Source organism: Triticum urartu, chromosome 2, assembly GCF_003073215.2.
Source record: "Triticum urartu cultivar G1812 chromosome 2, Tu2.1, whole genome shotgun sequence".
Lineage (NCBI taxonomy): Eukaryota > Viridiplantae > Streptophyta > Magnoliopsida > Poales > Poaceae > Triticum > Triticum urartu.
The window spans coordinates 568,593,634-568,665,722 of record NC_053023.1 but is presented as its reverse complement, the minus strand read 5'-3'; positions in this window follow the sequence as shown (position 1 = coordinate 568,665,722).

The following is a 72,089-nucleotide window of genomic DNA, read 5'->3' as shown; positions in this document are numbered from 1 at the left end:
GAGGCAGAGCACGAGGGGATCACCGGCGATGGATGGTGGCGAGGAGGCCACAACGGAGCTGGGAGACGCTGGGGATGAAACGGGCGAACGATGGCGAGCACACCCGTACCTGTGGCTCGTTGGGAGGTGGTCGAACGACGTCGGATTCGTCGTCTCCAGCGGTGGTGGGCTTCGGCCGTTGGCGGGTCCGGCGATGATACGAGAAGAAGAGAGGTTGGGGAGGGTAAGTGGACTCCGGTGAGGTCGATGGTGGTGTCGGCAGGGGCAGAGTGGCACTGGAGGGGGACTGGCCAGAGCAGAGGCCGAGCGGCGAGGCGCCTCGCCGGAGTTGGGGAAGATGGCCTCTCCGGCCTTACTGCCGAGCTCCAGAGGGCAATTAGGAGGTGGTGAGTGAGGTTAGTGAAGAGAGGCAAGGTCAGGGATAGCTTATATAGCCAGGGATGGGGGGGGGGGCGAGCTGGACACTGCCGCGGACGCGTGGCTGGAGCTGGAGGCGAGCTACGAATGCATGGGTGGTGAAGCGACGGATGAGAGGTAGGGGAGGTCCACCGGAGCAGAGGACGGCGCCAAGGGACGGGGAGGAAGAAGATGAGCGTGTGCAGGAGTGGTCGGTGCACCGCACACCCGCGTGCACGCGGCGGCTAGCACCGACGAGGGGGCTACAAGAGGGGGAGGGGTCCAGCGAGATACGTGGGAGGAAGAGGAGGATGGACGGCACCAGCGAACGCGCGAACACTGCTGGAACGACGCGACCCAACGCACAGAGCACAGTCACAGCGGCCAGAGCGCGTGCACAGACGTGCACACAACGCGGCCACCACGTGGCATGGTGAGGGGAGGGCACGAGAGCGTGGCAAATGTTGTCTAGCGCATTATCCTTACATCATGGGTCCCTCGGGAGGTGATGGATCATCAGAAGGATCCTGGATTGATGGGAGGTATCAAGGAAAGTTTGCTGTAGCAAACTTGGTCACATCTCCGTGGTAAAGTGAGGGGAGTAATGATACGTCTCCAACGTATTTATAATTTTTGATTGTTGCATGCTATTATATTATCATTCTTGGATTTTTTATATTCATTTTATAGCAACTTTATATCATTTTTGGGGACTAACCTATTGACATAGTGCCCAGTGTTAGTTGCTATTTTTTGCTTGTTTTTTACTTCGTAGAATATCCATATCAAATGGAGTCCAAACGCAGCGAAACTTTTTGGAGATTTTTTTCTGCCCAGAAGATAACTTGGGAGCCAAGGAAGTGCAGGAGGGGAGGCCTATGGGGGCCACAAGGGTACAAGGGCGTGCCAGAGGCCCCTAGTGCGCTCTAGTGGGTAGTGGGGCCCACGGTTGTCCTCTCAACCGCCTCTCAGCTCTATAAATACCCAAAAATTCCAGAAACCCTAGCAGAGTCGATGAAAAACAATTCCAGCCGCCACAAGTTCCAGAACCACGAGATCCAATCTAGAGCCCTTTTCTGGCTCCTTGCTGGAGGGGGAAACGATCACGGAGGGGTTCATCATCCTCATTGGTGCTCCTCCGATGATGCGTGAGTAGTTTACCACAGACCTACAGGTCTGTAGGCAGTAGCTAGATGGCTTCTTCTCTCTTTTTAATTCTCAATACAATGTTCTCCTCGATGTTCTTGGAGATTTATTTGATGTAATGACTTTTTGCGGTGTGTTTGTTGGGATCCGATGAATTGTGAGTTTATTCAGATCTATCTATGAATATTATTTGAGTCTTCTTCTAACTCTTATATGCATTTACTAGAAATTGCGCTCGCTATAAAATAAAAGTTTTAATTTATAGCCTCGTATTTCTTCTCTGAAACTTTGGTTTGGTTTGGCCAACTAGATTGATTTTTCTTGCAATGGGAAGAGGTGCTTTGTGATGGATTCGATCTTGTGGTGCTTATTCTCAGTGATAGAAGGAAACATGACACACATGTATCGTTGCCATTAAGGATAAAAAGATGGGGCCTATTCCTACATGAATAGATCTTGTCTACATCATGTCATCATTCGTATTGCATTACTCCGTTTCTCCATGAACTTAATACACTAGATGCATGCTGGATAGCGGAGTAATAATAGTAGATGCAGGCAGGAGTCGGTCTACTAATCTTGGACGTGATGCCTATATACATGATCATTGACTTGGATATCGTCATAATTATTTGCTCTTCTATCAATTTCCCAACAGTAATTTGTTTACCCATTGTATGCTATTTTCTCGAGAGAAGCCACTAGTGAAATCTACGGGCCCCAGGTCTATTTCCTATCATATTGTTTTCAGATCTATTGTTCCAAAAACCCAAAAATACCATGCTGCACTTTTTATTTATTTATTTTATTTCATTTTTTCTAGATCTATTTATCCAATCGCATACAATTTAATCTATCTCAATACCACGGAGGGATTGACAACCCCTCTTACGCATTGGGTTGCAAGTATTTGTTATTTGTGTGCAGGTGCTGTTTACATAGTGTTGCTTGGTTCTCCTACTAGATTGATAACCTTGGCTTCATAATTAAGGGAAATACTTACCGTTGTTGTGCTACATCATCCTCTCCTCTTCGGTGAAATACCAACACAGATACAAGCAATCAGGAAGAATTTCTGGCGCCGTTGCCGAGGAGACATCATCAACATCTATGAGGTACCCAATCACAAATCTCATCTCCTTGCAATTTACATTATTTGCCATTGGCCTCTCGTTTTCATCTCCCCCACTTCTAAAACGTTTTTGCAAAAAGCAAAAAAATATTTCTATTCGCCTTCTTTTCATTTGCCTTTTGCTTTGATGATCTCGTCAACATGACTACCCCTTCCTTGTAACCGGATTTTGAAGTTTTATACTTCAAACAGAAGCAAGGAGAAAATTTGAAAGATCCTTGGTATAGGTTGATAGAATCTTACCACATCTGCAATAGAAAAGATATGCACATATTTTGATTCGTAATTTTTATATAGGTTTAACCCTGCATCATAGGCAACTCTTGGATTTTGCCGCTAAAGGGGATTTTGTTGAAATTGATGCTAATGTTGCCTATGAAATAATATATGGGATATTGGGAGTTCCACCACCAAAAAGGGGTTTACTTTTACATAAGAAGGGATTCAATATTAGAAAAAATGTGTGATTTACAGAAAAAATTGGTTGAGTTGGAAAAATCTAATGAACCCCTCAAACATATTATTGGAAACCTCAATCACTTGAATACTTTGATTACACTTTGCAATAAGCGGTTGGATATTTTAGATCTTAAGTTGGTCTCTTTTCTTGAGAATATTGGGAAGTTTAAAGAGCCTCCCAGGTTTGAGAAAGCCCTCGCAAAGGTGGCAAAAACCAAAGATGACAATACTTGAATCTATGCATTATGCCTAGCTAGGGGAATAAAACAATAACACTTGTTGGGAAGCAACCCAATGAATAAAATATTTTTTTCTCCTTTTCTTTCTATTTTATCTGTTCACACAATTATGATATAGTTATGATTGTGTTTTTATGTTTCAATTAGTGTTTGTGCCTAGTAAAGCCTTTATGATCATGTTGGGTGATAGTTGATTTGATCTTGTTGGAAAACATAAACTTTTGCGCCCAGTAGCAGAATTGTTAAAAATTACATAAGTGTGATAAAATTCGGATTTTTTACACAAGATTGATATTCAAATTTTCTATGTTTTCCTAATTTTTCAGAACTTTTGGAGTTACAGAAGTATCATCAAAATCCAGATTACTACAAACTGTTTTGTTTTTGACAAATTCTGTTTTCGTTGCATTGTGTGCTTATTTTGATGAATCTATGGATTGCATCAGGGGGTATAAGACATGGTAAAGTTAGAATACAGTAGGTATAATGCAATAATAAAATATGAATGGGTTTGCAATAGTACTTAATGTGGTGATTTTCTTTATTATACTAACGGATCTCACGAAGGTCTTGTTGAGTTTTGTGTGATTGAAGTTTTAAATTTTGGGTGAGATCACGATGGATGAAGGAATGAGGAGTGAAAAGAGCCTAAGCTTGGGGATGCCCATGGCACCCCAAGGTAATATTCAAGGAGAACAAAGCAACTAGGCTTGGGGATGCCTTCTGAGAAGGCATCCCCTCTTTCTTCTAACGACCATCGGTAATTTTACTTGGAGCTATATTTTTATTCATCACATATCATGAGTTTTGTCTGGAGCGTCTTGTATTATATGATTCTTTGCTTGTTTTGCTTTTTAGTTTGTCACAATTATACTTGCTTGACACACCTATTTGAGAGACCCATAATGATGCTATGATTTGTTAGAATTGCTCTATGTGCTTCACTTAATTTTTTTGAGCTATGGAATTGCTCTAGTGCTTCACTTATATCTTTTTGAGCATGATGGTGCTTTAATATTTGAATAAACACTCTCATGCTTCACTTAGATTAATTTGAGAGTTAGTAAGTTTTTGAAGAAATTCTCTCATGCTTCACTTATATTATTTTGAGAGATGATTTTTTTGATGCTCATGACCTTCACTTAAATTTGTTTGAGAGCTTGTTATAAGCAATGGTAATATATGAAATTAGCCCCGAAGTGATAGATATCCAAGAGGGCTATATGATACGTCCATTTTGCATCATGTTTTCCCACTATTATATATGATGTTTTTATGCATAATAATGCTTTTTGGAGTAATTCTAATGCCTTTTCTCACATAATTTGCAAGGTACACACAAAGAGGGAGAATTTCGGCAGCTGGAAATCTAGACCTGGAAAAGCTACGTCAGGCCACCTGTTCTGCACAACTCCAAACATGCTGAAACTTCACGGAGAATTTTTATGGAATATATAATGAATATTGGATCAAATAAGCACTATAGGAGGCCCACCAGGTGGGCACAACCGACCTCGGCGCGCCAGGGAGCCCAGGCGCGCCCTGGTGGGTTGTGCTCACCCAGGCCCACCTCCGGTGCCCATCTTCTGGTATATAGGTCATTTTGACCTAGAAAAAAAAGGAGAGGACTTTCGGGACGCATCACCACTGTCTCGAGGCAGAACTTGGGCAGGAGCACTTTTGCCCTCCAGCGGAGCGATTCCGCCGGGGGAACTTCCCTCTAGGAGGGGGAAATCACCGTCATCATCATCACCAACAACTCTCCGATCTTGGGGAGGGCAATCTCCATCAACATTTTCAACAACACCATCTCATCTCAAACCCTAGTTCATCTCTTGTGTTCAGTCTTGTTACCGGAACTATAGATTAGTGCTTGTGGGTGACTAGTAGTGTTGATTACATCTTGTAGTTGATTACTATATGGTTTATTTGGTGAAAGATTATATGTTCATATCCAATATGCTATTTAATACCCCTCTGATCTTGAGCATGATTATCATTTGTGAGTAGTTACTTTTGTTCTTGAGGTCACGGGAGAAATCATGTTGCAAGTAATCATGTGAACTTGATATGTGTTCGATATTTTGATAGTATGTATGTTGTGATTCCCTTAGTGGTGTGATGTGAACGTCGACTACATGACACTTCACCATATTTGGGCCTAAGGGAATGCATTGTGGAGTAGCAATTAGATGATGGGTTGCGAGAGTGACAGAAGCTAAAACCCTAGTTTATGCGCTATTCCGTAAGGGACCGATTGGATCCAAAAGTTTAATGCTATGGTTAGAATTTATTATACTTTTCTCGTAGTTGCGGATGCTTGCGGGAGGGTTAATCATAAGTAGGAGGTTTGTTCAAGTAAGAACAACACCTAAGCACCGGTCCACCCACATATCAAATTATCAACCTAGCGAACACGAATCGAACCAACATGGTGAAAGTGACTAGATGAAATTCCCGTGTACCCCCGGGAACGCTTTGCTTATTATAAGAGACTGTTTTGGCCTGTCCTTTGCCTCAAAAGGATTGGGCTACCTTGCTGCACTTTTGTTTCTATTATCTTTACTTGCTCGTTACAAATTATCTTGCTATCAAACTACTCTGTTACTTACAATTTCAGCACTTGCAGACATTACCTTGCTGAAAACCACTTGTCATTTCCTTTTCTCCTCGTTGGGTTCGACACTCTTACTTATCGAAAAGAGCTACATTTTTTCCCGTATACTTGTGGGTCATCAAGGCTATTTTATGGTGCCATTTCCGAGGAGTGAAGCGCCTTTGGTAAGTGGAATTTGGTAAGGAAACATTTATCTAGTGTGCTGAAATTTATTGTCATTTGTTACTATGGAAAACAACCCTTTTAGGGGTTTGTTCGGGGTATCTTCACCTCGACCGGAACCACAATTAGCTACCCCTCAACCTACTTCACCTACTAAAAATATTGAATATGAAATTCCTTCGGGTATGATAGAACAAATGCTAGCTAATCCTTATGCAGGAGATGGAACCGAACATCCTGATATGCACTTGATATATGTGGAACAAATTTGTGGATTGTTCAAGCTTGCAGGTTTACCCGGAGATGAAGTTATGAAGAAGGTTTTCCCTTTATTTTTGAAGGGAAAAGCATTGGCATGGTATAGGCTATGCGATGATATTGGATCTTGGAATTGGAATCGATTGAAATTTGAGTTCCACCAAAAAAATTATCCTATGCATCTAGTTCATCGTGATCGGAATTACATATATAATTTTTGGCCCCATGAAGGAGAAAGTATCGCTCTAGCTTGGGGGAGGCTGAAGTCAATGTTATATTCATGCCCCAATCATGAGCTCTCAAGAGAAATTATTATCCAGAATTTTTATGCTCAACTTTCTCATAATGATCGAACCATGCTTGATACTTCTTGTGCTAGTTCTTTTATGAAGAAGACTATCGAATTCCGGTGGGATATTTTGGAAAGAATTAAATGCAACTCTGAAGACTGGGAACTCGATGAAGGTAAAGAGTCAGGTATTAATCTTAAGTATGATTGTGTTAAATCTTTTATGAATACCGATGCTTTTCAAAAGTTTAAAACTAAATATGGACTTGACTCTGAGATAGTGGCCTCCTTTTGTGAATCATTTGCTACTCATGTTGATCTTCCTAAAGAGAAGTGGTTCAAATATCACCCACCTATTAAAGAAGAAATTAAAGAACTGGTACTAGCTAAAGAAGAAACTACACTTTATAATGTTGATCCAGTTGTTCCTAGTGCTTATATTGAGAAACCACCTTTCTGTTATGACCGGGCAGACTTATGCCCGTAGGTGGCCCACTGCTACCTCTTTTAGCACCGCGTTGGTTTTCCCCGAAGAGGAAGGGATGATGCAGCAAACTAACGTAAGTATTTCCCTCAGTTTTTGAGAACCAAGGTATCAATCCAGTAGGAGGCTACGCGCGAGTCCCTCGCACCTGCACAAAACAAATAAATCCCCGCAACCAACGCAAATAGGGGTTGTCAATCCCTATAGGGCCACTTACGAGAGTGAGATCTTATAGATATGATAAGATAATATTTTTGGTATTTTTATGATAAAGATGCAAAGTAAAATAAAGTCAAAGTATATAGCAAAGTAAATAACTAAGTAGTAGGAGATTGATATGATAAAGATAGACCCGGGGGCCATAGGTTTCACTAGTGGCTTCTCTCGAGAGCATAAGTACTCTACGGTGGGTGAACAAATTACTATTGAGCAATTGACATAATTGAGCATAGTTATGAGAATATCTAGGTATGATCATGTATATAGGCATCACGTCCGAGACAATTAGACCGACTCCTGCCTGCATCTACTACTATTACTCCACTCATCGACCGCTATCCAGCATGCATCTAGAGTATTAAGTTAAAAATAGAGTAACGCCTTAAGCAAGATGACATGATGTAGAGGGATATACTCATGCAATATGAAGAAAACCCCATCTTGTTATCCTCGATGGCAACAATACAATACGTGCCTTGCTGCCCTTACTGTCACCGGGAAAGGACACCGCAAGATTGAACCCAAAGCTAAGCACTTCTCCCATTGCAAGAAAGATCAATCTAGTAGGCCAAACCAAATTGATAATTCAAAGAGACTTGCAAAGATAACCAATCATACATAAAAGAATTCAGAGAATATTCAAATATTATTCGTAGATAGACTTGATCATAAACCCACAATTCATCGGTCTCAACAAACACACCGCAAAAAGAAGATTACATCGAATTGATCTCCACAAGAGAGGGAGAGAACATTGTATTGAGATCCAAAAAGAGAGAAGAAGCCATCTAGCTACTAACTATGGACCCGTAGGTCTGAGGTAAACTACTCACACTTCATCGGAGGGGCTATGGTGTTGATGTAGAAGCCCTCCGTGATCGATGCCCCCTCCGGCGGAGCTCCGGAACAGGCCCCAAGATGGGATCTCGTGGATACAGAAAGTTACAGCGGTGGAATTAGGGTTTTGGCTCTGTCTCTGATCGTTTGGGGGTACGTGGGTATATATAGGAGGAAGAAGTACGTCGGTGGAGCAATAGGGGGCCCACGAGGGTGGAGGGCGCGGGGGGGGGGGGGGTAGGGGCGCCCCCTACCTCGTGGCCTCTTGTTACGTGTCTTGACGTAGGGTCCAAGTCTCCTGAGTTGTATTCGATGAGAAAATCACGTTCTCGAAGGTTTCATTCCGTTTGGACTCCGTTTGATATTCCTTTTCTTCGAAACCCTAAAGCAGGCAAAAAACAACAATTCTGGGCTGGGCCTCTGGTTAATAGGTTAGTCCCAAAAATAATATAAAAGTGGATAATAAAGCCCAATAATGTCCAAAACAGTAGATAATATAGCATGAGCAATCAAAAATTATAGATACGTTGGAGACGTATCACCCACCGGGCAGGTTTAGTTAGGGGCTTAGCCCACAAGTTATCTTATTTTATTCACATCGTGGTTATATAAACAAGTTGTAAGACTTTTTTCAGAATTAAGTAATAAGACAAATCCTATTGCCCGGCTCCTAGAGGATCGGGAACCCTAAACCCTAGCCGCGCCTTACGCCGCTGCCGCCTCTTCTTTAGCACACCACGGTGCCCCGCCGCCGGCAGCCGCGCTCGCGTCCCCGTCAACCTTCCTCCTTCTCGTACAACCTCCGTCCTAGACCCGATAGGGTCCTAGCTCCTATCAATTTGGTATCAGGTAGCTCGGTTCCAATCATGTCTGCACCATCGCCCACCCCACCGCTGCCCACCCCGCTGCTGCCCATCACTACCGCATCGCCAACCCTCCCCACCGCGCCACTGGGCTCCACTGCCGGCGCCTCCACCGTGCCGCCCGCCGCCGTCTACTCCCTGGTGGAGATTACCGGGGTCTTCAATGACCTCGTCACCGCCGTCCAGGGGATACGACTGTACCTGGCCAGCCCCAACAGGCCGCCGCCGCCCCTGCCGCCGGCCGCCGCTACCGGGCTGGCCGCCCTGCAGTGGTACTCGACCCCGCGCTACCCGGGCCCTTCCAGCAGTAGCCACCGTTGTCGGCTCCTCTGCCAGCTAGCACTGAGCCCGGGCCAACCACGCTGGGAGGCGTGCTGATCCAGCACGTCCACTTCCCATCGTCGCCGTCCCCAATTCTGGCCTAGCTGACCGGATCATCACCATCGACCGTCTATACTTCGGCCAGGGAACCGCCGGTGCCCACGCTGCAGTACGAAGACCCGTTCGGCTCCGTGGGCTCCTACACGGGCCACGCCAACACCGACCGGGCGCCCTTATCCTCGTTGCTCCGCACCTCCGAGCCAGTTGGCCACGATGCTCCTACCCAGACGCCGCCACGGTTCGCCAAAATTGACTTTGCCACTTTTGACGGCACAGAGGACCCCCTCAACTGGCTCAACCAGTGTGAGCAGTTCTTTCATGGGCAGCACACACTAGCGTCGGAGCGCACCTGGTTCGCCTCTTACCACCTCCAAGGTGCGACACATACATGGTATTACGCCCTCGAGAAGGACGAGGGCAACATGCCCCCTTGGGAGCATTTTCGCGAGCTCTATCTCCTTCATTTTGGGCCACCCATCCGCAGGAGCCTCTTGGCGGAGCTGGGACGCCTTCCCTTCACCTCCACGGTGCAGGACTTCACCGACCGGTTCCAGGCCCTGGCATGCCAGGCGCCGGGCGTGACGGTGCAGCAGCGGGCAGAGCTCTTCATCGGCGGTCTCCCCGATCACATCCGCGTTGACATGGAGCTTCGGGGACCCCAGGACCTCCAGACGGCCATGTACTACACCCGTGCCTTCGAGTGTCGCGCAGGCCGTGCAGCAGGCGGCCCCGGCTCAAGGAGGCCGACAGCATGCCAGGCAGCCCCCAACACCTGCGCCGGGCCGGCCGCCCCCGTAGCTCCGGTGACTACCACCCCGGCCGCAACACGGCCCTTCCGTCGACTCTCTCAGGCCGAGCAGCTCGAGCATCGGCGCCAGGGGCTTTGCTATAACTGTGATGAGCCCTACGTGTCGGGCCACGTCTGCCCGTGCCTCTTCTACTTGGAGACGGCCGACTACATCGAGGAGGACACACCCGCCGACGGGCTCGGCGAGTTGCCGCCCCCAGTTGCTGCAGCGGCCGCCCCAGCGGCCGCCCCAGCGACGACGCTCGTGGTCTCGCTCCATGTGCTTTTCGGCATCTGCGACGAGCGGACTATGCTCTTGCAAGTGATGATTCACGGCGAGCGCCTGGTGTCCCTCTTGGATACAGGCTCCACACATAACTTCCTGCCTGAGGCTACCATGCACCGCTTAGCACTTCAGTCGACGGGCGAGGAGCAACTTCGGGTCACGGTAGCGAACAACGACCGACTCCGGTGTCATGGGCTGGCGCGGAACGTGCCCCTCACTATCGGCGACGAGCACTTCACCATCACGTGCACGGGCATCGACTTGGGCTTCTTCGACTTCATCCTTGGCGTCGACTTCTTGCGGACCCTCGGTCCCATCCTCTGGGACTTCGACGCCCTGACGATGACTTTCTGGCATCTCGGCCACCGCGTCTGGTGGGAGGGCGTTGGGGGCGCCTCACCGGCGACGCTGCAGCTCCAGCTGGCCGCGACCACCACCGAGGTCAGGCATCCACTGTTGGATCACCTCTTGCAGTAGCACGGCGACCTTTTCGACGAGCCACGGGGCCTTCCGCCAGCCCGGGTGTATGATCACCGCATTCATCTCCTGCCGGGCTCGGCGCCGGTGGCAGTACAGCCCTACCGATATCCTCAGCTGCAGAAGGACGAGCTTGAGCGATAGTGCGGTCTCATGCTTGCCCGGGCATCATCCGGATCTCCACATCACCGTTCTCAGCGCCGGTCCTCCTCGTCCACAAGTCAGACGACACGTGGTGTTTCTGCATCGACTACCACACCCTTAATGCCCTGACTCTTAAGGACAAGTTTCCTATCAAGGTGGTCGATGAGCTCCTGGACGAGCTTCATGGGGCGCGCTTCTTCACCAAGCTTGATCTCTGGTCGGGCTACCACCAGGTGCGCATGCACCCGGATGATATCGCCAAGACGGCGTTTCAGACTCATCACGGCCACTTCGAGTTCTTGGTCATGCCGTTTGGCCTCTCCAACGCACCGACAACTTTTCAGGCTCTGATGAACGATGTCCTCCACCCCTACTTGCGTCGGTTTGTGCTTGCTTTCTTTGATGATACTCTTATCTACAGTGCCTCGTGGGCGGAGCACCTTTAGCACGTCGCCATCGTCTTCAACGAGCTTGGAGCGCACCATCTTCATCTTAAGTGCTCGAAGTGATCATTCGGGACGCCTTCAGTCGCCTACCTCGGTCACGTCATCTCAGCCGAGGAGGTGGCCATGGACGCCGACAAGGTGGCGGCAGTCGCCGCCTGGCCGATCGCGCATTCACCGCGGGCTCTTTGCGGGTTTCTGGGCCTCGCGGGGTACTACCGGAAATTTATCCGGGAGTTCGGCCTCATTGCGTCACCACTCACGCGCCTGCTACGTCGCGACGCCTTTGCCTGGGATGAGGAGGCGACAACGGCATTCGAGGCCCTCAAGGGGCCCTCACGACGGGCCCCGTCCTTCAGATGCTTGACTTCGACCGCTCATTTGTTGTGGACTGCGACGCCTCCGATGCGGGGTTCAGTGCCGTCCTTCATCAGGGTGACGGATCCCTCGCTTTCTTCAGCAGGCCCTTCGCCGCGTGCCATCTTAAGCTCGCGGCATATGAGCGAGAGATCATTGGCTTGATGCAGGTGGTGCGTCATTGGCGGACCTATCTGTGGGGTCGGTCTTCTCGGATTCGCACAGACCACTATAGCCTCAAGTTCTTGTTGGACCAGAGGCTATCGACCATGCCACAACACCAATGGATCAGTAAGCTCTTCGGCTTCGACTTCACCGTCGAGTATCGTCCGGGCCGCCTTAACACCATGGCCAACGCCCTGTCTCACCGTGACGCCGACCATGACACCGCCGTCGGCGACTCCGAGGGGGCGGCGCTCTGCATCCGCTCGGGGCCCTCTTTCGCCCTCTTCACCGACATTCGTCGGGCGACCGCGGCAGTGCCAGATGCGCTCCTCCTTCAGTAGTAGCTGGATGTAGGTGAGCTAGAGGAGCCGTGGCGCCTCGCCAACGGGTTGCTCCTGCATGGGCGCCGGGTCTTCATGTCGGTGCACGACGATATCCGTCACTAGGTGCTGCTGCTGGCCCACTCGGCGGGCCATGAGGGTGTGCAAAAAACCCTCTACCGTCTCCACACCGACTTCCACATTCCAGGTGATCGGGCCCTGGTTTGAGACTGGGTGTGCTCTTGTTGACGTGCCAGCGTAACAAGACGGAGACACTACAGCCGGCTGGTCTGCTCCAGCCCTTGGAGGTGCCATCTCAGGTCTGGGCTGATATTTCCACGGACTTCATCGAGGGCCTCCCCAAGGTGGGCGGCAAATCGGTCATTCTCACGTTGGTCGACCACTTCTCCAAGTATGCTCACTTCATCGCGCACGGCCATCCCTACACTGTTGCGTTCGTGGCCCGTGCCTTCTTCGACGGTATCGTTCGCCTCCACGGGTTCCCCCTTCAATTGTCAGCAATCGGGTCTCGGTGTTCACGGGGCATGTCTGGCGCGATCTCTTCTGGATGACGGGCGTGCAGCTCCGCCTGAGCATGGCCTTCCACCCTTAGACGGACGGCCAATCTGAGGTCGTCAATAAGGTGATTGCCATGTATTTGCATTGTGTCACAGTTGATTGTCCTCGCGCTTGGGTGGATTGGCTCTCATGGGCGGAGTACTGCTACAACACCTCCTATCACTCCGCCCTGCGCGCCACACCATTTGAGATGGCTTACGGCAGACCGCTCCCCGCCCATCCTGACGGTTTATCCGGCGATGGCCTGGACGGAGGCAACCGACGATCTTCTACGGAGCCATGGCGAGATGCTGGCGGAGGTCCGGCAACGCCTCATTCAGGCCCAGCAGCTGGCCAAGCACTACTGCGATGACCACCATCGCGAGGCAGAGTTCGCGGTGGGTGATTGGGTGTGGCCGCGTCTCCTTCACCGCTCTAAGCAGTCACTGGACCCATGCGCGAAGCGCAAGCTTGGCCCTCGCTATGCCGAGCCCTTTGCTGTCTTGGAGCACATTAGGAAGGTGGCTTACTGCCTTCAGCTTCCGGTCGGTGCTCGCATCCATGACGTCTTCCATGTGGGGCTGCTCAAGCCCTTCCATGGGGAGCCACCTGCGGCCCCTCCCACACTTCCTCCGACCTCCGACGGGCGCCTTCTTCCGGGACTGGCGAAGGTGTTGCAGGCCCAGCTACGTCGCGGGGTGTGGTACGTGTTGATTCAGTGGGCTGGACTTCCGGAGGAGGAATCTACTTAGGAGCAGCACGACGAGTTCCGCCAACACTACCCAGACTTCCAACTCGAGGGCGAGCTGTTTGCACAGGCGGAGAGAGATGTTATGACCGGGCAGACTTATGCCCGTAGGAGGCCCACTAGGTAGGTTTAGTTAGGGGCTTAGCCCACAAGTTATCTTATTTTTATTTGCGTCATGGTTATATAAACAAGCTGTAAGACTCTTTTCAGAATTAAGCAATAAGACAAATCCTATTGCCCGACTCCCAGAGGAGTTGGAACCCTAAACCCTAGCCGTGCCTTGCACCGCCGCCGCCTCTTCTTCAGCGCGCCACGACGCCCCGCCGCCGGCAGCCGCGCTCACGTCCCCGTCAATCTTCCTCCTTCCCGTACAACCTCTGCCCTAGACCCGATAGGGTCCTAGCTCCTACCACTTTCCCTGTTAGGATAAAGGAACATGCTAAAGTTTAATTGTGGTCAATAAAAGTTATATTAGAACACCTAAACCTGATGAACAAATCAAGGTAGAACCTAGTATTGCTATGGTTAAGGATCTCTTGGAAAAAATGTAGATGGGCATGTTATTTACTTATGTGAAGAAGCTGTTAGAATTGCCAAACCTGATAAAAAGGATAAACATAGACCTGTTGTTGGCATGCCCGTTGTCTCAGTTAAAATAGGAGATCATTGTTATCATGGTTTATGTGACATAGGTGCTAGCACGAGTGCTATTCCTTTATCAAGAAATTATGAATGACATAGCACCTGCAGAGATAGAAGACATAGATGTTACTATTAAACTCGCTAATAGAGACACTATATCACCAATTGGGATTGTTAGAGATGTTGAAGTCTTGTGTGGGAAAATAAAATACCCTACTGATTTTCTTGTTCTTGGTTCCCCACAAGATGACTTTTGTCCCATTATCTTTGGTAGAACTTTCTTGAACACCGTTAATGCTAAGATAGATTGTGAGAAACAAACTATCGGTGATAGTTTTGGTAATAAATCTCATGAGTTTAATTTATCCAAATTTAGTAGAAAGATTCATGAAAAAGAATTGCCTAGTGAGGATGAAATAATTGGTCTTGCTTCTATTGTTGTACCACCTACTGATTCTTTAGAACAATATTGGCTAGACCATGAAAATGATTTACATATGCATGAAAGTAATGAAATAGATAAGATTTTCTTTGAACAACGTCATCTACTTAAACACAATTTGCCTATTGAAACTCTAGGAGGTCCTCCACCTAAAGGTGATCCTGTGTTTGAATTAAAACAATTGCCAGACACTTCGAAATATGCTTATCTTGATGCAAAGAAGATATATCCTGTTATTATTAGTGCTAACCTTTCAGAACGTGAAGAAGAAAGATTATTGAAAGTTCTAAGGAAGCACCGAGATGCTATTGGATATACTCTTGATGATTTAAAGGGCATTAGTCCCACTCTATGTCAGCACAAGATTAATATGGAACCTGATGCTAAACCCATTGTTGATCACCAACGTCCCTTAAATCCAAAAATGAAGGAAGTGGTAGGAACGGAATCTTAAAACTTCTGGAAGCAGGTATAATCTATCCCATAGCTGATAGTAGATGGGTAATCCTGATCATTTTGTTCCTAAGAAAGGAGGTATTACTATTGTTCCTAATGATAAGAATGAACTTATTCCACAAAGAATTGTTACAGGTTATAGAATGGTGATACATCTCCAACGTATCTATAATTTTTGATTGTTCCATGATATTATATTATCAATCTTGGATGTTTTATATGCATTTATATGCTATTTTATATGATTTTTGGGACTAACCTAATAACCTAGAGCCCAGTGCCAGTTCCTCTTTTTCCTTGTTTTTGAGCTTCATAGGAAAGGAATATCAAATGGAGTCCAATTGACCTGAAACTTTACGACGATGATTTTTGGACCAAAATAAGCCCTCGAAGCAAAAGAGTTGGGCCAGAAGAGCCACAAGGCCACCACAAGGGTGGAGGGCGCGCCCTACCCCCCAGGAGCACCCTCTAACCTTGTGGGCCCATCCTGGACTCCCCTGACTTGTTCTCGACGCCAACACCTCTTATATATTCTAAAACCTCTAGAACAAAACCTAGATCGGGAGTTCTGCCGCCGCAAGCCACTGTAGCCACCAAAAACCAATCAGGACCTTGTTCCGGCACCCTGTCAGAGGGGCAAATCATCACCAGTGGCCATCTTCATCATCCCAACGCTCTCCATGACGAGGAGGGAGTAGTTCACCCTCGAGGTTGAGGGTATGTACCAGTAGCTATGTGTTTGATCTCTCTCGCTATCGTGTTCTTGATTTGGAATGATCTAGATGTACCGCGAGCTTTGCTATTATAGTTAGATCTTATGATGCTTCTCCCCCTCTACCTTCTTGTAATGGATTGAGTTTTCCCTTTGAAGTTATCTTATCCGATTGAGTCTTTAAGGATTTGAGAACACTTGATGTATGTCTTGCATGTGCTTATCTATGGTGACAATGGGATATTCACGTGATCTACTTGATGTATGTTTTGGTGATCAACTTGCGGGTTCTGTGTCCTTGTGAACTTATGCATAGGGGTTGGCACACGTTTTCGTCTTGACTATCCGATAGAAACTTTGGGGCACTCTTTGAAGTTCTTTGTGTTGGTTTGAATAGATGAATCTGAGATTGTGTGATGCATGTCGTATAATCAAACCCGCGGATACTTGTGGTGACATTGGAGTATCTAGGTGACATTAGGGTTTTGGTTGATGTGTATCTTAAGGTGTTATTTTAGTACAAACTCTAGGGCTGTTTGTGACACTTATAGGAACAGCCCAATAGATCGATCAGAAAGAATAACTTTGAGGTGGTTTCGTACCCTACAATAATCTCTTCATTTGTTCTCCGCTATTAGTGACTTTGGAGTGACTCTTTGTTGCACGTTGAGGGATTGTTATATGTTCTAATTATGTTATCATTGTTGAGAGAACTTGCACTAGTGAGTATGAACCCTAGGCCTTGTTTCGAAGCATTGCAATACCGTCTTTGCTCACTTTTACGACTTGCTACCTTGCTGTTTTTATATTTTCAGATTACAAATACCTATATCTACCATCCATATTACACTTGTATCACCATCTCTTCGCCGAACTAGTGCACCTATACAATATACCATTGTATTGGGTGTATTGGGGACACAAGAGACTCTTTGTTATTTGGTTGCAGGGATGTTTGAGAGAGACCATCTTCATCCTACGCCTCCCATGGATTGATAAACCTTAGGTCATCCACTTGAGGGAAATTTGCTACTGTCCTACAAACCTCTGCACTCGGAGGCCCAATAACGTCTACAAGAAGAAGGTTGCGTAGTAGACATCAAATGGTAATTGATTTTAGAAAATTAAACAAAGCAACTAGAAAAGATCATTACCCTCTTCCTTTTATTGATCAAATGCCAGAAAGATTATCTAAGCACACACATTTTTGCTTCCTTGATGGATATTCTAGTTTTTCAGAAATAGATGTTTCCCAACTTGATCAAGAAAAGACCACTTTTACTTGTCCCTTTGGAACTTATGCTTATAGACGTATGCCTTTCAGTTTATGCAATGCACCTGCTACCTTTCAAAGATATACGACTGCTATATTCTCTAACTTTTGTGAAAAGATTGTTGAGGTTTTCATGGATGACTTCTCTATTTATGGGAAGTCTTTTGATGATTTTTTGAGCAATCTTGATCGAGTTTTGCAGAGATGTGAACAAACAAATCTTGTCTTGAATTGGGAGAAGTGCCACTTTATGGTTAATGAAGGCATTGTCTTGGGTCATAAAATTTCCGAAAGAGGTATTGAAGTGGAAAAAGCTAAGGTTGATGCAATTGAGAAAATGCCATGTCCTAAAGATATCAAAGGTATTCGTAGTTTCCTAGGTCATGCTGGTTCCTATAGGAGATTTAACAAAGACTTTTCTAAAATTTCTAGGCCTCTTACAAATCTTTTCCAAAAGGATGTTCCTTTTGTTTTTGATGATGATTGTTTAAAAGCCTTCGAAACACTAAAGAAAGCCTTAATTTCAGCACCTATTGTTCAACCACCTGATTGGAACTTGCCTTTTGAAATTATGTGTGATGCTAGTGATTATGCTGTTGGTGCTGTTCTACAAAGAGTTGATAAGAAATTGAGTGTTATCCATTATGCTAGTAAAACTCTAGACAGTGCTCAATGAAATTATGCTACTATTGAAAAAGAATTCTTAGTAGTGGTGTTTGCTTGTGATAAATTTAGATCTTACATTGTTGATTCAAAAGTAATTGTTCACACCGATCATGCTTCTATTAAATATACTATGGAAAAGAAAGATGCTAAACCTAGACTTATTCGATGGGTTCTCTTGCTACAAGAATTTGATTTACATATGACTGATAGAAAAGGAGCCGAGAATCCCATAGCTGGTAACTTGTCTAGGCTTGAAAATGTGCTTGATGACCCACTACCTATTGATGATAGTTTTCCTGATGAGTGGTTAGCTGCAATAAATGTTGCTCACAACACTCCTTGGTATGTGAGGGAGTCCTGGACTAAGGGGTCCTCGGGCATCCGGCCTGTTAGCCATGGGCCGGATTGGTGGGCTGTGAAGATACGAAGACCGAAGACCGCACCCGTGTTCGGATGGGACTCTCCTTGGCGTGTAAGGTAAGCTTGGCGACTGAATATGTAGATTCCTTTCTTTGTAACCGACCTTGTGTAACCCTAGATCCTCCCAGTGTCTATATAAACCAGAGGACTTAGTCCAGAGGTGATACGTCTCCAACGTATCTATAATTTATGAAGTATTCATGCTATTATATTATCAACCTTGGATGTTTTATATGCATTTATATGATATTTTATATGATTTTTGGGACTAACCTATTAACCTAGTGCCCAGTGCCAGTTTCTGTTTTTCCTTGTTTTTCAGTTTTACAGAAAAGGAATATCAAATGGAGTCCAATTGACGTGCCAATTTTTGATGATTTTTTATGGACCAAAAGAAGACCCCGGAGTAAAAGAGTTGGGCCAGGAGAGTCCCGGGGCGTCCACGAGGGTGGGGGCGCCCCCCAGGCATGTGGTCCTGCCTCGTGGACGCCTCGGGCACCTCCTTGACGTGAGACCGACGCCAAAAATTCCTATAAATACAGAAACCTCGGAAAATTAACCTAGATCGGGAGTTCTGCCGCCAGAAGCCTCCGTAGCCACCGAAAACCAATCTAGGCCCTCTCTGGCACCCTACCGGAGGGGCCGTCATCACCGGAGGGCATGGAGGAGGATCCCGGAGGGGCCATCATCACCATGAAGGCCAAGGATCAGAGGGAGAACCTCTCCCCATCTAGGGGGGAGGCCATGGAGGAGGAAGCACAAGGGGGAGAACCTCTCCTCCTCTCTCTCGGTGGCACCAGAGTGCCATCGGGAGGGGAATCATTGCCGCGGTGATCGTATTCATCAACATCACCATCATCATCATCACCCTCATCTCTTTTACGCGGTCCACTCTCCCGCACCCCGCTGTAATCCCTACTTGAACATGGTGCTTTATGCCACATATTATGATCCAATGATGTGTTGCCATCCTATGCTGTTTTGAGTAGATATCTTTTGTCTTTGGGTTGATTGATGATCTAGATTGGTATGAGCTGTATGTTTTACTTTGGTGCTGTCCTATGGTGCCCTCCATGTCGCGCAAGCGTGAGGGATTCCCGCTGTAGGGTGTTGCAATACGTTTATGATTTGCTTATAGTGGGTTGCATGAGTGACTAAAACACAAACCCGAGTAAGGGGGTTGTTGCGTATGGGATAAAGAGGACTTGATGCTTCAATGCTATGGTTGGGTTTTACCTTAATGATCTTTAGTATTTGCGGATGCTTGCTAGAGTTCCAATCATAAGTGCATATGATCCAAGTAGAGAAAGTATGTTAGCTTATGCCTCTCCCTCATATGAAACTGCAATAGTGATTACCGGTCTTGTTAACGATTGCCTAAGACAATTCCGCACACAGATCCACCATTATTCCACACTCGCTATTTATAATATTTAGTAATATATTCTAGCTTCATGATAACAGCACCTACTTTTATATTTTAGCTCTCCGATATCATACAAAGTTATCCTCTTCATACCCACAACCTAGTTTTATTTCTCGTTGCTAGTTGGAAGCAAACGTTCGGTGTACGTAGACTCATATCAGTGGCAGATAGGGCTTGAGAGAATATTGATCTTAACTTTAGCTCCTTGTGGGTTTTACACTCCATACTTATCACTTCCACCTTTGGAAATTGCTACGATGATTCCTTGCACTTGGGGATTATCAAGCTCTTTTCTGGCGCCGTTGCCGGGGAGCAATAGCGTGGGGTTGATATTCTCATGTGTGCTTGTTTGCTTTCTTCACTAAGTAGATTTTTTCCTTTTTGTTTCTGTTTAGTTGTGGGTGAAACATAAAACTTTTTTAAAAGAATGAAAATACCAAAAAAAATTACTTGCCTCTCATGCCTAAAAAGTTTTTCAAAAAGAGAAGTGATTGGAAAGTTATGCATTGAAGAAGTGAGGGTCGACCTTGAGCACTCGTGTTCATGCTCACAGAAACAATGTAGAATTTTTCATGGAAGTTTCTCTGTAAAGAATTATCCACTTATATATATCCATTGTATTATAAAAATAATGTGCCAAGCTTTGGTTTTAGGATGATTAGATTGCTTGTTTACTATGTGCAGAATAAAAACAGAAACTTTGGCTGTAGCACGTGATTTTACATTTTTTAATGGAAAGTCAAATGGGTCTGAAACTTTTTGCACATTACTTCTGTATAATTTTTTCAAATTTTCAAATTTATTTCATAATTTTTGGAGATACAGAAGTTTACTAAACCTTCAGATTACTACAGACTGTCCTGTTTTAGACAGATTCTGTTTTTCGTGTGTTGTTTGCTTATTTTGATGAATCTATGGGTAGTATCGGGGGGTATGAACCATGCTGAAGTTGGAATAAAGTATATATAGTTCTAATATGAAATTGGAATGAGTTTGCAACAGTACCTAAAGGTAGTGATTTGCTTTATTATACTAACGGATCTCACAAAGTTTTTGTTAAGTTTTTTTGTGGATGAAGTGTTCGAAGAACGAGGAGTTACCGATGTGAGAAGAATAAAGAGAGGCAAGAGCTCAAGCTTGGGGATTCCCAAGGCACCGAAAGTAAATATTCTAAGTATACTCAAGCATCTAAGCTTGGGGATGCCCCGGTTGGCATCCCATCTTTCTTCTTCAACAATTATCGGTATACCTCGGTTTTTGTTTCGTTCACATGATTTGTGTCCTTTGTTTTTTTGTTCTTCCTTTATGAACCATGCTAGTATGAGATAGCCCTTCATTTATTTATAGAATTCTTCATGTGCTTCACTTATATCTTTTAAGTATGATCTTATAGAATTGCTCTTTGTGCTTCACTTAAATCTTTTGAGTATGGTTTTATAGAATGCTTCGTGTGCTTCACTTATACATTTTGAGCTTGGACATTGGTTTGTTTATATTAATTGTATAAATATCTATGAACTTCACTTATATCTTTTGGAGTATGAATAATACTATCATCTAAAGCGGGTTTGGAAGAGTGTCAACTCTAGGAACTAGTGATCCCACTATTCCGAATGAGAAGAATTTTGCTTATGTGGAGAGTAGAAAAATTTCTATGCTTGTAGATCATGAAAGGAATGCTTTATGTCATGGTTATATTGTTGAAATCATTCATGATGCTACTGAAAATTATTATGAGGGAGGGATACATGCTTGTAGGAGTGCAATAATATCAAGTTTTTCTCTCTATGTGCTTAAAGTTTTGAAGTTATACTTGTTTTTCCTTCCTATGCTAGTTGATTCTTGTTCCCATAAATTGTGTGCTGACAAAATCCCTAGGCATAGGAAGTGGGTTAGGTTTAAATGTGCTAGTCATATTCTTCATGATTCTCTCTTTATGTTCAAGTCTTATCTTTCATGTGAGCATCATTGAAATCATCATGCCTAGCTAAAAGGCATTAAAGAAAAGCGCTTGTTGGGAGACAACCCAATATTTACCCTTACTGTTTTTGTGTGTTTACATGATTAAGCTACTGTAGTAATCATGTTTTATAGATTTTGTTTCAATAAAGTGCCAAGTAAGACCTTTGGGAAGACTTGGGTGAAAGTTAATGTGATCTTGCTGTAAAAAACAGAAACTTTGTGCTCACGAGATTAGCTGCCATTTTATACAGAAGAGTGCTTTGGTGCTGATTCTTTTTGAAGAAGATTAATAGAAAAATTCCTCACTTCCACAAATTTATTTCATAATTTTTTAAGTAGGAGAAGTATGGTTAGTGTTCAGATTATTACAGAATGTTCTGTTTCTGACAGATTCTGTTTTCATTGCATAGTTTGCTTGTTTTCTAGTTTCTATGACTTATATTCCTCAATATAAATTATAGAAATGATATGGTATAGTAGGCATTGTGTGAGAACAATTATGATCTTTGTCTTTGACAGTACGAAGGTGAATGGTTTACTCTTTATCATACTAACCTATCTCACAAAGTCCCGTTAAGTTTTGTGTGATTGAAGTTTTCAAGCTTTGGGTGAGATATCGATATGAGGAGAATAAGGAGTGGAAAGACCCTAAGCTTGGGGATGCCCAAGGCACCCCAAGGTAATATTCAAGGAATACTCAAGCCCTAAGCTTGGGGATGCCCCGGAAGGCATCCCCTCTTTCGTCTTCAAAACTATCGGTATACCTTACTCGGAGCTATATTTTTATTCGTCACATGATATGTGTTTTGCTTGGTGTCGGTGTCAAAACCGGCGGATATCGGGTAGGGGGTCCCGAACTGTGCATATAAGGCGGATGGTAATAGGAGGCAGGGGACATGATGTTTACCCAGGTTCGGGCCCTCTCGATGGAGGTAATACCTTACGTTCTGCTTGATTGATCTTGATGATATGAGTATTACAAGAGTTGATCTACCACGAGATCGTAGAGGCTAAACCCTAGAAGCTAGCCTATGGTATGATTGTCTGTTGTCCTACGGACTAAACCCTCCTGTTTATATAGACACTGGAGGGGGCTAGGGTTACACAAAGTCGGTTACAAGGGAGGAGATCTACATATCCGTATTGCCAAGCTTGCCTTCCACACCAAGGAAAGTCCCATCCGGAGACGGGACGAAGTCTTTAATCTTGTATCTTCATAGTCCAACAGTCCGGCTGTCCGGAGACCCCCTAATCCAGGACTCCCTCAGTAGACCCTGAACTAGGCTTCAATGACGATGAGTCCGGCGCGCAGATTTGTCTTCGGCATTGCAAGGCGGGTTCCTCCTCTGAATACTCCATAGAAGATTTTGAACACAAGGATAGTGTCTGGCTCTGCAAAACAAGTTCCACATAACACCATAGAGAGAATAATATTTCCACAAATCTAATCTGCTGACACATTTGACAGCATGACACCACACCATGGCCCGGTCATTATTCCAACCGTTTTTCTCAACCAGCACCGCACATATCGTGAGGTGGTTTTCTTGACACGTCTTGTCAAAGCAGAGATCGTGTCCCCCCTTATTACGGGATTCTCATCAATACGGACGTGGGTAACCCAACCGCGCCATTAATTACGGCGCTTGGGGAATAAGCGATTTTACCAGGCAAGTGGGGAGGCGCATCACTTCTACCACCCTTATAAAGGGACAAGGATTTAGCCTTTTTACCCACGCCTTCTTCCTCCTTGCTTATCCATTCTCATGCACTCGAGCTCCAGCGCCCAAGTTCACGTCTTTCTTCTCAAACCACTCCAAGCATGTCCAGAGCGGGAGGCAAGTGGATGGTCTCCTCCGTCACGGAGGAGCACATCGCAAAGTTATGGGAAGCCGGATATCTGGCCACGGATATCACGCACCGTCTGCCAGATGCGGGGCAGATCATCCCTACGCCCGAAGCCCATGAGAGGGTAGTTTTTCTTACCCACTTCGTCTGCGGACTGGGATTTCCCCTCCACCCGTTTGTCCGCGGGCTCATGTTCTACTACGGGCTGGTTTTTCATGATCTGGCCCCCAATTTCATCCTCAACATCTCGGCATTTATCATCGTGTGCGAGGCCTTCCTCCGCATCAGGCCCCACTTCGGCCTGTGGCTGAAGACCTTCAATGTTAAACTGAAGGTGGTGGTCGGCTAGCAAGCAGAGTGCGGAGGCACCATGGTGGGCAAAATGCCTAACGTCACCTGGCTCAAAGGCTCCTATCTGGATACCATAAAGGGGTGGCAATCAGGGTGGTTCTACATCACCGAGCCACGCGACACCAATTGGGTGACGGCCCCCAAATTTCGATCCGGAATCCCCACGCGGCTCACCTCCTGGAAAGAGAAGGGCCTGTCCTGGGGTTCTCCGATAGAGCTGATCGAACTCTAGACCTGCATCAGGAACATGATGAGCAAGAAAATCAAGCTCGTCAACGTGGTCCAAGTCATGCTCTTCCGCCGGATCCTCCCGTGTCAACAACGGGCATTCAATTTGTGGGAGTTCGACCCGGCCAAGCACCAGATGCTGCGAGAGCTCTTCAGCACGACGCACAAGGACGTCTAGAAGGTGCTATTCAAGGGCGACGAGGTACCTCCTCCCCTTACCGAGGACCGCGGACTCAGCGCAAAGCGCCATGCTAATCCGGTAAGTTTTCATATCTCATAGGATATTTATTTGCCCCAGTTTAATCATGTGCGGGATCTAAGCTTCCACGCCATTAATAGGACTGGGTAAAGACAGCGGAGCAGCTCGATTGCCTAGCCCCCCTGCCCGAAGATCCTGCAGATGCTCTCCTAACGGAGATGCTGGCTCCGGCACCTTACGAGGTGCCGGTGAAGAAGACCAAGAAGAAGGCCACGGGGACCCAAAAGGGTCTCCGGCGCAAGGTTATATCGGACTCATTGTCTGATTACTCCGACACGCACTCCTCCCACGAAAACAAGGAGGAGGAGGAGGAAAGTTCTCACCCCCAGTCGGGGGAGACAAGAAAAGGAAGGCCGACCCAACCGGGGAGGCCGAAGGGTCCAAGAAGGGAAGGACCCTCCTTCCGGACTGCTCCACGACGGCCACCTACAGCTGCGACGAGAGGTTACCCAGGGAGAAGCCCCTGGCGAAGTCGTAAGTATCCGGACACCATAGTAATTCATGGTATGTTTTATTGCACTATTTCTCATTACGCTGCATATGATTATGCAATCCGTCCCGAGCCCATCTCGACGTATCTACGTCGGACGGTTCATTGGACTCGTCAGATATGAATAGTGATTCACCTCCGACCGCCTCCACCCCTTGCCCTATGGACAACGTCGAGGTGTTGTCCCGAAAGGCACCGAGCTGAGGGGAGGTAGTCCTGGGGGCGCCTCGAGGCGACCTTCCGGACCCTAGGCGCAAAGGGAGCAAGACTCCCACGGGCCCCAAGTTCGGCCCCCAGCCGAATACTGCCCCGGAACCTTCGATGGTTCCGGACTCCAGCAGGCGATCCCCCGTTAAGGGGGGCAAGCCGCCCATGCCGGTGTCCTCTGTCCATCCAGAGGCACCGAACAACTTGCTGGAAGCGCTTCGCGGCGCTTCCATCGACGAAGAGCACCGCACTATCATGAGTGCGGTGATTAAGAAAGTTTGGTCTGCCAAAAACGGACTAACCGAAGTTTGTGCCAGCCTCCTAACAGGCTTTGAGGTTAGCAATCAAAAATAAGAAAATATTACCGCATAGACAGTAGCCCCTGATGCTCTGTTCGGCGTTCACGAAGAAAGGTCGAATAGAGGATCAAATGATGACTCAGGAGTCTAATCAGAATATGTCTATGTGCATGTGCAGGCTTCACTGCTGGCCGCTGCCGCACGTACTGCGGAGGTCTCTGCACTGAAGCAGGACCTGGAGCGGTCCGAGGACGAGCTCGGCCTTACCAGGAGGCAGCTCGAGGAGAGCAAATGTAAGCAATACCTTGTCTATACATTCAAAAAGAAGTTCGGGTGTAAAGTAATAGGATCATCATGAATTTGCCAGGGGCACGACCGAAGTGGCGACCCTGAAGACGGCGCTATCCGAGGCCGAAGACAAAGCGGCCAAGGAGCGCATTGAGCGGGAAAAGCAAGAAGACCGGGTAGGCAAGGTGCAGCAAGAGCTCGAGGCTCTCGCCAAAAAATAGAGTCCTTGGAGCTTGACTCTAAGACGCGAGAGTCCGAGCTTGCGAAGGCGCTCGAAAGCGCCCGGAGCGCCAAGGCTGAAGCCCACAAGGCCCTCCAGGAGATTGATGAGGTGAATAAGATAGATGCGGGTAAGGCATTCATTATGCAAAGCAAGCATGTGAAGGAAACTTTCCTTTTACTTACCCGAGTTCGGAGTTCTCCAGGAGCGTTCGCCGATCTTCCCCGCAGTGTACTGGATGCCGCGGAGTTTTACCGAGCTGAGGAGGGGAGCTCGACGGAAAATTTGTTCTGGTCTCAGTATACTGGGACCGAACACCCAATGCCCTTGAGAGACTAGCTGAAGCAATTGGTCGAGCTTCACAAGGCGGCCGAACAGGCCATGAAGGGTCTTATAGTTTGGATGTGGCCTGGCGAGCCCCTGCCCGACAGCTACTTCGGTCTGGTGAGGCGGCTTGTGGATGCCTGCCCACGGCTTGAAGTCATAAAGCGGTCCGTCTGCATCGAGGGTGCGCGCAGGGCTTTTGCCCGGGCGAAGGTGCACTGGGCGAAGCTGGACGCTGTGAAGCTAGTGAAGGAGGGGCCGCCGGAGGGCAAGGAGCATCGCTGCCCCGAAATGTATTATGACAGTGTCCTGAAGGGTTCCCGCCTTGTGGCGGATGAATGTGCTAGAGATGTAATTTTTGAATGAACATGCTCATGTGATCCTGTTTATTTGAAACGAGTTCATTTGCGCTATGCAACACTTTTTGAATTTAAAATATTACGTTCTGTGTGGCTGTTTATAAAATTTGAGAGTTGGCCAGTCGTCGGCTTCTACCCCCATGTACCTAGTACTGGGGTGTTCGGGATAAACTTGAGCACTCTTTATCCCAATTTTGGGTCCTTCTAGGGAGGTGTTCAGCACAACGAACCAGGCAATCGGACTATAAGACTTTATCACTCTCACTTAGCCATAGAAGTATACAATTTTAAATTTTGGCGATGCCCCTAGTATTCGGAAGGCCGAATTTGGGGCGCTATATACGCCTAAGTCGGGCAAGGCCGACTCCTCGCCCGAAGCAGAAAAAGTCTTTAAGGACTTGAGACCTCTTGAACAATGACCAACTCTCGCCGTATCATGACAGTTAGTTTTCGGCTTTCTCTATTGAGGTGCTCGTCCGGAAGAATCGGGACACAATCGCAGTAGTTCTCCCAGTGCTACCTTAGCTGATATAGCGGAACGTAAGGTACCAAAACATGGGAGCCAGGCAAACCCAATTATTGACCAAAGACATGATTCGGAGCTGATGCATATAATGCTATAAGTTCGGGGTGCTGCACTGTCAAAAGTGTTCGGACTTCTCACGCCGTATTATGGGGTAAACGAAAGCCCCTAGCGTACTGACCGTACCAGAATGTACGGGTGCAAGTTGTCGTAAATGAACATATAAGAAAAAACGGATGAATAATGCAATAATAGACTAATGCTATGCATTGTTATTTAAATAATACGTCGAAGCATACTGATACAAGTAGTGCAATAAGCAGAAAATAGGACTATTTGACATGTCCTATCCAAGGGCAAGCTGCGCATGGATAGTAGGAAGCGGGTATATCAATTATTATTAGAGACCACCTGGGGGTTCCCTTGTACATCTTAGTGAAGGAAATATGCCCTAGAGGCAATAATAAAGTTATTATTTATTTCCTTATAATCATGATAAATGTTTATTATTCATGCTAGAATTGTATTAACCGGAAACATAATACATGTGTGAATACATAGACAAACAAAGTGTCACTAGTATGCCTCTACTTGACTACTCGTTAATCAAAGATGGTTATGTTTCCTAACCATGAACAATGAGTTGTTATTTGATTAACGAGGTCACATCATTAGTTGAATGATCTGATTGACATGAACCATTCCATTAGCTTAGCACCCGATCGTTTAGTATGTTGCTATTGCTTTCTTCATGACTTATACATGTTCCTATAACTATGAGATTATGCAACTCCCGTTTACCGGAGGAACACTTTGGGTACTACCAAACGTCACAATGTAACTGGGTGATTATAAAGGAGTACTACAGGTGTCTCCAAAGATAGATGTTGGGTTGGCGTATTTCGAGATTAGGATTTGTCACTCCGATTGTCGGAGAGGTATCTCTGGGCCCTCTCGGTAATACACATCACATAAGCCTTGCAAGCATTACAACTAATATGTTAGTTGTGAGATGATGTATTACGGAACGAGTAAAGAGACTTGCCGGTAACGAGATTGAACTAGGTATTGGATACCGACGATCGAATCTCGGGCAAGTAACATACCGATGACAAAGGGAACAACGTATGTTGTTATGCGGTCTGACCGATAAAGATCTTTGTAGAATATGTAGGAGCCAATATGGGCATCCAGGTCCCGCTATTGGTTATTGACCGGAGACGTGTCTCGGTCATGTCTACATTGTTCTCGAACCCGTAGGGTCCGCACGCTTAAGGTTACGATGACAGTTATATTATGAGTTTATGCATTTTGATGTACCGAAGGTTGTTCGGAGTCCCGGATGTGATCACGGACATGACGAGGAGTCTCGAAATGGTCGAGACGTAAAGATTGATATATTGGAAGCCTATGTTTGGATATCGGAAGTGTTCCGGGTGAAATCGGGATTTTACCGGGTTACCGGGAGGTTACCGGAACCCCCCGAGAATCATATGGGCCTTAGTGGGCCTTAGTGGAAAGGTGAAAGGGCTTCCCATAAGGGCTGCGCGCCTCCCCCCCTCCCCTAGTCCTATTAGGACTAGGAGAAGGTGGCCGGCCCCCCTCTCCCTCTTTCCCCCTCGGGGAATCCTAGTCCAACTAGGATTGGGGGGGAGTCCCACTCCCGGAAGGAGTAGGACTCCTCCTGCGCCCTCCTCCTAGGCCGGCGCCCCCTCCCCCTTGGCTCCTTTATATACTGAGGCAGAGGCACCCCAGAGACACACAAGTTGATCCACGTGATCTATTCCTTAGCCGTGTGCGGTGCCCCCAGCCACCATATTCCTCGATAATACTGTAGCGGAGTTTAGGCGAAGCCCTGCTGCTGTAGTGCATCAAGATCGTCACCACGCCGTCGTGCTGACGGAACTCTTCCCCGACACTTTGCTGGATCGGAGTCCGGGGATCGTCATCGAGCTGAACGTGTGCTTGAACTCGGAGGTGCCGTAGTTTCGGTGCTTGACCGGTTGGATCATGAAGACGTACGAATACTTCCTCTACGTCGTATCAGCGCTTCCGCAGTCGGTCTGCGTTGGGTACGTAGACAACACTCTCCCCTCTCGTTGCTATGCATCACATGATCTTGCGTGTGCGTAGGAATTTTTTTGAAATTACTACGAAACCCAACAGTGGCATCCGAGCCTAGGTTATTTATGTTGATGTTATATGCACAAGTAGAACACAAGTGAGTTGTGGGCGATATAAGTCATACTGCCTACCAGCATGTCATACTTTGGTTCGGCGGCATTGTTGGACGAGACGACCCGGACCAACCTTACGCGTACGCTTACGCGAGACCGATTCCCTCGACGTGCTTTGCACACAGATGGCTTGCGGGCGACTGTCTCTCCAACTTTAGTTGAACCAAGTATGGCTATGCCCGGTCCTTGCGAAGGTTAAAACGGAGTCTATTTGACAAACTATCGTTGTGGTTTTGATGCGTAGGTGAGATTGGTTCTTGCTTAAGCCCGTAGCAGCCACGTAAAACTTGCAACAACAAAGTAGAGGATGTCTAACTTGTTTTTGCAGGGCATGTTGTGATGTGATATGGTCAAGGCATGATTTTTATTGAGATGATCATGTTTTGTAACCGAGTTATCGGCAACTGGCAGGAGCCATATGGTTGTCGCTTTATTGTATGCAATGCAATCGCGATGTAATGCTTTACTTTATTACTAAACGGTAGTGATAGTCGTGGAAGCATAAGATTGGCGAGACGACAACGATGCTACGATGGAGATCAAGGTGTCGCGCCGGTGACGATGATGATCATGACGGTGCTTTGGAGATGGAGATCACAAGCACAAGATGATGATGGCCATATCATATCACTTATATTGATTGCATGTGATGTTTATCTTTTTTATGCATCTTATCTTGCTTTGATTGGCGGTAGCATTATAAGATGATCTCTCACTAAATTATCAAGATGTGTTCTCCCTGAGTATGCACCGTTGCCAAAGTTCGTCGTGCCCAGACACCACGTGATGATCGGGTGTGATAAGCTCTACGTCCATCTACAACGGGTGCAAGCCAGTTTTTCACACGCAGAATACTCAGGTTAAACTTGACGAGCCTAGCATATGCAGATATGGCCTCGGAACACGGAGACCGAAAGGTCGAGCGTGAATCATATAGTAGATATGATCAACATAACGATGTTCACCATTGAAAACTACTCCATCTCACGTGATGATCGATTATGGTTTAGTTGATTTGGATCACGTAATCACTTAGAAGATTAGAGGGATGTCTATCTAAGTGGGAGTTCTTAAGTAATATGATTAATTGAACTTAAATTTATCATGAACTTAGTACCTGATAGTATCTTGCTTGTTTATGTTGATTGTAGATAGATGGCTCGTGCTGTTGTTCCGTTGAATTTTAATGCGTTCCTTGAGAAAGCAAAGTTGAAAGATGATGGTAGCAATTACACGGACTGGGTCCGTAACTTGAGGATTATCCTCATTGCTGCTCAGAAGAATTACGTCCTGGAAGCACCGCTGGGTGCCAGGCCTGCTGCTGGAGCAACACCAGATGTTATGAACGTCTGGCAGAGCAAAGCTGATGACTACTCGATAGTTCAGTGTGCCATGCTTTACGGCTTAGAATCGGGACTTCAACGACGTTTTGAACGTCATGGAGCATATGAGATGTTCCAGGAGTTGAAGTTAATATTTCAAGCAAATGCCCGGATTGAGAGATATGAAGTCTCCAATAAGTTCTATAGCTGCAAGATGGAGGAGAACAGTTCTGTCAGTGAGCATATACTCAAAATGTCTGGGTATAATAATCACTTGATTCAATTGGGAGTTAATCTTCCAGATGATTGCGTCATTGACAGAATTCTCCAATCACTGCCACCAAGCTACAAGAGCTTCGTGATGAACTATAATATGCAAGGGATGAACAAGACTATTCCCGAGCTCTTCGCAATGCTGAAAGCTGCGGAGGTAGAAATCAAGAAGGAGCATCAAGTGTTGATGGTTAACAAGACCACTAGTTTCAAGAAAAAGGGCAAAGGGAAGAAAAAGGGGAACTTCAAGAAGAACAGCAAGCAAGTTGCTGCTCAGGAGAAGAAACCCAAGTCTGGACCTAAGCCTGAAACTGAGTGCTTCTACTGCAAGCAGACTGGTCACTGGAAGCGGAACTGCCCCAAGTATTTGGCGGATAAGAAGGATGGCAAGGTGAACAAAGGTATATGTGATATACATGTTATTGATGTGTACCTTACTAGAGCTCGCAGTAGCACCTGGATATTTGATACTGGTTCTGTTGCTAATATTTGCAACTCGAAACAGGGACTACGGAATAAGCGGGCACTGGCAAAGGACGAGGTGACGATGCGCGTGGGAAACGGTTCCAAAGTCGATGTGATCGCGGTCGGCACGCTACCTCTACATCTACCTTCGGGATTAATATTAGACCTAAATAATTGTTATTTGGTGCCAGCGTTGAGCATGAACATTATATCTGGATCTTGTTTAATGCGAGACGGTTATTCATTTAAATCAGAGAATAATGGTTGTTCTATTTATATGAGTAATATCTTTTATGGTCATGCACCCTTGAAGAGTGGTCTATTCTTATTGAATCTCGATAGTAGTAATACACATATTCATAATGTTGAAGCCAAAAGATGCAGAGTTGATAATGATGGTGCAACTTATTTGTGGCACTACCGTTTAGGTCATATCGGGATAAAGCGCATGAAGAAACTCCATACTGATGGACTTTTGGAACCACTTGATTATGAATCACTTGGTACTTGCGAACCGTGCCTCATGGGCAAGATGACTAAAACACCGTTCTCTGGTACTATGGAGAGAGCAATAGATTTGTTGGAAATCATACATACCGATGTATGTGGTCCGATGAATATTGAGGCTCGTGGCGGATATCGTTATTTTCTCACCTTCACAGATGATTTAAGCAGATATGGATATATCTACTTAATGAAACATAAGTCTGAAACATTTGAAAAGTTCAAAGAATTTCAGAGTGAAGTTGAAAATCATCGTAACAAGAAAATAAAGTTTCTACGATCTGATCGTGGAGGAGAATATTTGAGTTACGAGTTTGGTGTACATTTGAAAAACTGTGGAATAGTTTCGCAACTCACGCCACCCGGAACACCACAACATAATGGTGTGTCCAAACGTCGTAATCGTACTTTACTAGATATGGTGCGATCTATGATGTCTCTTACAGATTTACCGCTATCGTTTTGGGGTTATGCTCTAGAGACGGCCGCATTCACGTTAAATAGGGCACCATCAAAATCCGTTGAGACGACGCCTTATGAACTGTGGTTTGGCAAGAAACCAAAGTTGTCGTTTCTGAAAGTTTGGGGCTGCGATGCTTATGTGAAAAAGCTTCAACCTGATAAGCTCGAACCCAAATCGGAGAAATGTGTCTTCATAGGATACCCAAAGGAGACTGTTGGGTACACCTTCTATCACAGATCCGAAGGCAAGACATTCATTGCTAAGAATGGATCCTTTCTGGAGAAGGAGTTTCTCTCGAAAGAAGTGAGTGGGAGGAAAGTAGAACTTGACGAGGTAACTGTACCTGCTCCCTTACTGGAAAGTAGTACATCACAGAAAACTGTTTCAATGACACCTACACCAGTTAGTGAGGAAGCTAATGATAATGATCATGAAACTTCAGATCAAGATACTACTGAACCTCGTAGATCAACCAGAGTAAGATCCGCACCAGAGTGGTACGGTAATCCCATTCTGGAAGTCATGCTACTAGATCATGATGAACCTACGAACTATGAAGAAGCGATGGTGAGCCCAGATTCCGCAAAGTGGCTTGAAGCCATGAAATCTGAGATGGGATCCATGTATGAGAACAAAGTATGGACTTTGGTTGACTTGCCCGATGATCGGCAAGCAATTGAGAATAAATGGATCTTCAAGAAGAAGACTGACGCTGACGGTAATGTTACTGTCTACAAAGCTCGACTTGTCGCGAAAGGTTTTCGACAAGTTCAAGGGGTTGACTACGATGAGACTTTCTCACCTGTAGCGATGCTTATGTCTGTCCGAATCATGTTAGCGATTCCGCATTTTATGATTATGAAATTTGGCAGATGGATGTCAAAACTGCATTCCTGAATGGATTTCTGGAAGAAGAGTTGTATATGATGCAACCGGAAGGTTTTGTCGATCCAAAGGGAGCTAACAAAGTGTGCAAGCTCCAGCGATCCATTTATGGACTGGTGCAAGCCTCTCGGAGTTGGAATAAACGCTTTGATAGTGTGATCAAAGCATTTGGTTTTATACATACTTTCGGAGAAGCCTGTATTTGCAAGAAAGTGAGTGGGAGCTCTGTAGCATTTCTGATATTATATGTGGATGACATATTGCGGATTGGAAATGATATAGAATTTCTGGATAGCATAAAGGGATACTTGAATAAATTTTTTTCAATGAAAGACCTCGGTGAAGCTGCTTACATATTAGGCATTAAGATCTATAGAGATAGATCAAGACGCTTAATTGGACTTTCACAAAGCACATACCTTGACAAAATTTTGAAGAAGTTCAAAATGGATCAAGCAAAGAAAGGGTTCTTGCCTGTGTTACAAGGTGTGAAGTTGAGTAAGACTCAATGCCCGACCACTACAGAAGATAGAGAGAATATGAAAGATGTTCCCTATGCATCAGCCATAGGATCTATCATGTATGCAATGCTGTGTACCAGACCTGATGTGTGCCTTGCTATAAGTTTAGCAGGGGGTACCAAAGTAATCCAGGAGTGGATCACTGGACAGCGGTCAAGAACTTCCTGAAATACCCGAAAAGGACTAAGGATATGTTTCTCGTATATGGAGGTGACAAAGAGCTCACCGTAAAAGGTTACGTTGATGCAAGATTTGACACTGATCCGGACGATTCTAAATCGCAAACCGGATACGTGTTTACATTAAACGGTGGAGCTGTCAGTTGGTGTAGTTCTAAACAAAGCGTCGTAGCGGGATCTACATGTGAAGCGGAGTACATAGCTGCTTCGGAAGCAGCGAACGAAGGAGTCTGGATGAAGGAGTTCATATCCGATCTAGGTGTCATACCTAATGCATCGGGTCCAATGAAAATCTTTTGTGATAATACTGGTGCAATTGCCTTGGCAAAGGAATCCAGATTTCACAAAAGGACCAAACACATCAAGAGATGCTTCAACTCCATCCGGGATCTAGTCCAGGTGGGAGACATAGAGATTTGCAAGATACATACGGATCAGAATGTTGCAGACCCGTTGACTAAGCCTCTTCCACGAGCAAAACATGATCAGCACCAAGGCTCCATGGGTGTTAAAATCATTACAGTGTAATCTAGATTATTGACTCTAGTGCAAGTGGGAGACTGAAGGAAATATGCCCTAGAGGCAATAATAAAGTTATTATTTATTTCCTTATAATCATGATAAATGTTTATTATTCATGCTAGAATTGTATTAACCGGAAACATAATACATGTGTGAATACATAGACAAACAAAGTGTCACTAGTAGCCTCTACTTGACTAGCTCGTTAATCAAAGATGGTTATGTTTCCTAACCATGAACAATGAGTTGTTATTTGATTAACGAGGTCACATCATTAGTTGAATGATCTGATTGACATGACCCATTCCATTAGCTTAGCACCCGATCGTTTAGTATGTTGCTATTGCTTTCTTCATGACTTATACATGTTCCTATAACTATGAGATTATGCAACTCCCGTTTACCGGAGGAACACTTTGGGTACTACCAAACGTCACAACGTAACTGGGTGATTATAAAGGAGTACTACAGGTGTCTCCAAAGTAGATGTTGGGTTGGCGTATTTCGAGATTAGGATTTGTCACTCCGATTGTCGGAGAGGTATCTCTGGGCCCTCTCGGTAATACACATCACATAAGCCTTGCAAGCATTACAACTAATATGTTAGTTGTGAGATGATGTATTACGGAACGAGTAAAGAGACTTGCCGGTAACGAGATTGAACTAGGTATTGGATACCGACGATCGAATCTCGGGCAAGTAACATACCGATGACAAAGGGAACAACGTATGTTGTTATGCGGTCGGACCGATAAAGATCTTCGTAGAATATGTAGGAGCCAATATGGGCATCCAGGTCCCGCTATTGGTTATTGACCGGAGACGTGTCTCGGTCATGTCTACATTGTTCTCGAACCCGTAGGGTCCGCACGCTTAAGGTTACGATGACAGTTATATTATGAGTTTATGCATTTTGATGTACCGAAGGTTGTTCGGAGTCCCGGATGTGATCACGGACATGACGAGGAGTCTCGAAATGGTCGAGACGTAAAGATTGATATATTGGAAGCCTATGTTTGGATATCGGAAGTGTTCCGGGTGAAATCGGGATTTTACCGGGTTACCGGGAGGTTACCGGAACCCCCCGGGAATCATATGGGCCTTAGTGGGCCTTAGTGGAAAGGTGAAAGGGCTGCCCATAAGGGCTGCGCGCCTCCCCCCTCCCCTAGTCCTATTAGGACTAGGAGAAGGTGGCCGGCCCCCCTCTCCCTCTTTCCCCCTCGGGGAATCCTAGTCCAACTAGGATTGGGGGGGGAGTCCTACTCCCGGAAGGAGTAGGACTCCTCGTGCGCCCTCCTCCTAGGCCGGCGCCCCCCTCCCCCTTGGCTCCTTTATATACTGAGGCAGAGGCACCCCAGAGACACACAAGTTGATCCACGTGATCTATTCCTTAGCCGTGTGCGGTGCCCCCAGCCACCATATTCCTCGATAATACTGTAGCGGAGTTTAGGCGAAGCCCTGCTGCTATAGTGCATCAAGATCGTCACCACGCCGTCGTGCTGACGGAACTCTTCCCCGACACTTTGCTGGATCGGAGTCCGGGGATCGTCATCGAGCTGAACGTGTGCTTGAACTCGGAGGTGCCGTAGTTTTGGTGCTTGACCGGTTGGATCATGAAGACGTACGAATACTTGCTCTACGTCGTATCAGCGCTTCTGCAGTCGGTCTGCGTTGGGTATGTAGACAACACTCTCCCCTCTCGTTGCTATGCATCACATGATCTTGCGTGTGCGTAGGAAATTTTTTGAAATTACTACGAAACCCAACACTTAGCTTCTTGCCTCCTTGGTTGTTCCTTCCCATAATGTGTCCGGCAATCATACTGCCGGAAAGGGCTTCCAGAGAGTTAGGTCCTGAAAGAGAAAAAAATGATAAAGGTATGCAGCCCCTAGGGCGGTTAAGCCGCATTGCGGGACGTGCCCTGATCGTGCCCCCGCCTATGCCCATGGTATTTTCAGTGCGTAATTATGTACACGCGGCATGGATTTCGTTGCTTGACTGGGACTGGGGAGGGGGCTGAATTGCTAGGAGAGCTCTGAACGTGCCAGGCGATCCTGTTGCAGTTTACTCCGGACTCGCTTGACGGTGTCCGGGGGCTGTATCGCCGAATTGGTGGTTTGCCTTAAAAGGTTGCTTTGTGCTTCTGCTGCGAGGGCCGCAGTGTGCTCTTCCGTGCGGAGTGAGCATTCTATGTTTCCATTGACTGTTATGGCCCCCTAGGTCCTGGCATCTTGAGCTTGAGGTATGCGTAATGCAGTACTGCATTGAATTTTGCAAATGTGGTTCGCCCGAGCAGTGCGTGATAGCCACTGCGGAACGGGACGATATCGAAGATTAACTCATCGCTTCGGAAGTTGTCCGGAGATCCGAAGACCACTTCCAGTGTGATTGAGCCCGTGCAATGGGCCTCTACACCCGGGATGACGCCCTTAAAGGTGGTTTTGGTGGGTTTGATCCTCGAGGGCTCTATACCCATTTTGCGCACTGTATCCTGATAGAGCAGGTTCAGGCTGCTGCCGCCGTCCATAAGGACTCGAGTGAGGTGAAATCCGTCGATGATTGGGTCTAGGACCAGTGCGGAAGATTCGCCATGACGGATACTAGTGGGGTGGTCCCTGCGATCGAAGGTGATCGGACAAGCGGACCATGGGTTGAACTTTGGGGCGACGGGCTCCATCGCATAGACGTCCCTTAGTGCATGCTTCCGTTCCCTCTTGGGAATGTGGGTTGCGTATATCATGTTCACCGTCTTTACTTGTGGGGGGAACCTCTTCTGTCCTCCCGTGTTTGGCAGCCGGGGCTCCTCCTCGTCATCACTATGCAGCCCCTTGTCCTTGTTTTCGACATTCAACTTGCCGACCTGCTTGAACACCCAGCATTCTCTATTGGTGTGATTGGCTGGCTTATCGGGGGTGCCGTGTATTTGACACGAGCGATCAAGTATGAGATCCAAACTGGACGGGCCCGGAGTACTTCTTTTGAATGACTTTTTCCGTTGACTGGATCTAGAGCCTCTGAATCCGGCGTTGACTGCTGTATCATCGGTGTTATCACCATTGTTGTGGCGCTTTTGTCTATTATGATGTGGTCTGCCGTTGGCATCTTTGGTATCCGAAGTGCCCAGATTCCTTGATGTGTTGTTGCTGCGAGCCAGCCAGCTATCCTCGCACGCGCAAAAGCGGGTCATGAGTGTCATGAGGGCTGCCATAGACTTCGGCTTTTCCTGACCGAGGTGCCGGGCGAGCCACTCGTCATGGATGTTATGCTTGAATTCCGCTAAGGCCTCTGCATCCGGACAGTCGACAATTTGTTTTTTCTTATTTAGGAACCGTGTCCAGAATTGCCTGGCCGATTCCCCTGGCTGCTGAGTTATATGGCTCAAGTCATCAGCATCCGGTGGTCGCACATAAGTGCCCTGGAAGTTGTCAAGGAATGCGTCTTCCAAATCCTCCCAACTGCCGACGGAGTCTGCTGGCAAGCTATTCAGCCAATGCTGAGCTGGTCCTTTGAGTTTTAGTGGGAGGTACTTGATGGCATGCAGATCATCACCGCGAGCCATGTGGATGTGAAGGAGGAAATCCTCAATCCATACAGCGGGATCTGTTGTACCATCATACGATTCGATATTACGGGTTTGAAACCCTCTGGGAATTCGTGATCCATAACTTCATTAGTGAAGCATAGGGGGTGTGCGGCGCCTCTGTGCCGGGCTATATCACGATGCAGTTCATATGAGTCTTGTCTGCTATATTCAGCCCGACCGGATTTACTTTTAGTGTATCCGACGCGACGTCGATCGTCTCGCATTGGCACGCGCCCCCATGACCCGTATATCGACCTTGCATGTTTTGCCCTGCTGTCCAATATGTCTCGCAGGTCCCGTGTGTTGCCCCGGGCCTTGGTATTTTTGTTTGAGTGGCGGCGGGGTGCAGGCTAAACTTCAGGCTGAAACGCCTCTCTGGCTCGGCCATGAGGTGGCCGGTCAGCCGCATCGTACACTGGTGATGTAAGTTTCAATGCTTCCTCCTCGAGGTGAGGTAGCAACCTGCGCTTTGGGTAACTCTTGGAGGGGCGCTTGAGTTCGTATTCCTCGGCCGCAAGGACTTCAGTCCATCTGTCTGCTAGCAAGTCTTGATCAGCTTGAAGCTGTTGTTGCTTTTTCTTCAAGCTATTTGCTGTGGCCATAAGCTGGCGCTTGAAGCGCTCCTGCTCGACGGGATCCTCAGGCACGATAAATTCTTCGTCATCGAGGCTCACCTCGTCTTCGGAGAGAGGCATGTAATTGTCCTCCTCTGATTCTCCATCTGCTGCCTGCTCTGGAGGGCTAGCTTGTTCACCCTCCCGCTCTAAATCATGATGGAGGGGATTGTTGTTGTCTTCGGCACTATCCGGAGTGTTATTGTCTCTTGTGCCGGTATCACTACTTTTTCTATGGAGGGACTTAGAGCGGCGCCGCTGACGTCGGCGCTTGGGTTGCTTCTTGGAGGGGTCATCCTCCGCTGTCTCATCGCCATTGCCTTCGTTGGGGGTGTCCACCATGTATATATCATATGATGAGGTGGCGGTCCAGCGCCCTGTGGGCGGTGGTTCCTGTTCGTCTCCTGCATTGTCGTCCATACCGTCGATGTCTTCGGAGTCGAAGTCGAGCATGTCGGTTAAATCATCGACAGTGGCTACTAAGTGGGGGGGGGGTGGGTGGGCAGCGAGTTTCTTCGTCGTCTGCATCCCATTCTAGCCGGACATAGTTCGGCCAAGGTTCTCCTGTCAAGGAGAGAGACCTTAATGAATTTAGCACATCGCCGAATGGTGAGTGCTGAAAGATATCCGCGGAGGTCAACTCCATGATCGGCGCCCAATCGGATTCGATAGGCATGGATGGAGGCGGCTCGGAGTCCGTGGCCGGGGACGAATCCAGTGGTTCGGCAACACGGCTCTCGTAAGGGGTGAAATCAGTATCCGGCTCCATCGCCACTCAGAGTGCGGCCTCCATGGCGGGGTCTATCCCTCCATCCTCGGATGGCGCAATTTTCTCCGGATTGAAGGCCGGAGTAGTTGTAGGTGTGATCTCCCGAACACTGTCCGACGGTAGAACTAAATCATGTTCGTCGTGATCGTGCGGCGCACCTGACATGGGCTCGAATCCGTCGAAGATCAAGTCTCCGCGGATGTCGCCAGTGTAGTTTAAGTTTCCGAACCTGACCTGGTGGCCAGGGGCGTAGCTCTCGATCTGCTCCAGATGGCCAAGCGAGTTGGCCCGCAGTGGGAAGCCGCCGAATACAAGGATCTGTCCGGGGAGGAAAACCTCACCCTGGACCGCATCGTTACCAATGATCGAAGGAGCCATCAAGCCCTATGGTGACGACATAGTGGAACTATTAATGAAAGCACCAATGTCGGTGTCAAAACCGGCGGATCTCGGGTAGGGGGTCCCGAACTATGCGTCTAAGGCGGATGGTAACAGGAGGCAGGGGACACGATGTTTACCCAGGTTCGGGCCCTCTCGATGGAGGTAATACCCTACGTCCTGCTTGATTGGTCTTGATGATATGAGTATTACAAGAGTTGATCTACCATGAGATCATAGAGGCTAAACCCTAAAAGCTAGCCTATGGTATGATTGTCTGTTGTCCTACGGACTAAACCCTCTGGTTTATATAGACACCGGAGGGGGCTAGGGTTACATAAAGTCGGTTACAAGGGAGGAGATCTACATATCCGTATTGCCAAGCTTGCCTTCCACGCCAAGGAAAGTCCCATACGGACACGGGATGAAGTCTTTAATCTTGTATCTTCATAGTCCAACAGTCCGGCCAAAGGATATAGTCTGGCTGTCCGGAGACCCCCTAATCCAGGACTCCCTCACTTGGAGCGTATTTTCAATTTTACTTGCTGTTTGAATAAAATAATTGGATCTAAAATCTTAAATGAAAAATAATCCTCCCATGGCTAGTTAATTATTTGACTACTCAGTGTCCTTCACTCATATCTTTTTGGAGTAGTTTTTCATTACTCACGTGCTTCACATATGTCCTATGAGTAAATGGTTGAATGAATTGAATATCATAAATCTCAATTTATATATGTTTCATATGCTTATACCATGGGGAGTAATGACTTCACATAGAATAAGTATAGTTAGTAAAGTTATTGAAAGTTAGCAAACGTAGAATTGGTCACTTGAACAATTCATGAAAGAATATTGAAGGAAGAGAGATTTCACATATAAATATACTATCTTGGACATATTTTGTAATTGTGAGCACTCATTAAAATATGACATGCTAAAAGGTTGATGTCGGACAAGGAAGACAACATAATGGGTTATGTTTTCTTATATCCTAAATAAAGTATATTGTCTTGGATCATCCAACATGTTGAGCTTGCTTTTCCCCCTAATGCTAGCCAAATTCTTTGCATCAAGTAGAGATACTACTTGTGCTTCCAAACATTCCTTAAACCAGTTTTGCCATGAGAGTCCACCATACCTACCTATGGATTGAGTAAGATCCTTCAAGTAAGTTGTTATCGGTGCATGCAATAAAAATTGCCCTCTAAATACGTATGATGTATTAATGTGGAGAAAATAAGCTTTATACGATCTTGTGATGTGGAAGAAATAAAAGCGACGGACTGCATAATAAAGGTCCATATCACAAGTGGCAATATTAAGTGACGTTCTTTTGCATTAAGATTTTGTGCATCCAACCATAAAAGCGCATGACAACCTCTCCTCCCCTCTGTGAAGGGCCTATCTTTTACTTTTGGGTTAATTAGATAAATGACACTCCAATTATGGCGATTCATAAAAATGCCATTGCAATTTCCAAACTTTGAAAAATGCCACTGCAAATTTTGCAATCTTTGAAGAACACCACTGCAGACTTCGAAAAATGCCACTGGAAGTGGCATGAAATGGCATTTTTCAAAGTTTGGAAATTGCGGTGGCATTTCTTAGAATCGCCATAATTGAAGTGGCATTTATCAAATTAACCCTTTACTTTTATCTTCTACCTTATGCAAGAGTCATGGTGATCTTCACCTTTCCTTTTTACATTTTATCCTTTGGCAAGCACATTGTGTTGGAAAGATCCTGATATATATATATCCAATTGGATGTAAGTTATCATGAACTATAATTGTTGACATTACCCTTGAGGTAAAAGGTTGGGAGGCGAATCTATAAGCCCCTATATTTCTCTGTGTCCGATTAAAACTTTGATCCCATAAATATCATGTGAGTGTTAGCAATTGTGAAAGATTAAATGATAGTTGAATACGTGGAGTTTGCTAAACCAAAGCTCTGACATAGACCCTTCCTGAAAATAAGATGAATTGCAATTGTTTGATGACTGTGAATACAGTTTGTTAGTTTCAAGAAAGTTTATGATCTATACTTTAACATGTGAATAGCTTGTTACTTGATCATGAAAAGTTTTATGAAGATGAGCTACTATTATGATATATAATGATGTTATAAAAAGTGATTGAAACTATCATTGATGAAACTTATGCACTTGCTAGCATTCACACTTCATAAATTATTTCTTTTATCATTTACCTACTCGAGGCAGAGCAGGAATTAAGCTTGGGGATGCTGATACGTCTCCAACGTAACTATAATTTATGAAGTATTCATGCTATTATATTATCAACCTTGGATGTTTTATATGCACTTATATGCTATTTTATATGATTTTTGGGACTAACCTATTAACCTAGTGCCCAGTGCTAGTTTCTGTTTTTTCCTTGTTTTTGAGTTTTATAGAAAAGGAATATCAAATGGAGTCCAATTGACGTGCTGATTTTGACGATTTTTTATGGACCAAAAGAAGACCCCGGAGTAAAAGAGTTGGGCCAGGAGAGTCCCGGTGCGTCCACAAGGGTGGGGGGAGCGCCCCCCAGGCGTGTGGTCCTGCCTCGTGGACACCTCGGGCACCTCCTTGACGTGAGACCGACGCCAAAAATTCCTGTAAATACAGAAACCTCGGAGAATTAACATAGATTGGGAGTTCCGCCGCCAGAAGCCTCTGTAGCCACCGAAAACCAATCTAGGCCCTCTCTAGCACCCCGCCGGAGGGGGCCGTCATCACCGGAGGGCATGGAGGAGGATCCTGGAGGGGCCATCATCACCATGAAGGCCAAGGACCAGAGGGAGAACCTCTCCCCATCTAGGGGGAGGCCATGGAGGAGGAAGCACAAGGGGGAGAAGCTCTCCTCCTCTCTCTCGGTGGCACCAGAGTGCCATCGGGAGGGGAATCATCGCCGCGGTGATCGTCTTCATCAACATCACCATCATCATCATCACCCTCATCTCTTTTACGCGGTCCACTCTCCCACACCCCGCTGTAATCCCTAGTTGAACATGGTGCTTTATGCCACATATTATGATCCAATGATGTGTTGCCATCCTATGCTATTTTGAGTAGATATCTTTTGTCTTTGGGTTGATTGACGATCTGGATTGGTATGATTTGTATGTTTTACTTTGGTGCTGTCCTATGGTGCCCTCCGTGTTGCGCAAACGTGAGGGATTCCCGTTGTAGGGTGTTGCAATACGTTTATGATTCGATTATAGTGGGTTGCGCGAGTGACTGAAACACAAACCCGAGTAAGGGGGTTGTTGCGTATGGGATAAAGAGGACTTGATGCTTCAATGCTATGGTTAGGTTTTACCTTAATGATCTTTAGTAGTTGCGGATGCTTGCTAGAGTTCCAATCATAAGTGCATATAATCCAAGTAGAGAAAGTATGTTAGCTTATGCCTCTCCCTCATATGAAACTGCAATAGTGATTACCGGTCTTGTTAACGATTGCCTAGGACAATTCCGCACACCGATCCACCATTATTCCACACTCGCTATTTATAATATTTAGTAATATATTCTAACTTCATGATAACAGCACCTACTTTTATATTTTAGCTCTACGATATCATACAAAGTTATCCTCTTCATACCCACAACCTAGTTTTATTTCTCGTTGCTAGTTGGAAGCAAACGTTCGGTGTATGTAGAGTCGTATCAGTGGCAGATAGGGCTTGCGAGAATATTGATCTTACCTTTAGCTCCTTGTGGGTTCGACGCTCCATACTTATCACTTCCACCTTTGGAAATTGCTACGATGATTCCTTGCACTTGGGGATTATCAGGAGGGAAGGACATTATCATAGCCATACAAGCTAGGTCTCTAGGGTTTAGCCATTACGATCTCGTGGTAGATCAACTCTTGTAATACTCATATTCATCAAGATCAATCAAGCAGGATGTAGGGTATGACCTCCATAGAGAGGTCCCAAACTTGGATAAAACATTATGTCCCCTGTCTCCTGTTACCATCGACCTTAGACGCACAGTTCTGGACCCCCTACCCGAGATCCGCCGGTTTTGACACCGACATTGGTGATTTCATTGAGAGTTCCACTGTGCCATCATCAAGAGGTTCGATGGCTCCTTCAACCATCTACAACGATGTTGCCCAAGGGGGAGTTTTCCTCCCCAGACAGATCTTCGTGTTCGGCGGCTTCGCTCTATGGGCCAACTCGCTTGGCCATCTGGAGCAGATCGAAAGCTACACCCTTGGCCATCAGGTCAGATTTGAGAGCTTGAACTACGTTGCGGACATCCATGGAGACTTGATCTTCGCTGGATTCGAGACCGCGGCTGCCACCCCGAGGGACATGACCTAAATCTGTCATCGGACTGCATCTAGGAGATAGCTCCCATAACTGCTCTGGCCTTAGATCTAGAGCAGACTGCGCCATCCGAGGACGGGAGGATCGACCCCAACATGGAGGCCACAGATTCCACAGTGTTGGAGCCTCACATAGACTTGATCTCACACGATACCCGTGCCACTAGAACTCCGGACTCGTTTCCGGCTGTAAGTTCCGAACCATGTGAGCCCGCGGACGCCGAACTTGATCGTTTATCGATCTTCAAATTCAGCACCGTAGACATCTTCCAGCACTCGCCTTTGGGCGACATGCTAAACTCATTAAAGAAGCTGTCCTTGGCGGAGGACTCACACCCGAACTATATCCGGTTCGAACGAGGGGCTACCGATGGAGAATTTTGCTCCCCACCCGCCACCCACTTCATAGCCACGGTCGAGGATTTAACCAACACACTTGATTACGACTCTGAGGACATCGACGGTATGGACGACGACGCCGTTGAAGAAGAGGCCCATAACCCGCCGTTCACAGGACGCTGGACAGCCACTTCCTCGTACGATGTATACATGGTGGATGCACCAAAGGAGAACAGCGGGGACGACAAGGAAGATCTAGCCGAGGATAAACCTTCCGAAATACAATCCAAGCACCGACGTCAGCGACGCTGCTCTAAGTCACGCCGCAGTAAAGACAGCAGCACCGTCACAGGAGAAGATAATACTCCAGAAGGTGCCGAAGACAACGAAGACCCCGTTGCAATAGCTAATGAACAAGATGAATGGGAAGATGGGCAGGTTAGCCCTGGTAAACAGGCCACGCACGAAGACTCAGAGGACAGTCTGCTCTCCGAGGATGAGGTGAGCCTTGGCACCAACGATTTCATCGTGCGTGAGGGACCTCTTGAGTAGGAGCGCTTCAAGCGCCAGCTAATAGCCAATGCAAGGAGCCTGAAAAAGAAGCAACAACAACTTCAAGCTGACCAAGATCTCCTCAATGATAAATGGACCGATGTCCTAGCAGCCGAAGAATACGGCCTCAAGCGCCCAACCAAAAACTACCCAAAGCGCAAATTGCTACCTCAGTTTGACGAGGAGGCGCCAGAATACATACCACCATCGTACAATGCGGCTGACCGACCACCACGTGGTCGGGACAAAATGGCAGCTCACGCCGAACACCAGCCCGCCCCGCCTCATCGCACAGGTAGAGGTAAATTAGCCCATGACCATACATATGACTGTGACGCCCGGGTAATTAAGCTACAGTAACTCGCTGCTAATGATGCCACGTCACTTTGATTACTGTTGCCAATCTTGCGTTAGTTCGAAACCGATTCAAATTCAAAATTCAAATCTAGGCAAACAATAAAAGTTTTCAAAAATTAAAACTAAAATGTTAAAAATGGAACAAATAAATCCTAAGTATTAATGGTGGAGAAACCAAACTTTTATAAAGTGTTGAACTACACCAAAATAACTAAGACAGTAAAAAACAATTAATTAAATGCCTTTTACTATTAATAAAATACTAAACGGTTTTATTTTTGTCACCAAACTTTTTGTGGCCTTGGGGTATTTTGAAACACTAATTTATAAAACAAAATATATAGAAAATAAAATAGAAAACGAATAAACAAAAAAAAACAAAACAAAAAGAAGAAGAAGAAGAGAAACCCCCCCTCGACCCAACTGGGCCTTGGCCCAGCCGGCCGGCCCAACCGGCGCCCCCATAACCCCCACTTCCCCGTGACCTAAATCGGTGCACCCCATGACCACCACTCCTCCCCTTGTTCTCTTCCCCCCTCTCGCCTGGATCGGGATCGGGTATCCCCCCATCACCCTTCCCGCCTGACCCCGCACCGCCCTGCCCCCCCGACGACGGTGCCTCCTCCCCCGCTAGCCAACGCCTACGCCTCGCCGTCTCAGCCGCGTTCGCCGTTGCTCCCCGCGGCCCCGGCGAGCACACCCGCGCCCGACGACTGCCGCCTCTGGCTCGCAGCTTCCTCGCCGTCCTCGCCGCGCCTGCAGCACCACCGGCCGCCGCCGTCGCCGGAACCTCCCCGACCTCCTCCTCGCGGGTCGCCGTCATGCCTCGCCGCCCTCGCTCCCCGCCAACGGCTGTGAGCGCCTCCCTCCTCTTCTTTTTCCTCGCCGTGGTCACCGCTCCCCGCCTAGCCGCACTAGTCGCGCCCCGACCCCGTCCTCGCGCAGCTCTCCCCAGCCCCGACCTCTTCGTGCTCTCGACCCCGCCTGGCCTCGTCGTCATGCCCGTAGTCGCCGCACAGACCGCACGCGCATGCGCCCGAGCCCCTACTTTCCCCTGCTGCTCTCTCTGCTGCCTTGCCTTGTCGACGCTGCCCTCCGCTGTTCCCCGTGTACAGCCCGCGCTCGCCCCTGCTGCTGCCAGCTGTTGCAGCTGCCACGTGCCCTTCCCGCGCTGACTGCGCCCACCGCCACCGTGCTGGCCACCTCCACCGCGCCCGCTTGCCGCCGTCCCCGCTCCTGGCCTCCTCGCCACACACCCCGGTGACGCCCGCCGTTGCTTGCGGCCGCATCCATGACAACCGCGCCCAGCCTCCTGTCCGACCCGTCTGGCCCGACCACTCCGGTGGCGCTATACCCCCCTCCCATTATCGGCCCTGCGTCGCTTCGCCTCTTCACCGTCATGCCGCGCTCGTCGCCGGCGCACTGTCCTGCTTCGCCGCTGAACCACCCGCGCACGCCCGGGTCCAGGGAACCCGGTGCCCGGCCCGTATCCACTGCCCAGCGCCCATTTGGCCCCTAGGGCCAATGACACGCGGGGCCTGCCCCTGAAACGATTTATAAAATAATATATATATAAAGATTAAAAATAATAATAAATATTAATTAATTAATTAAGCTTAATTAATCTAATTAACTAGTGTTAATTAGTTAAACAATAATTAGATTAGTTAAAATCCTAATTAGATTAAATGTCAATGACATGCGGGGCCCACACGTCAGCTTGACCAGTCAATACCTCTGTTGACTAATGACATCATGCTGACGTCATGCTGATGCAATAATACTATTTTCGAATTTAATTAATAATTAATAAATTAGAAAATGATTTAAAACTTAAAAAAATCATAGAAAATAAACCGTAGCTTCGATGGAAAAACTTTGTATATGAAAGTTGCTCAGAACGACGAGACGAATCCGGATACGCGGTCCGTTTGTCCGTCACACATACCTACCATAGCGAACACACAACTTTCCCCCTCCGGTTCATCTGTCCGAAAATGCGAAACATCGAGAATACTTCCCGGATGTTTCCCCCTTTCGCCGGTATCGCCTATCCCTACGTTAGGTCACCCCTAGCACAACGTATTGCCGCGTCTTGCTTTGTGTTACAATTGATTGCTCTGTTATTTATATTGTTCCCCCTCTGTTACTTCTTTCCGGTAGACTCCGAGACTGCTGCTGATGTCCGTGTGTTCGACTACATTGAAGATGACCCCTCCTTCTTGCCAGAGCATCCAGGCAAGCCCCCCCCCTTGATCACCAAATATTGCCTATTCTTCTCTCTACTGCTTGCATTAGAGTAGTGTAGCATGTTACTGCTTACCGTTAATCCTATTCTGTTGCATAGCCTGTCATTGTTGCTACAGTTGTTGATACCTTACCTGCATTCCTAAATGCTTAGTATAGGATGCAAGTTTATCATCAGTGGCCCTACATTCTTGTCAATCTGCCATGCTATACTATCGGGCCGTGATCAGGTCAGGTGTTGATCACGGGTATATACAATATATTTATACATGATACATGTGGTGACTAAAGTCGGGTCGGCTTGTAGAGTACCTGCGAGTGATTCACGGATTGGGGGCTGAAAGGACCTTTGTCCGACGGCCCTCTAGGTGGATCTCTGTGGCGGAGCGACAAGGCAGGTTGAGACCATCCAGGAGAGAGGTGGGCCTGGCCCTGGTCGGCGTTCGCGGTTACTTCAAAATAACACGCTTAACGAGATCTTGGTATTTGATCTGAGTCTGGCCACTGGCCTATATGCACCAACCAACTACGCGGGAACAGTTCTGGGCACTCGACCTTGTGGTATCAGCCGAAGCCTTCGTGACGTCAGCGACTGAGCGGCATGTGCCAGGTTGGACTGGAATGCCTGCTCTTGTATAAGGGAGGCTAGGTCTGCTCGCCGGCCGTGTACGCAACATGTAGGTGTGCAATGGGCGATGGGCCCAGACCCCTGCGCCATAGGATTTAGACCGACGTGCTGACCTCTCTATTGTGCCTAGGTAGGGCTGTGACGTGTTGATCTTTCGAGGCCGGGCATGACCCAGAAAAGTGTGTCCGGACAAATGGAATCGAGCGTGTTGGGAAATGTGGTGCACCCCTGCAGGGAAGTTGATCTATTCGAATAGCCGTGTCCCTCAATAAAAGGACGACCCAGAGTTGTACCTTGACCTTATGACAACTAGAACCGGATACTTAATAAAACACACCCTTCCAAGTGCCAGATACAACCGGTGATCGCTCTCTCAGAGGGCGACGAGGGGAGGATCATCGGGTAGGGTTATGCTATGCGATGTTACTTGGTGAACTTACCATCTACTCTCTTCTACATGCTGCAAGATGGAGGTTGCCAGGAACGTAGTCTTCGACGGGACTAGCTATCCCCCTCTTATTCCGGCATTCTGCAGTTTAATCCACATATACTACCCCTTTCACTGATACCAATGCATATGTAGTGTAGCTCCTTGCTTGCGAGTACTTTGGATGAGTACTCACGGTTGCTTTGCTCCCCCTTTCCCCCTTTCTGTACTCAGTTGTTGCGACCAGATGATGGAGTTCAGGAGCCAGAGGATCCCGAGGATGATTCTACGTGGAGTTCGACTTTAAGGAGTAGTTTAGGAGGATCCCAGGCAGGAGGCCTGCGCCTCTTTCAATCTGTACCCACAGTTTGTGCTAGTCTTCTTAAGGCAAACTTGTTTAACTTATGTCTGTACTCAGATATTGTTTCTTCCGATGACTCTTGTGCCTTCGAGCATTTGTATTCGAGCCTTCGAGGCCCCTGGCTTGTAATATAAAGCTTGTATTATTTTATTTTGTGTCTAGAGTTGTGTTGTGATATCTTCCCGTGAGTTCCTGATCTTGGTCGTATACATTTGCGTGCATGATTAGTGTACGATTGAATCGGGGGAGTCACAAGTTGGTATCAGAGCCGACTACCTGTAGGAATCCTCTTTTCACACTCCTTGGCTGAAGTTGAGTGTAGTCGATGAAAACTGTTTTACTAACATGGCCGTGTGGCCCATGGGCCAACGCCGCCATTGGGTGGTATTAGGATCTTTTATTCCTCGTCTATACTCTGGGACTCTAATCTCTCTTCTATTCGGGTTAAAATGAATTTACTAACTCTGACTCTAGGTTCTTGTAACTACTTCCTCCCGGAGGGCCCCTTATCACAGTTGATCGCCTGTTGCACCAGAAGATTTTGAAGATACCCTCTTATGTTCTCTCGATACTTTGTTCCCGTCGTTTTTGCAATTCCCTATCATCGTATATCCCTATGAATAAATACTTACACTCGACGTCCATACCTTCATTCCAAGATGCTCTTGTTATTACTAGATACCATGGAATACTTTCCAATATCTCGAGAATCCATTGTGTCTACTGTTAGCTCTTTTCAGCGTGAATACACTTGCACATAATTCCTCACACTTATCGAGGATTCGTTCATCCCCAGTTGTCCCCTTATATATACGGGTTGACGCCTGGTGGCCTACAGAGTCCCGGCCGGCTCATAATCGTGTCCGGCTCGGTGACTTCCTTTACATGCCTTTCTTTACAAGTCTTTCCTTACATACGGCGGTTTGCAATATTGGGCTTTAAGCCGCCTCTAGGCCTTTGGGCCTTCTATAAGATTTGATAAACTACCATCTTAATGTTTAATGGGCTTCTTGTGTAACCCGCCATTGGGGCTGACCCGGCCCCTCCTGGGCGGGTCATAACTGATAGCTACATCTCCAACATTAGGCCCCAGGTTGACTTTGAACTTCGTTCTTTGTCAATCTTCAACACTTAGACAAAATCCATCTTCTTATCCTCGCAGAAGTTTTTGTAACCCGCCATGATGTCAACTCTTGAAAACACAAAAAACTTTTATGACGTCATCTCCCAACGGATCTTCATCTTTAATGTCTTCTGAGAATCGAGGCGTCTGTGTAGTTGGATAACCATTATTCGGCTCCCCTCAATTTTCGCGCCCGTCTGTTCACATTTTTCCTTATAAATAGGCACGCCTCGGCCTTCCTCATTCTTCTCTCTCTCTCTCTCCCTCCGTCTTCTTCCTCTCGTAACCCTCCTGCCGCTCGAGCCTCATCGCCGTCGCGCTTCTCCTCCGTCTCTGTCGACCTTGGCCGCTGCATGAACTCGAATCGGTCCAGAGAACGGCAGCGACCTCCGTAGGAGATCCGTGGTTGTAAGTGTTCTCCTTTTCACTTCTCAGATCCGCATTAAGGTTTCCATACTTCTTCGTGTTCTTCATAGTTCGTCGCAGTTCCTCATAGTTCTTCCACCGCAGGTCTCTTCTTGATCCAAAAAGATATATGCGCTTGTGCGGTAGCGTTTTTGTGCCTACTCTTGATGCCCACAGATCCCTTTCTCTGGTTCAAAGATCTCATTAGAACTCACAAACTTATCTGCGCTAAACTTTTTAGGTCTAGAATTTTTCCCATTTTTGAATAGCCATTTGATTTGAAATAATACCAAGCAGTTTAGGAAATTTGTTTGTCTCAACACTTAGCTGAATTTGCTTTTCTCAAATATCTGTAGTCATGGCGGCTTACTGTGCCGGCTTACTTTTCCTTATACGGCATTAGCCCTTAACTAAGCCGCCATTACTTCCCTGTATTATCATCGTTGAACTGTTAATTTTACCATTGAATTGAACCGGCATGTTGCCTTTCTTTTCAGCTCGTTTTTGAACATTATGCCGTCCAAAGCACCAACCATCTGTAACTGGGTTCCCTCAACCGTAACTGAGGAATGCTTGAAGGAGTTCTTCACCATAGGATTTTTGCCAGGAAAAGACGTCATGTCTTACCGTGCCCTTAACCCGGACGAAGAACGGCCCGATCCAAGGGCTGGCGAAGTGATTGTTTTTACTGACCATATGAACCGTGGCTTCTCACCGCCCGGCTCATAGTTTTTCAGAGAGGTCCTCCACTTTTTCAAACTCCACCCTCAAGATATCAGGCCCAATTCCATTTTTAACATCTGTAACTTCCAAGTGCTCTGTGAAGTGTATCTCAAAGAAGAGCCGACCGTGGAGCTATTTAGAGAATATTTTATCTGAACCGGCAGAATGAGTGCACCAACGGCCTTAGCTTGGAGCTTGGAGGCATCTCAATTTAGTGTCGGCAGGGCGCTGTCTTCCCGCTCATAGTCTTACCGAGTCATCCCAAAGACTGGAACCAGACTTGGTTCTACTGTCAAGATATTTCACCAGCAAATGAGAAGCCACTACCGGGTTATCGCGCCGAGCGTCTTGACTCCAAATTCGCGCTTCCTGACAAGCTTACGGCTGCCGAACGTAGGAAGCTGATCCCATCCATAAAAAGGATTAACGCCTTATTAGGCAATGGCTTGATTGGAGTTGACCTGACCTGCTGCTGGATCTCATGGCGGGTTATTCCTCTGAGCCGTTGATCAAAATTGATGCACGAGTATGGTGGAGGCCCAGACGACTCTCTTCGTCACAGCCCCGTTCAACTAACGAAAGCAGATATTGTTTTAATGTCAACCCTTCTGGTGAACGGGAAGTACGAAGACTGCAGTATCGTCGGGTTAAACCCTTTCTGCAAGCTTAACCCGGCGCCAGAAGTAAGGAGACTCTGATCTCTCTCCTATGTATTTTTCTCAGCCGTATTATTTAACACTTGCCTAACCTTTCATTTTGTTTTTACTTGTTTGCAGGCCAAATCTGACTTCTGGAAGGTGAAATATGACCATGAAGCTACCAAGAAAGCAAGAGTTGCTTCCATAACCGCCAAGAAAATGACCCGGAGGTCCAAAAAGAAGAAGAAGAGAACCGTTGAAGACATGATGAAACTCGACGAAACTTCTGAGTCGGAGGTAGCCCTTGACCCCCTTGGCCGACTCTTTAATAATCTTATTAAAACTGATCATTACCAGGACGACACTGGGTCCAGTCAGGCCGTGGAAGAAGAGGTAACTATTTCCTCCGACTCAGCACATTTGCCAAGACAAAAACTTCGAGTCGTAACCCGAAAAGTAAGGTTTTCACACCATTTGGCTTATCTGGACCCTCACTTTCTTTTGAAAAAGCAGCAACGTAAGCCGCCACACGGGGCGAGTCATGACGGATGTCACTAGGCAACACCGCTTCTGCTCCATACACCATGAAGAAAGGTGTGTAACCTGTAGACTTGTTAGGTGTGGTGTTGATACTCCACAACACCGAGGGTAATTCCTCTACCCAACAACCCGACTTTCGCTGTAAAGGAACCATAAGCCTGGGTTTGAGACCTTTTAAAATTTCCTGATTTTCTCTCTCAGCTTGACCATCGGATTGAGGATGAGCTACAGAAGAAACATCAAGCCGAATATGCTCACGTTGACAAAACTCCTCCATAGCCCCTTGGGATAGATTAGTGCCATTGTTAGTGATAATGCTGTGTGGAAAACCAAAATGGAAGATCACCTTTTTCATGAACTGAACCGCCATGGCCGCATCACACTTACTCACCGGCTCTGCCTCAACCCACTTTGTGAATTTATCATCTGCCACTAAAAGATGTGTCTTTTTATCCTTAGACCTTTTAAAAGGTCCCACCATGTCAAGCCCCCATACCGCAAACAACCAAGTGATTGGAATCATCTGGAGCTCTTGAGCCGGCACATGTGCTCTTTGTGCGAACTTTTGACATCCATCACATCTGCTGACCAGATCCTCTGCATCGGCATGAGCCGTCAACCAGTAAAAACCATGACGAAAAGCCTTGGCCACCAGAGATTTTGACCCGGCATGATGACCAAAATCGCCTTCATGGATCTCACGAAGTATTTCTTGGCCTTCTTCAGGGGAAACACACTCCTGAAACGCTCCAGAAACGCTGCGATGGTATAATTCTCCATCAGAAATCGTCATTGACTTAGACCACCGGGTTATCTGTCGAGCTAGGGTCTCATCCGCTGGCAACTCTCCCTGGGTCATGTAAGCCAAGAAAGCCACTGTCCAATCTGGGATGACATGAAGAGCCGCCACCAACTATGCCTCCGGGTCAGGAACGGCTAGATCTTCTTCTGTGGGTAACTTAACAGACGGGTTATGCAAAACATCCAAAAAGGTGTTAGGTGGCACCGGCTTACGCTGAGATCCCAACCAGCTTAAAGCATCAGCCGCTTCATTTTTCCTACGGTCAATGTGCTCCACCTGGTAACCTTTAAAATGCCCTGCAACAGCATCAACTTCACAGCGATAAGCCGCCATGAGAGGATCTTTGGAATCCCACTTACCTGAGACTTGTTGAGCCACTAAATTCTGAGTCGCCAAGACACCGGACCCGGCTCAGGCTCATCTCTCTGGCCACCCGAAGACCATGGAGTAAAGCTTCATATTCCGCTGCATTGTTAGTGCACGGAAACATCAGCCGCAACACATAACAAAACTTGTCACCTCGAGGGGAGGTTAAAACAACTCCAACCCCCGAGCCTTCTAGTTGTCTGGATCCATCAAAGTGAATAGTCCAATATGTGTTGTCTGGTTTCTCTTTCGGCATCTGCATCTCTGTCCAGTCATTAATAAAATCAACCAGTGCTTGAGACTTGATCGTAGTACGTGGTACATACTTCAACCCATGAGACCCAAGCTCAATGGCCCACTTGGCGACTCGTCCAGTGGCTTCTCTGTTTTGAATGATGTCTCCCAAAGGAGCAGAGCTAACCACAGTGATTGGGTGACCCTGAAAATAATGTTTAAGCTTCTGGCTCGCCATGAACACCCCATACACAAGCTTCTGCCAATGTGGATATCGTTGTTTGGATTCAATCAACACCTCACTGACATAGTAAACCGGCCGTTGAACCGAGTGTTCCTTGCCAACCTCCTTGCGCTCCACCACAATCGCCACACTAACAGTTCGTGAGTTGGCGGCTACGTATAACAACATCGGCTCTTTCTCAACTGGAGCAGCAAGGACCGACGGCTCAGCCAGCTGTGTCTTCAGATCTTCAAAAGCAGAGTTTGCAGCATCGCTCCAAACAAAATCATCTGTTTTCTTCATCATCTGATACAAAGGCATCGCCTTCTCCCCTAACCGGCTTATGAACCAGCTCAAAGCAGCAACACGACCCGCCAGCCGTTGAACGTCATTGATGCATGTTGGTTTGGCCAGGGATGTAATTGCCTTGATTTTCTCCGGGTTAGCTTCAATACCTCGGTTGGACACCAAAAAACCCAAGAGCTTGCCGGCTGGGACTCCAAAAACACACTTAGCTGGGTTAAGCATCATTTTGTAGACCCGGAGATTATCAAAGGTCTCTTTCAGATCTGCGACCAAGGTTTCTTCTTTCCTGGATTTTACCACTATATCATCCACATAAGCATGGACATTACGCCCAATTTGATCATGAAGACAATTCTACACACACCGTTGGTAAGTCGCCTGGGCACTCTTAAGCCCAAAAGGCATAGACACATAGCAGAAAGCTCCAAAAGGAGTGATAAAAGCCGTCTTCTCCTGATCTTTGACTGCCATCTTGATCTGATGATAACCTGAATAAGCATCCAAGAAACTCAACCGTGCGCAACCCGCTGTAGCATCGATGATCTGATCAATACGGGGGAGGGAAAAAGGGTCAGCCAGACAAGCCTTGTTTAAATCGGTGTAATCCACACACATACGCCAGGTGCCGTTCTTTTTGAGTACAAGCACCGGGTTGGCTAACCACTCTGGGTGAAAGACTTCTACAATGAACCCGGCCGCCAAGAGCCAGGCCACCTCTTCTCCAATGGCCTTCCGCCTTTCTTCATTGAACCGCCGGAGAAAACTATCTAACAAGTTTAAATTTTGGATCAGTATTGAGAGTATGCTCAGCGAGTTCCCTCGGGACACCCGGCATGTCGGAAGGTTTCCATGCAAAGATGTCCCGGTTCTCACGGACGAACTCGATGAGCGCGCTTTCCTATTTTGGATCCAAGTTTGCACTAATGACGAACTGCTTGGATGAGTCGCCAGGCACAAAGTCAACCATCTTGGTGTCATCAGCTGATTTGAATTTCAACACCGGCTCATGCTCTGTTGTTGGTTTCTTTAACGACGTCATGTCTGCCGGGTCAACCTGATCCTTGCAAAACTTTAACTCCTCTGTTGCACAAACAGACTCAGCATAGGCAGCATCACCTTCTTCACACTCTAAAGCTATTTTCTGGCTCCCATGTACTGTAATGGTGCCCTTATAACCCGGCATCTTGAGCTGCAAATATACATAACACAGCCGGGCCATGAACTTGGCATAAGCCAGCCGTCCAAACAGAGCATGATATGGGCTTTTGATCTTAACCACCTCAAAGGTTAATATTTCTGCTCTGGAGTCATACTCATCTCCAAAGGCTACTTCCAGCTCAATCTTACCAACTGGGTATGCTGACTTGCCAGGTACCACACCGTGAAAAACAGTGTTGGATTGTTTAAGACTCTTATCAGTCAATCCCATCCGGCGGAACGTCTCATCGCAGAGGATATTGATGCTGCTGCCTCCATCCATGAGTACCTTAGTGAATTTATATCCACCGACCTGAGGCGCCACTATCAAGGCCAAGTGACCCGGATTATCAACTCGGGGTGGGTGATCTTCTCTGCTCCACACAATAGGCTGCTCTGACCAACGTAAGTAACGTGGGATCGCCGGCTCAACGGCATTGACGGCCCTCTTGTGAAGCTTCTGGTCCCTCTTACACAAACTAGTGGTGAACACATGGTATTGCCCACTATTCAGCTGTTTTGGGTTGCTCTGATATCCGGACTGTTGCTGCTGATTACCTTGGCTGGGGTGTGGATTATATCCTCCTTGGTTACCAGGATGGCCCTGACCGTGAAATCCTCCTCCACCTGAACTGGCGCCCGGGCCATGGAAACCGCCTCCACCTGAACCGCCACCTGGGCCGTGACCTCCATCAAATGTGTTTGAATTTTTAAACGCCTTCATGATTGTACAATCTTTCCACAGGTGGGTGTCTGGCTTCTCCCGGGTGTCGTGCCTTGGACAAGGCTCATTTAATAGTTGCTCAAGGGTGGGACCTGACCCACCCGGCCAAGGGGGTTGCCTGCCCTTGCGCTGTTGATTTCCGCCCTGCGCATTGGTGTTAGCGACAAACTCATCAGCCTTACGTTTATTACCTCCTTGATTTGCCGGGTTATGCTAGTGACCCTTGCCATTGCCGTTCTTCTTTCCCTTCGTTGTCTTTTCTTCGTCAGACACCGGGCCTTTGGTACTATTAGAATCAGCATACTTGACGAGAGCCGCCATCAACTAACCCATGTCATTGCAATTACGCTTGAGCTGCCCCAACTTCTGCTTCAGAGGTTCAAAACGGCAATTTTTCTCCAACATCAAGACTGCTGAGACGGCATCCATCTTATCAGACGAATGTATTATCTCCTTGACCCGGCGCACCCAATGGGTTGTAGACTCACCGTCCTCTTGCTTACAATTAGTTAGGTCCACAATCGACATAGGCTGCTTACATGTGTCTTTGTAGTTCTGGATGCACCGTGCCTTCAACTCCGCCCATGAGCCGATGGAATTGGGCGGCAACCCCTTCAACCAAGTACGAGCTGTTCCATCAAACATCATAGTGAAATACTTGGCCATTGCCGTGTCGCTGACCTCCAACAACTCCACAGCCATCTCATAACTCTCAATCCAAGCCCCAGGCTGTAAGTCGGCCATGTAATTAGGCACCTTACGGGGCCCCTTGAAGTATTTTGGCAAATGCTCATTACGTATGGCTGGCACCAGGCAAGGGACACATCCGGTTCTTGTGGTCACCCCTGCCTCAACTGAGGTTGCTGGGTAAGCCAGAAAGGTCTGATGAGCCGCCTGCTCTGCTGCCAGTTGAACCGCTCGCTCCGCCTCTTGCCGGATCCTCTCCTGATCTGCCAAGTTAACGGCTCCAACATGCACCGGCTCATACCTGTGCGGCCGGTTGCGGCGTTGAGCATTGCTTGACATGTTAGCTGACTCCATATGCCTACTGTAGCTTGGGCTCCGGCTTGGGCGAGGAGTTGAATGGATCCTGTCTTGACTGTAGGAGTACGCATCCTGCTGTGCCAGAGCTGTTTGAAGTTCTCTCACCCTTCGTGTTTCGATTGCTACCGGAGAGTCACCTTCAATTGGGAGAGCCGCCAAACAGGCCGAAGCTGCAATGAGGTTCTCCAGGGGATTGGAGAAGTGACTCGGCGGTGTTGGCACATAAATAGGCGGAGCAGTGTGCATACGAGGTGGTTCCATGGTGCGCAGCTGAGCTGGTGCTCCGGGCGTCGCGATCCGAGTTGCCTCCGGCGGGTTACCTGCCCCGGCCCCGGGTGTATGAAAAAGGTTGCTAGGACCGAGTGTCAGAGGCAGACGTGACTGAGTTTTCTGGTGCCTTCTCCTCATGACCTCATTCGACGCATTCAGGTCCATTGAGAGCCAGAAAGTCTCTGCCTAAAGCTGCTGAGCATGTGCGTCCAAAGCCGCCTGCTCCGCAGCCATCCTGACCTCCTCTGCTGCTAAGTTTTCCTTGGCTTGCACCATATCCTCACGTACACGTGCCACCTCTGCATCATGCTGAGCTTGATTCACCGGTTCTACCACGACAGTTAACAGGGTCGTCAGTTTATCCAAGAGGTCCATCAAAATCTGAGCCGGGGGCGCACGGGGTCTCCTGACCCGGCGGCAGCTGACCCGGTGGCTGTTGCTGCTGCTGTGGAGTTCTGTCCGGGCTGTGTTCCTGCCATGAAGACTCCGGCCCAAATTGGCGGCTCAAGGGGGTCCGGAATACTACTGCCATCGGAACAACCCCCGAGCATGCCATCCTGCAGCTGATACAAAGAGTCCGTCTCACCTGTTGATGATGTAGTGTCAGAACAGATGGCCGTCTCAGCGCCTTCCACTGATCCTTCAGAGTATTCACCGCCGTGGACGCATCCTACGAAAGCATGCTTCACAACAGATTGAACAAGGGTGGTCTTCGCGCGCTGAGCCATCTCGACGAGGTTGGTGTGGATGTCCAGCTCAAGGCCGGACTCGCCGACCTGGCCGATGAAGACGTGAATTCTGCCGAAGGGGACCCGGTACCCATACTCAATTGAGCCGGCCTCGGGGCCCCAGCCTTCGTCGTTGATGTAGAGCTTGCCGCGATGACTCTTGGTCATCCGGCCCACAGCGTATCCCTTGAGCCCTTCGAAGTTGCCCTTCAAGAACTCAAATCCACCATGCGCTGGCCCCACGATGGGCGCTAACTATCGTGGAAGTGTCACGGCAGATGTCCTAGCAGAAGGACTTAGTCATAGGGCCATCGCAACTAGGAAGCTTAAAGGGGTTAATTGGGACAAAGGACACGAGAGGTTTTATACTAGTTCGGCCCCTTACGATGAAGGTAAAAGCCTACGTCTAGTTGTGTTGGTATTGCTGGGGTTTTGAGCTCCAAGAGGCTTAACTCACCGGCTTGGTTATCAATCTCTTGTCTCTTGCCCTAAGCCTCCACCGGGTCGTCCCCTTATATACACGGGTTGACGCCTGGTTGCCTACAGAGTCCCGGCCGACTCATAATCGTGTCCGGCTCGGTGACTTCCTTTACATGCCTTTCTTTACAAGTCTTTCCTTACATATGGCGGTTTGTAATATTGGGCCTTAAGCTGCATCTAGGCCTTTGGGCCTTCTATAAGATTTGATAAACTATCATCTTAATGTTTACTGGGCTTCTTGTGTAACCCGCCATTGGGGCTGACCTGACCCCTCCTGGGCAGGTCATAACTGATAGCTACATCCCCAACACCATCCTTATCCTCGATGTTTTGTGTTATCATCGACCACTTTATTGCCTTTCGTTCAACACCAACTTATTTGTGATTTGTGTTATACCTTGAGATCCTTGCTATCCATCATTTGTTCTTCTTTACCTTGGAGTATTACCATCTTTTAAGTCAAGAATGTCGTGGGAATTTCACCACCTCTCGAAAATTCTTGATACAAGTGATACTTATCACCATTACCATTCTTTTCTTGGTCCCCGTGTTGTTTCTAACCGGGATACCAACAAGTGAGCGGTGATGTTTGGATTCTGTACTTCTAGCAACCCTATTGCTTTGAAGTTAATGGTCAATAGTTCATTCTTAGACTATTGGTTATTGAATCACCATTCTAACATTGATCATGCTACCTAAGCCAATATTTTGGGTGCACCTTTCAACCAATGTTTAATTGTGTATGATTTCCTCGAGCATACATCATTATATCATTTGATCTGATAAATGTTATCTCCTTGTTCAAATAATTGTGGAGATCCATCTTTTGGAAATCTCGATGAATTGTCACTGAGACCATCAACCACCTCCTCATCCCCTCCTTGGTTTAATGATGAACTCATGATTCAGAACTTGCTTCCATAGTTTATTTCCCGAGAATCTTGCAACTCCACCTTGTCAAATTGTGTTGCCCCCTTTCCTTCTTGGGAATTATGAGTCTGAGGTACCCTAACACCGATCAGATCTGAATCTCAGTCAGATATGATGGTTGGAACATATTTCCAAGAGTTATAACATTGGTCTTTATATGACCTGATAAAATGATGTCATGACTAGCACACCTGGCCGGAGGACCTATTGTTATAGTTTCCTTTTTAGCAAGCTTAGCGATTCTTCCATGAGGAAATTGTAAGACTTATTTTATAAGTTATTCCTGATGGATCCTTTGTGTATCCAAAGCCTGACCTTTGCTGGAAGACCATGTCAATGCTATCTCGAAGCATGTCTATGGTACTCCAATTTTCAACAAGAAACATTTAAAGCCCAATGTTAAATGTTTCCTGCTCAATTATCCAAACACCGTTGTATGGGTAATGTCATGAAATTCCACTCCCTTACCTAAAGAGTTTACTACATTATCCCCTGTCATGGATATCATGCCCTGCTTGTCCTAACGAAGGATATACCTTTGAAATATGTGTTTAAACACATTTTCCTTTCCATTGTTCTATTTAATCTGATAATCATAATTTTCCTTTCCATTTGTTGGGTTAACATTTCTTGTGATCTATATGATCTAAGCAGTAATATTCTCCTGCTTATGTAAACACCTCGGTGTACAATTATGTCAGCAAGACCCTGTTACTATTGTTGGTGACATTTCGGTAACCACCGACGGACGAGAACTTTGCCTATTGGTCTGCCTCGTTTAAACGAGCAGGAAAATGGTTCTCTTCGTCCGTTGCCCTTGGTATCGACATTGTTGCCAACATAACTGATAGGCTACCCCTGACATTTCTTGCCATCATGACCATGCAAGATGTCATCGCTCCTCCTACTTTTAGCCCACATGGTGGGCCCATAACCCACAGTTCCACATGATCGAAACCTGACTCTCCTATACACCCCCTATTTCCAAAGTTATTCCTCATGCTTGGCTTCGTATATAATTCACAAGCCACCTTCCCTGCGATCAAAAATTCTGGTATTAGACACAATACATTTTTCCCGTTGCCTTGAACCCCTTTCACACTCTGTTTCAGGCAACGAACGATTGTCTATCCACTCGAAACTTCTCATGATACCTCCTCACTTTGCTCTCGATAATGTCTAAAGTTTCAATTTGAGAGTTACTTTCCGCCACCTTCCCTGATGTTATCTACTAGATAAGCAAACATTGTAGAGGTCCGTTCTTCCGTAATACCCCCTTATCCTTTCGTAAGTACGATGGAGTTCCCGAAGGAAGACAACTTCATTATGATGCCTTGGAATAAAGAATTGAAGACATCAACGAAAGGAATTAACTTCTTCGAGAAGATCCGTTAGAATATCATAACAAGAACTTTCCCCCTTACTCCCCTCTTAAATCTCGAGACAAGATTTCTTGTAGTGGAGGAGAATTGTGACGCCCGGGTAATTAAGCTACAGTAACTCTCTGCTAATGATGCCACATCACTTTGATTACTGTTGCCAATCTTGTGTTAGTTCGAAACCGATTCAAATTCAAAATTCAAATCTAGGCAAACAATAAAAGTTTTCAAACATTAAAACTAAAATGTTCAAAATGGAACAAATAAATCCTAAGTATTAATGGTGGAGAAACCAAACTTTTGTAAAGTGTTTAACTACTCTAAAATAACTAAGATAGTAAAAAACAATTAATTAAATGCCTTTTACTATTAATAAAATACTAAATGGTTTTATTTTTGTCACCAAACTTTTTGTGGCCTTGGGGTATTTTGAAACACAAATTTAGGTACTACTTATATATTTTATAAAACAAAATATGTAGAAAATAAAATAGAAAACTAATAAACAAAAAAATAAACAAATAAACAAAACAAAAAATAAGAAGAAGAGACCCCCCCTCGACCCAACTGGGCCTTGGCCCAGCTGGCCGGCCCAACTGGCGCCCCCATAACCCCCACTTCCCCATGACCTAAATCGGTCCACCCCACGACCACCACTCCTCCCCTCATTCTCTTCCACCCCTCCCGCCTGGGTCGGGATCGGGTATCCCCCCGTCACCCTTCCCCCCGACCCCGCGCCGCCCTGCGCCCCCCGACGATGGTGCCTCCTCCCTCGCTAGCCGACGCCTATGCCTCGCCGTCTCAGCCGTGTTGGCCGTTGCTCCCCACGGCCCCGGCGAGCACACCCGCGCCCGACGACTGCCGCCTCTGGCTCGCAGCTTCTTCGTTGTCCTCGCCGCGCCTGCAGCACCACCGGCCGCCGCCGTCGGTGAAACCTCCCCGACCTCCTACTTGCGGGTCGCCGCCACGCCTCGCCGCCCTCGCTCCTCGCCAACGGCTGTGAGCGCCTCCCTCCTCTTCTTTCTCCTCGCCGTGGTCACCGCTCCCCGCCCAGCCGCACTAGTCGCGCCCCGACCCCGTCCTCGCGCAGCTCTCCCCAGCCCCGACCTCTCCGTGCTCTCGACCCCGCCTGGCCTCGTCGTCATGCCCGCAGTCGCCGCGCAGACTGCACGCACATGCGCCCGAGCCCCTGCTTTCCCCTACTGCTCTCTCTGCTGCCTTGCCTTGTCGACGCCGCCCTCCGCTGCTCCCCGCGTATAGCGCGCGCTCGCCACTGCTGCTGCCGGCTGTTGCAGCCGACGTGCGCCCTTCCCGCGCTGACCACGCCCACAGCCACAGCGCTGGCCACCTCCACCACGCCCGCTTGCCGCCGCCCCCGCTCCTGGCCTCCTCGCCGCATGCCCCGGTGACGCCCGCCGTTGCTTGTGGCCGCGTCCATGACCGCCGTCCCAGCCTCCCGTCCGTCCCTTCCGGTCCGACCACTCCGATGGCGCTATACCCCCTCCCATCGTCGGCCCTGCGTCGCTTCGCCTCCTCACCGTCATGCCGCGCTTGTCGCCGGCACACTGTCCCGCTTCGCCGCCGAACCACCCGCGCAAGCCCGGGTTCAGGGAACCCAGCGCCCGCCGTGTATCCACTGCCCAGCGCCCGTTTGGCCGCTAGGGCCAATGACACACGGGGCCCGGGCCCCTGGAACAATTTATAAAATAAAATAAAAAATATATATATATAAAAGATTAAAAACAATAAGTATAAAAATATTAATTAATTAAATTAATTAATTATGTTTAATTAATCTAATTAACTAGTGTTAATTAGTTAAACAGTAATTAGATTAGTTAAAACCCTAATTAGATTAGATAGTCAATGACACGCAGGACCCACATGTCAGCTTGACCAGTCAACACCTCTGTTGACTGATGACATCATGCTGATGCAATAATACTATTTTCGAATTTAATTAATAATTAATAAATTAGAAAATGATTTAAAACTTAAAAAATCATAGAAAATAAGCGGTAGCTTGGATGGAAAACTTTGTACATGAAAGTTGCTCAGAACGACGAGACGAATCCGGATACGCAGTCCGTTCGTCCATCACACATCCATATAATAGCAAACACACAACTTTCCTTGTCCGGTTCATCTGTCCAAAAACACGATACACCGGGAATAATTCCCGGATGTTTCCCCCTTTCAACGGTATCGCCTATCCCTATGTTAGGTCACCCCTAGCACAACGTATTGCCGTGTCTTGCTTTGTGTTACAATTGATTGCTCTGTTATTTATATTGTTCCCCCTCCGTTACTTCTTTTCGGTAGACTCCGAGACTGCTGCCGATGTCAGTGTGTTCGACTACATTGAAGATGACCCCTCCTTCTTGACAGAGCAACCAGGAAAGCCCCCCCCTTGATCACCAGATATCGCCTATTCTTCTCTCTACTGCTTGCATTAGAGTAGTGTAGCATGTTACTTCTTACCTTAATCCTATTCTGTTGCATAGCCTGTCATTGTTGCTATAGTTGTTGATACCTTACATGCATTCCTAAATGCTTAGTATAGGATGCTAGTTTATCATCAGTGGCCCTACATTCTTGTCAATCTGCCATGCTATACTATCGGGCCGTGATCACGTCGGGTGTTGATCACGGGTATATACTATATATTTATGCATGATACATGTGGTGACTAAAGTCGGGTCGGCTCGTAGAGTACCCGCGAGTGATTCACGGATTGGGGGCTGAAAGGAACTTTGTCGTGACGGCCTCTGGGTGGATCTCTGTGGCGGAGCGACAGGGCAGGTTGAGACCACCCAGGAGAGAGGTGGGCCTGGCCCTAGTCGGCGTTCGTGGTTACTTCAAAATAACACGCTTAATGAAATCTTGGTATTTGATCCGAGTCTGGCCACTGGCCTATACACACTAACCAACTACGCGGAAACAGTTATGGGCACTCGATGTCGTGGTATCAGCCGAAGCCTTCGTGACGTCAGCGACTGAGCGGCGCGCGCCGTGTTGGAATGGAACGCCTGCTCTTGTATAAGGGAGGCTAGGTCTGCTCGTCGCTGCATACGCAACGTGCAGGTGTGCAATGGGCGATGGGCCCAGACCCCTATGCAATAGGATTTAGACCGGCGTGCTGACCTCTCTATTGTGCCTAGGTAGGGCTGCGACGTGTTGATCTTCCGAAGCCGGGCATGACCCAGAAAAGTTTGTCCGGACAAAGGGAATCAAGCGTGTTGGGAAATGTGGTGCACCCCTGCAGGGAAGTTGATCTATTCGAACAGGTGTGTCCCTCGGTAAAAGGACGGCCCGGAGTTGTACCTTGACCTTATGATAACTAGAACCAGATACTTAATAAAACACACCCTTCCAAGCGCCAGATACAATCGATGATCGCTCTCTCACAGGGCGATGAGGGGAGGATCACTGGGTAGGGTTATGCTATGCGATGTTACTTGGTGAACTTACCATCTACTCTCTTCTACATGCTGCAAGATGGAGGTTGCCAGAAACGTAGTCTTCGACAGGACTAGCTATCCCCCTCTTATTCCAGCATTCTGTAGTTCAGTCCACATATACTACCCCTTTCATTGATACCAATGCATATGTAGTGTAGCTCCTTGCTTGCGAGTAACTTGGATGAGTACTCACGATTGCTTTGCTCCCCCTTTTCCCCCTTTATGTACTCGGTTGTTGCGACCAGATGATGGAGTTCAGGACCCAGAGGATCCCGAGGATGATTCTACGTGGAGTTCGACTTCGAGGAGTAGTTTAGGAGGATCCCAGGAAGGAGGCCTGCGCCTCTTTCGATCTGTACCCCCAGTTTGTGCTAGCCTTCTTAAGGCAAACTTGTTTAACTTATGTCTGTACTCAGATATTGTTGCTTCCACTGACTCTTGTGCCTTCGAGCATTTGTATTCGAGCCTTCGAGGCCCCTGGCTTGTAATATAAAGCTTGTATTATTTTATTTTGTGTCTAGAGTTGTGTTGTGATATCTTCCGGTGAGGTCCTAATCTTGGTCGTACACATTTGTGTGCATGATTAGTGTACGATTGAATCAGGGGCGTCACAATGACCTCCGGCAAAACCTGAAAAATAAAGCAGGATGATACGTCTCCGTCGTATCTACTTTTCCAAACACTTTTGCCCTTGTTTTGGACTCTAACTTGTATGATTTGAATGGAACTAACCTGGACTGACGCTGTTTTCAGCAGAATTGCCATGATGTTGTTTTATGTGTAGAAAACAGAAGTTCTCGGAATGACCTAAAACTCCATGGAATATCTTACAATAAATAATAAAAAATACTCACCAAAGATGAAGACCAGGGGGCCCACACCCTGTCCACGAGGGTGGGGGGCGCCCCCCTAGGGCGCGCCCCCCTACCTCGTGGGCCCCCTGGAGACCTCCCGACTCCAACTCCAACTCTATATATCTGCTTTCTGGTAGAAAAACATAGGAGAGAAAATTTCATTGCATTTTACGATACGGAGCCGCCACCAAGCCCTAAAACCTCTCGGGAGGGCTGATCTGGAGTCCGTTCGGGGCTCCGGAGAGGGGGATTCGTCGCCGTCGTCATCATCAACCATCCTCCATCACCAATTTCATGATGCTCACCGCCGTGCGTGAGTAATTCCATCGTAGGCTTGCTGGACAGTGATGGGTTGGATGAGATTTATCATGTAATTGAGTTAGTTTTGTTAGGGTTTGATCCCTAGTATCCACTATGTTCTGAGATTGATGTTGCTATGACTTTGCTATGCTTAATGCTTGTCACTAGGGCCCGAGTGCCATGATTTCAGATCTGAACCTATTATGTTTTCATCAATATATGAGAGTTCTTGATCCTATCTTGCAAGTCTATAGTCACCTATTATGTGTTATGATCCGTTAACCCCGAAGTGACAATAATCGGGATACTTACCGGTGATGACCGTAGTTTGAGGAGTTCATGTATTCACTATGTGCTAATGCTTTGTTCCGGTTCTCTATTAAAAGGAGGCCTTAATATCCCTTAGTTTCCATTAGGACCCCGCTGCCACGGGAGGTTAGGACAAAAGATGTCATGCAGGTTCTTTTCCATAAGCACGTATGACTATATTCGGAATACATGCCTACATTACATTGAAGAATTGGAGCTAGTTCTGTGTCACCCTATGTTATGACTGTTACATGATGAACCGCATCCGGCATAATTATCCATCATTGATCCGATGCCTACGAGCTTTCCATATATTGGTTTACGCTTATTTTATTTGCAATTGCTATTGTTACAATCACTACAAAATACCAAAAACATTACTTTGCTTTCGTTACTCTTTTGTTACCGTTACTATCACTATCATATTACTTTGCTACTAAACACTTTGCTGCAAATACTAAGTTTCCAGGTGTGGTTGAATTGACAATTCAGCTGCTAATACTTGAGAATATTCTTTGGCTCCCCTTGTGTCGAATCAATAAATTTGGGTTGAATACTCTACCCTCGAAAGCTGTTGTGATCCCCTATACTTGTGGGTCATCAATACTAATTTCTGGCGCCGTTGCCGGGGAGCATAGCTCTATTCTTTGAGTTACTTGGGATTTATATCTGCTAGACACTATGAAGAACTTGAAATACGCTAAGAAAACAATTTATCCCTCAAGTACGAGGGGAGGTAAGGAACTGCCATCTAGCTTTGCACTTGATTCACCTTCTGTTATGAGTAAGCTTGCGACACCTAAACCTGCTTCTGCTATTCGTTCTGATATGTCGCATGTTATTGATGATGCTACTTCTGCTATACATGATACTTATGATGAAACTACTTCTATGCTTGATACTATTGTGCCACCTGGTGATTTTCTCGAGGAACGACTTGCTAGGGCTAGAGAGATTGAAAATATTGAATCTAATTATGATGATGAAAGTGATGATGAAGAATCACTTGTTATTCCTTAGGGTTATTTATTTGATCAAGAAGCTTCTTTAGCTATTTTAGCTTGCACAGATAGATATGAACTCAAAAGGTTATTAGCTAAATGGAATAAGCAATCTCTAAATGCTAGGATGAAACCTGACCCTACTTTTGCTACTTCACCTATCTGTGTTACTGATAAGGATTATGAATTCTCTGTTGATCCTGATATAATTACTTTGGTTGAATCTGATCCTTTTCATGGCTATGAATCCGAAACTATTGTGGCACATCTTACTAAATTAAATGATATAGCCACCCTCTTCACTAATGATGAGAGATCTCGCTACTTTTATATCCTCAAAATATTTCCGTTCTCATTAAAGGGTGATGCTAAAATATGGTTTAACTCTCTTGATCCTGGTTGTGTGCGTAGTCCCCAGGATATGATTTACTACTTCTCTGCTAAATATTTCCCTGCTCACAAGAAACAAGCTGCTTTAAAGGAAATATACAACTTTGTGCAAATTAAAGAAGAGAGTCTCCCACAAGCTTGGGGAGGCTTCTCAAGTTACTTAATGCTTTGCCTGATCATCCTCTTAAGAAAAATGAAATACTTGATATCTTTTATAATGGACTAACCGATGCTTCCAGAGATTACCTGGATAGTTGTGCTGGTTCTCTTTTCAGGGAAAGAACACCGGATGAAGCTGAAATCTTATTGAATAATATGTTGACAAATGAAAATAATTGGGCACCTCCTGAGCCACCTCCTGAGCCAGCTCCTGCTCCAATTTATGATCCTATTCCTAAACCAACTCCGAAGAAGAGAGGTGTTCTATTTCTCAGTCCCAAAGATATGCAAGAGGCAAAGAAATCTACGAAAGAAAAAGGTATTAAAGCTGAAGATGTTAACAATTTACCTCCTATTGAAGAAATACATGGTCTTAATTTACTGCCTGCCGAAGAAACATATGATCTTGATCCTTTACTTATTGAAGATCCTCCAGACCTCGATAACCTGACACAGGTAGTAAAGGTAAATTCTCTCTATAGATATGATAAAGCTGAAATCCCTCCTGCTAAAATTGCTAGTCAATGCTTGGATGAGTTTGATAATTTTATGTTTAAGCCAGAAGACTTCAATGTTTATTTTGGTGGACGATTAAAACAAGATGCTGATATGATTAAATATTTGGGCGATTATATGGCTAATATTAGAGGTGAACTTAAACTTGTTAGCAAACATGCTTCTATGGTTACCACTCAAGTAGAACAAGTACTTAAAGCTCAAAAGGAATTGCTCAATGAGATGAATAGTAAGAAAAATGATTATGCTGTTAAAGTGGCTACTAGAACTGGTAGAATGACTCAGGAACCTTTGTATCCTGAAGGCCACCCTAAGAGAATTGAGCAATATTCTCAGAGAAATAATATTGATGCACCTAGTTCTTCTAAAAGGAAGAAAAAGAAAAATGATAGAACTATGCAAACTTCTAGTGAACCTATTACTGAACCACTTGATAATCCAAATGGTATATCTATGTCTGATGCCGAAACACAATCTGGAAATGAACATGAACCTAATGAAAATGTTAATGATGATGTTCATAATGATACTCAACCTAGTAATGATAATGATGTAGAAATTGAACATGTTGTTGATCTTGATAACCCACGATCAAAGAATCAATGTTATGATAAGAAAGACTTTGTTGCTAGGAAACATGGTAAAGAAAGAGAGACTTGGGTTCAGAAACCCATGCCTTTTCCTCCCAAACCATCCAAGAAAAAGGATGATGAGGATTTTGAGTGCTTTGCTGAAATGATTAGACCTATCTTTTTGCGTATGCGATTGACTGATATGCTCAAAATGAATCCTTATACTAAGTACATGAAAGATATTGTTACAAATAAAATAAAGATACCAGAAGCTGAAATTTCCACCATGCTTGCTAATTATACTTTTAAGGGTGGAATACCAAAGAAACTGGGAGATCCAGGAGTACCTACTATACCATGCTCCATAAAAGAAACTATGTTAAAACTGCTTTATGTGATCTTGGAGCCGGTGTTAGTGTTATGCCTCTCTCTTTATATGGTAGACTTGACTTGAATAAGTTGACACCTACTGAAATATCTTTGCAAATGGCTGATAAATCAACTGCTATACCTGTCGGTATTTGTAATGATGTGCCTGTTGTGGTTGCAAACGTTACTATTTTAACAGACTTTGTTATTCTTGATATTCCCGAGGACGATAGTATGTCTATTATTCTTGGAAGACCTTTTCTTAATATTGTAGGGGCTGTTATTGATTGCCACAAAGGCAATGTCACTTTTCATGTTAATGGTAATGAGCATACGGTACACTTTCCAAGGAAACAACCTCAAGTTCATAGTATCAATTCTATCGGAAATGTTCCATCGATTATATTTGGAGGTTTTGAATTTCCTCTTCCTACTGTCAAGAAGAAATATGATATACTTATTATTGGGGATGTGCATATCCCCGTTGAGGTAACCTAGTGTTATTCGAAATTTCTCCGGCTTCATGTTAATCGGAATGAGTTTGTTAACAAGACTTGATCAACCTTGTTAGTGGATTCATTTTGACGAGCATGAGATGGATGAAACTAGAAGCACAACCTTCTGTACCCTATCTATACTTTCTGTTATTTAGTTGAAATAAAGTAAAAATAAATAATTTTCTGTCTGTTATCTGATTATCCGTGCAATATAAAAATACCTCGAAAATAAAAGTTCTCCAAATGCCCTAAAAATTAAATATGATTTTTTTCTAGAATATTCGAGGATTTATGGAACAAAGAACACACCAGGGGGGCCAACCACCTTGCCACGAGGGTGGAGGGCGCGCCCACCCCCCTAGGGCACGCCCCCTGCCTCATGGGCCCACGGTGGCCCTCCTCCACTTATTCCTGCACCCATCCTCTTCTTCTTCCTCCCACAAACACGGAAAACCAACTCAAGCATGAGTTCTAGCCCTCTTTGCTGCCATTTTCGATCTCCTTGCTCAAAGCACCTCTCACAAAACTGCTTGGGGAGACTTGTTCATTGGTATGTGACTCCTCCATTGGTCCAATTAGTTTTTGTTCTAGTGCTTTATTCATTACAAATTTTTGCTTCTTAGGTGACCCTGTTCTTGAGCTTGCATGTCAAATTTATATGGTCAAAAGTAGTTTTGATGCATGATATAGGCCCGAGGCACTTGTAGGAGTGGTTGCTATCAATATTATTGAGTTTGGTTTACTCTTATTTTGAAGTTACTAAAAAATTTCAGAATTTTTCAGAGGAAGAAATATGCTTAGGAAAATGTTCCAAGGTGGTTCTTCAAAGAAGCAAGGACCCAGGCTTGCAATGCGTGATGCTGACGAAGAGCCACCAAGAGACGCTCCAGTGCGTCCTTGTGAGTGGCCTTCTGAAAATTTTATGGATCGTGCAGGAACTAAAGAAGAATTTAATGCATATTTGCATAATGCCGGTCTTGAGGACTTTGAGGCAGACAAATGCCCCCAGTATCATGATCTCACAAGCTCTTTTGTGAGGAGGTTTGAGTATTCATCTTCGCATAATTCTCCTTCAGTCATGTTTGATCTTTATGACAAATCTTATACCATGGACTTAGAGGATTTCACTTTTGCTTGCAAACTTCCACAATGGGGTAGTGTTAGGGATCCCCCTAAATCTGAATTTAGAAACTTTCTTGCTAGTATAACTGTAGGGGAATCTAGAGATATAACGCAAGCTACCATAGGGAGCATTCACTTTCCTGCTATACATTATTTTGCTCTCTTCATAGGTAGGTGGATAAATGCTAAGGATGAAGCATGTCACATGTGTGTCCCTGACCTTAGCATTCTCAGGAGTGCTGTGTCAGGAGACCAATCTTATCATATGAGAGCCATTGTAGCTCGTAGGTTGCATCATAATAGATATAATGGAGATTTCTTTGGAGGAATTTATGCAACCCGCTTAGCTAAATTTCTTGAGATAGACGTTCGTGAAGGAGACATGGAGTTGCCTCCGGCTTATTTAGATTTTGATTCTATGGTTTCTCACCATTTTGTCGAGAGGAACAAATCGCCTCTCCAGTACCGACTAATCTTTGACAGACGCCGTGCTGTCCGTATTACTCTCCCTGCTCCTGCTTTCTTTGACTATCAGGCAAGAGGAGGATATACTATTACCAGAGAGGAGGCAGATGAGTACGAGAGGAGAGCGGAGGCCTCTCGTCGCCACACTGTAGCTCAGGAGGCGATAGCCGCTGCATCACAGTACGACCCCAACAACTATTATTATGGATATTAGCCAGGCCAGCCGTGGCCATAGACCAACTTAGGCCAAAAGCCTAAGCTTGGGGGAGTACGTATTTCTCACCGACATTACATTTATACTCACACACTCATTGCTAAATGTCGGTGCTCATACATTTTCATTGTATCATCCATGCTAGTTTAATTTCCTTTTTATTCTTTCTTCTTGTGTGTTTAATAAACCTTAAGAAAAACCGAAAAAATTAGTTGTAGCTTCTAGCTAGTTTTAATTTCCATGCTTGTAGTAGTAATTAAAAAGAAAACCCAAAAAGATTTCCTGTTCTTCTTTTGCTTGTTGGGAGCTTTCCCGTGTAAATAGTTTTATTTCTTTTCTTTTCTTTGGGGATCAGTAGGAGAAGACCATGATTAAATTGTTGAAGTGGCTCTTATATGCTTTATTGTTGATTTAACCAAGAGCCCATATTGCTTTGTCTTCTCCTGTTTATTGAATGCTCGCAGATTCCAGCTTAGTCCAATGCACGTGCACTCTTATTATTATTCACATCGTTCGGTCGTGCAAGTGAAAAGAAATTATGATGATATATGATGGACTGACTGAGATGAGATAAGCTGGTACGAACTCAACCTCTTTTGTTTTTGTAAATATGA